This window comes from Papio anubis, chromosome 16, assembly GCF_008728515.1.
Source record: "Papio anubis isolate 15944 chromosome 16, Panubis1.0, whole genome shotgun sequence".
Taxonomy (NCBI): Eukaryota; Metazoa; Chordata; class Mammalia; order Primates; family Cercopithecidae; genus Papio; species Papio anubis.
Genome location: NC_044991.1, coordinates 87,912,175 through 87,984,263, shown reverse-complemented (window position 1 = coordinate 87,984,263; position 72,089 = coordinate 87,912,175). Strand labels below are relative to the sequence as shown.

At 43.7% G+C, this 72,089-nt stretch overlaps 2 long non-coding RNA genes across 4 annotated transcripts; one reads left to right on the top strand and one right to left on the bottom strand.

Moving 5' to 3' along the window:
- Positions 1 to 17,868: 17,868 nt before the first annotated feature.
- Positions 17,869 to 47,425, top strand: LOC110740478. 3 transcript variants are annotated; one of them, XR_002515042.2, is made up of 4 exons: positions 17,869 to 17,896; positions 18,311 to 18,576; positions 27,465 to 27,700; positions 36,258 to 47,425. It is a non-coding gene; the product is annotated as an uncharacterized LOC110740478 (long non-coding RNA). The 3 variants fall into 3 exon arrangements; XR_002515043.2 differs by having other exon boundaries at positions 27,460 to 27,700; positions 44,054 to 47,425; XR_002515041.2 differs by having other exon boundaries at positions 27,460 to 27,700.
- Positions 29,812 to 62,399, bottom strand: LOC116270834. Its single transcript, XR_004179136.1, has 3 exons — positions 62,332 to 62,399; positions 58,145 to 58,396; positions 29,812 to 34,197 (listed from the first exon to the last, which is right to left on the bottom strand). It is a non-coding gene; the product is annotated as an uncharacterized LOC116270834 (long non-coding RNA).
- Positions 62,400 to 72,089: the final 9,690 nt, after the last annotated feature.

The following is a 72,089-nucleotide window of genomic DNA, read 5'->3' as shown; positions in this document are numbered from 1 at the left end:
TTTCATTTCTAGGGAGTTTTCTGTTTGGGAATCATCAATTAAGTATATAAAATTACAGGTAGAAAAATGTTACAGCATTTTTATAACACGAAAAAATAAGGAGATTGTCAATAAGTGTGTTAAGAGGGAAATGGTTGAATAAGTCATGTCTCAGTATTCTATACTTTGATCACTTGAGGTACCATCTTTATCATTTTTGTCAAATCTGAGAACCTCCTGAATTATTATTCACTCAAAAAATTTCTTCACTTAAATAGTGCTTAGGCTGAATTTTTAAAAATGTGCAATCATGGGGCTGATAGGCTACTTAAATAATTTTTCAAGTGCAAATGAAAATATATTGTGATTAACATAAAGGCATTTTTTTCCATGTGCCAACTAAGATTCTTAGTGGTAAAATATCACCCTTTGGGAACTACCAAATTACAATATCATCCAATGTGCAATTGCTGACGTGAGGCTGTGGTTCCATTTTTGTTTGCTAGGGACAGGTTTGTTCTACAGATATCACTCAGGACTCACTACATGCCAGTGCCGTGCTTTGCTCTGGAAACACAGCAATATGTAAGACACGGCCTTTATTTTGAAAAGATCCTTGTCTAATAAAAAAAAAAAAAAACAGATTACAACACAAAGTACATGTTATCATCTCCTTGTTTTTAAAATGTTCTCTCTCTTGCTTTCTCCACATATACATGTAGGAAAATATTTTGAAGGAAGAGATCCCAAGTGTTTGGTTATTTCTCCACTGTAGGATTGCAAGTGATTTTTCATTTTCTTTGTGCATAGACAAATGTCCTACTTTCTCTAAGATAAAGATGGATGCCCTGTGCTACTTAATAAAAACAAAACACATAGAAAAACACAATAGTGCATCTCTTCCTCTTCTGGGCTGTTTTCTGAGGGGTATAGGGAAGCAGCAGGCATGGTCCCTACTTTCGAGTTTCTATTATGTTGATTTGATGGGTTATGTGAGACTCTGTTGGGAGAACTAGCTCCTGCCATGAATTTGGAGACATTTGTTGAGACTGCATCTGCAATGCCCAGTTACCAGAATTCTCCCACTTGCCGGATGTAGAGGGAGAAACACTTTAATTGAGGATTTTCTTACACTGAGTTCTCGGTTGCCACAGGTTTTAGTGTAAATGCACTCCTCTCCTGTTAGTAAGGAGACATGTCTGGACGCCAAAGACTCCTTCCAAGTTCTGATCAACGTCAGGTTGTAAGTGATCTCTTCATTTCACTGTCTGATAGCTACACGAAACTGTCAGGATACCCTTACATGGCTCTCTTTGCTTAATGGCACAAAGAGGGAAAATAGAATCTCAGTAAAGCCTCCTTTTAAACTCTTACCAGGACATCTGAAAACTGTTAAGGGACTCTAACATACATTCTGCGTTCAAAAGGAAAAAAAAAATACAAAGGGAATTCTAAGAGCCAAGGCTCCTGGAGAGAATGTGACTTGATAAATTCTCCTCTTGTTGCTGGAGAGCTGTCCTCCCTTCCCAAGTATACTTGCAGCCCATTCCAACTGGGGACTTTTACAGAAAGAAAACAGAACCCCCTAGTAGAGACCCCATTTCTAATGCTCCATGCATGAATTACTGTGCTCCTTGTCTTTAGGTAACAGCTGCACTGTGTTTTCTTTGGAGAAATGAATCCTTATGCTCTTAGCAGAAGCTTTAGAAGCTGATCTTGCTTTGGTAGCTGTCATGGCAGAATTCTAAGATGGCCCCCAAGGTTCGTACCCCTGGTGAACATGCCCTGTGTGACCCCATCCGTCTGAGCGAGTGCAGAACCTGTTACTATGATGAGATGTCACTCCTGTGATTAGGCTATGTTACATGGCAAAGGTGGAATTTTTCAAATGATGAAATTAAGATCCCTAATCATGTGACTTTGATTTCAGCTTATCCTGGAAGGGTCTGATCTAATCAAAGAAGCCTCTTAGAAAAGGAAGCTCTGAAGGTCAGAGATGGACAAAATCAAAGAGTTTCATGACATCAGAGACTTTTCCTCCTGCTGTTCTTGAAGATACAAACCGCCATGGCTTTCACAGCTGCAAGGAAATGATTCTGCCGACAACTACCTGTGCTAAGAATTGGATTGTAAGCTTTGGATGAGATAGCCCCATCCCATGTCTTGATTTCTGCCTGACAAGACCCCGAACAGAGGACCCAGCTGAGTCACGCTTGAGCCCATGACCCGCAGAAACTAAGAGAGAAAAAATGACTGTTCTAAGCCAACATTGGAGAAACTTATTCTGCAGGGTAGACAGCCTGTACAGTGGGGCCCAGGGTCCCAGTGACAGAGTGAAAGTTGAGGGAGGGCATTTCCTCTCAGCTGGGCAGAAGCTTATTCCCATTGCACTGGGTTCTGGGTTCAAGTCTCCCTTAGGAAACCTGCACCCCTGGCTTTGCTGGAAAGGTCTCAGCTATTGGGGGTGTGTAGATTAGGGATCTGTGAACTATCTCACTGGGAAACCTAGGCAATAAGAATTAAGCATACAAATAATGGAGTCCTTAGAAGAATTTTAAGGGCCTCTGCCCACTTGAGTCTTTCCTGTTGATCAATCATCAATTCCACCTTCTTGGTCCATTGGCATGTGGAGTGCCCAAGACATAGAAATCCATTGTCACCAGGCATTGGTGGTTTACCTGTTTTTGTGTTGCTCTTCCAGTTTTTTAGGTTTTTTTTTGTTGTTGCTGTTGTTTTTGTTTTTGAGACAGAGTCTCGCTCTGTTACCTAGGCTGGAGTGCAGTGGCACGATCTCGGCTCACTGCAACCTCCACCTCCTGGGTTCAAGCGATTCTCCTGGCACAGTTTCCTGAGTAGCTGGGACTACAGGTGTGCACCACCACACCCAGCTAATTTTTGTATTTTTAGTAGAGATGCGGTTTTGCCATGTTGGCCAGGCTGGCCTTGAACTCCTGACCTCAGGTGATCCTCCCGCCTTGGCCTCCCAAAGTGCTGGGATTACAGGCCTGAGCCACTGTGCCTGGCCCAATTTTTGAGGTTTTATAATTCTGGTTGACTCTTTACACCTCAAAGCTTATGCAATTGCCTTATTTGTTTAAGTCAAGAATACATAGTGGTTTTGTCTGGTGTATTTTATCTCTTTCTTCTTTGTTTCTGCTCAAATCTTCTTCTTATTTATCTTTCTATTTCCCTTTCCTCACTCTAAATTTTTGTTTCAAAATGAGCAAACAACAGAAAAACAGCGATGAACTACCTTTTATTGTCTTAAAAATAATCCCAAACAGTACCCATGTCATAAGGGAAGCTATTTATACAAATGAAATATTTGCACAGATTGTTCTGCTCTTCCCTCGGCAATGCCGGGGCCCCTTTATTTTATCTCAGTAGAGGCAGTGAAGAAAGAAATAGCTCCATTTCATAAGAAATTAGATATTCCAAAGCACATGTTAGCTATTTTCCCTAACAACATGTCATTAGGCACCTTCTCTCTCTGCCTCTAGTTGACTGTGCATGGTTCAGGGGAACATCCCCATTCCCCTTGGGATGCAAGTTGATGACAAGGCACCTTGTACAAAGCAGTCATTAAGGAGGAACGGCCCAGCCACCCAGGGCAAGAGCTCTGCCCAGACACCCAGACAAGGGGCTCTGCCCAGACACCCAGACAAGGAGCTCTGCCAAGCCACCCAGGCAAGGAACTCTGTCCAGGGCCCCACGCAAGGGGCTCTGCCCATCCACCCAGGCAAGCAACTCTGCCCAGACACCCAGACAAGGGGCTATGCCTGGACACCCAGGCAAGGGGCTTGCCCAGATGGTGGACACAGTACCCCAGATCCAAGTGAAGGGCCTAGGCAAGTTGGAGCCTAAGTATAAATGTTGGGGCTTCAGAGATTCTTTTGGAACTAGTATTTTTTTAAGTTGAAACAATTTCCCCCATAAAATCATGTTAGAATATCTTCAAATCGAAAGGCTAAAACCAGCGTCTTCTCTCAGGAAAAAACGGACCTATTTTTAAACCGCCACATCTCACCTTTCTCTCGAATCACGCCGCTGACTTCAGAATGTAGCAGTGTTTTGGGGTATGAATTAAATTTCCCTTTAGGGCCTCAATTAGGCTAATGGAAATGACTCTAACCCACCCTCCCTGGAATACAAAGTGCCAACCCCTTGTTATTAGTTGAGTTAATTTAACTGAACATTCAGATACAAGTGAGGGCTTCTGCAGCAGCCATTGTGCCAGCAGCTGGCCAGGCCTGCAGGGTGATGGGCAGACAGGCGGGCAGTTTGTGATGGTGAAAGCTCTTAGGGCGGCAGCCTGTCCTCCAAGAGCACATCTGACGTGAAAGGTTAGAAGATGTGTTGGAGGATGTTGAGGTCACAGTAACCGGGTCAACCAGGGCCAGGGAATGGTCACTGACCTGTACCACAGCCTACAACCTGCAGTGACCTCAGCACCCACGGCCACACCAGCACTGTGGTTTTTCTCACATCCATTCTAGTACCACGCTATGTCCACTTCCACAGCCGCTGCACCAGAAGGAACGAAGGGGAATGCAACAGGGAGGACACTAGAATCGTCAGGGGGCAGTGAGGAGCTGTATCTGTCTGGGTCTCATTTCTGCCTCCACCATATCCTAACCAGACCCATCTACACATTTCGTCTGTAACCTGGGGTTAATGAGCATGCTTACCTCCTCAACATTTAGTGAGAATCAACCAAAATACTGTGTGGTCCAGAGGCTGGAAGTTTTCTCCAGAAATAAAGCACAACTGGAATTCTAATATTCTCCAAATATTTCTACTACTCTTCTCCTGGGGTTCTTAGAAAAATGGCGGATTCTCGAACTGGGGCAAGAAATGGACAAGATGAGCCTGGAGCATCCTGTAGGTCTTGGAAGTAAGAATGTTCGAAAACAACAACAAAACTTCCAGTTTCAATGATGCAGTTATGGCAAAAGGACACAGGAGCCACTGAAGATGCCCCAACAGCTGAAGCTGGAATAACTGTAGCAATAAAATAAAGTGGTATTGGATTATAACCCAAACTATAAAGTAAACATCTGTGGCCCATTCGTGATATAAATAAATGTTGGATACACAAATAAATGAGGGAGGAGACACAAATCTCCTTTGCAGAAGAATTCTAGATAATTTTTTTAGATAGTCCACTCTCTGGGAGGTGGCGCTAACTCCCACCTCGAAACATGGACACAGAGTGCAGTGTGAAAAGGGGGAGAACGGGAAAGTGCAGGGGAGAGTGCTGATACCACCTTGAGCCAGGTGACCAAGGTCAACATCGGCAGCTAAGTCACAATGGTACCACACACCCTGGATGGAAGGTGATGAGAATGGCACTTCCCCTCTGTGCTCTTCCTCCCCAGAACTGACAACCTTAGCCCAACCATGACAAAAACATAAGATAAATCCCCCTTGAGGGGCGCTCCATCAAATATCTGGCCCGTACATCTCAAAACTGTCAAGGTCATCAAAAGCAAGAAGAGTATAAGAAACTTTCACGACCCAGAGGAGCCAGAGACACGACAACTAAATGTAACGTGGACTCCTGGGTAGGATCCTGGAGCAGAAAGTAAACATTAGGGAAACATGAAGGAAATGTGAATACAGTCCTTACATGAATTAATAATAATTCATCAACATTAGTTTACTGGTAGGTTTATTGACTAACATACCATACTAATGTAAGATGTGGATAGAGATAAGAGGGTGTGTGGTTTTGGGAATTTTTTATATTATCTTTATAATAAGTCTATAAACCTAAAATTAATCTAAAACAAAAAGCTAATTTAAAAGAACATGATGTGAAACGTTTTGAACAATATTATAAGACTGTCTTAATAAAAACATATTCAAATTAAATGAGTGCCTTTTATTTTGGGATCATGCTTATTCTGAGGTGAGGGTGGTTGCTGGGAAGATGACCTTTATGGAATGTCAGGACTAGCTCTCGACAGCCTTCCTCCTTGACGTTCTTTGATGATTATGATCTCCATATGGCCAATGTCAAGACTGAGGCTTACAAAGGTCTAGTGACCTCCTCAAAGTGATCCTCATGCTCTATGAGGAAACAGGAGTGGTTTCTCCCTGTGCTGTTGATCATTTGAATTAAAATAATCATCTCTTTGATGAAGTAGATGGAGAAGGAACATTTTAGACAGGAAATAAAGCATGCTTCCTCCTCTTCAAACACATTCTTGCCTTTGTTGCAAAGCATTTCTCAGCTCCTTCAAGCACAACAGGCAAGATTAACAAATTCCATCATATCATGTGGCAATGCACCCATTAATACGCATGTTCGGACCAATCGCATGATTGTGGAAATTGAACATCGTTCTTTACGTCATGTCTTACTGAGCTATTAAAAAATTAGATTCATTACCTGAGAATGACAGTGTTGAGCAATTACATATTACCAATTACCTGTGCAACGTAGCCGTTCATGAAAGAAGGCGGTTTGAAGTGACATACCCGAGCACACTGCGTGCATTTTAACAGGTGACCATCCTGGCTGCAGACATGGGCCACCAGAGGCAAGATAAACCTTGCCATGTCTGGAGCCAGCACCAACATGGAAACTAGCAGCATGCTTCACTGGTTTTTAGCCCGGAGGCATCTCCTGGTGTCTGCATCTTTACTTGCTGAGAAATGAGCCAGAGGACGTGATATTATCCGACTTTCTGCAAAGCAAGTTTGCAGTCTGAAGTGCTTCAGGGAATTTTAATGTCTGATGATATATGGCAGAAGATTCAACCTGGGATAAGTTTTGGAATGTTAACGTGGGTTTCCCCCAGAGATGGTTTATTAATACATGCTCTGGTCTCTGGGATCATGAGTATAAATCAGAGTCTATTGAACTCTGTTCAAATTGTGCTACTGTGTCTGCTCTTATCTTTGTACAGTTTCTAAATCTGCTGAGAAACTTCTTGAAAAATATATAGAAAATGAAGTTTCTATGGCAATGTAATTTGTTTTACCCCCAGAAAACTACAAAAGAAATAGAAACCCGTCCTTAGACCAATCTCTTTTCTTATGCATTTTTTCTCCCAGCGTGGAGTTTTCACTCAGCTCAGCACAGGAGGTGTGGCCAAGCAGGCAGTTCAGGAAAGGAATCCAGGTGGCTCTCAGCAGAGAGAACAGACACACTTCTGATCTTTTAAAATAAATGACGTCTCATCTCAGAGTCACGCAGAGCTCCAAATTTCAATTATTTAAATCACTGCCTCTTTAATACCCCTCCACCCACCAAAAAAAAAAAAAAAAAAAAAAAAGAACACCATCACCATATTTCCTAATGTTGGAGAAGCACCATTCCAGTTTGTGGGCTTAGGGCCCTTAGAGCTAAGTAATTCTAAAACTCCAGGCTCAACTCTGACTGCTGTCACACTCCAGGACTGCCGAATCTGAAAGGAGACTGTGGTCAAATCCCTGAGAACCTTTCCCAAATCTTCAGATCTGCATCTCCCTTGGGGTGGGTGACAATGCAAAAAGGGAGTGAGCAGGTGCCATTTCTCATTAATCTTTTTGTCATTCAAGGTTTCAGGGGGAGGATTTTACAAGGTGACAGCGGGTCCAGATTTGCAAGTACAAAACAAACTTTCAGGTCCAAAGAGGCAAAACAGTAAATCCCATCAGACAGTGCTGTCCGTTCCAATCACCCACAGCAGAAAGAAGAGGTGCAGCCTGGAGTTTTACCTTCTCCACGGCTGTTTCTCCTCCAGGTGTCATAAATTGGCCAGGAACGCACGCCTTTTCCTGGGAATGGTTTGTCTTCAGCAGTTGGTCCTGGCTCTGGATGGGGGTGAATTTGTCATTGCCTGAGGAATATAGGATACTGCTGAGAAGGAAGTCCTAGCCGTGTTTACTGGAAACACAGAAGAAGCTTACGGACAAGGAGAGCTTAAAGGTCCTATAGGAAATCCTGGTTTCTTCTTGTGCCCTTGGTTGATGGGAAATCAATGTTTCCGGGAACCGTTTTTTTATTAATGGCCCCTCTTCCTTCCTGACCCACAGGGATAAACCCTCAGAGGCCAGAAGGAATCAGATCAGTGAAAACACCTAAAGTCAACTGGGTGAATGACATTCTTCTCCTTTGGAAATTTGTAATGCAGAGTGGGAGGCAATGAGCTGCCCTTTGAGCCTAGAAAGAAATAAACGCAAGCCCTTTGCAGCAGCGTGGATGGAGCTGGAGGCCCTTATCCTAAGCAAACTAGTGCAGGAACAGAAAACCAGATACCACACGTTCTCACTTGGAAGTGGGAGCCAAACCTCAAGTACATATGAATGCGAAGAGGGGAACCACAGACACCAGGGACTACTTGAGAATGGAGGTTGGGAGGAGGGTGAGGATCAAGAATTACTTACTGGGTACTATGCTCATTACCTGGATGACAAAATAATCTGTACACTAAACCTCTGTGACATGCAATTTACCTATATAACAATCCTGCATATGTACCCCTGAACCTAAAATAAATGTTAATGAAATGAATCGGTAAATAAACACATTCTATCAGGAACTCACGTCCAGGGAAAGGAAGAAGCTACTGTGTGGAGAGGAGCAGCGATGGAAGGGCCTCCTGGTGCCGGCTCATGTGCTGCCCAGAGGCCTGCATCTGCTATCTCCAGGCAGCTGACTTTCATGATTCTCACTATGTCCTCATAAAACTCCCCCCTTTCAGCTGCCTCCAACTGGTTCTGTTCCCCAGGAGCCCTCACTGCTGTGCCTCCTAAAGCAGACTTCTCTGTTTGGGGTTGGAGTCAGCGATAGCCAAAACACACAGCTTAGAATTGGGACTGGGGGCTCCCAAAGCACACCAGGCTCAGTGATTACTGCTCCCCACAGCGGGGGTCAGGACGAATGGAAGTGACGTCAGCCCTTCATGGGCATAGAGGGTTTTGGAAGGAAGGTTTGGAAGCTGTGAGGCTCCCCCATGGCCCTTTCACCCTTTCACCCTGTCGCCTGTCCTGCCCAGCTTTGCCTGGTCTTGATCCAGGGTGTGGGGTGCCAAGATGCTGGGATGCCAGAAAGCTGACCTTGCTCCAAACCGGCACACATATAAAGTGGGAGCCCTGGGTCCATCTGCCTTCCAAATCTCAGGGCTGCCTCCTCCTTCACCACTGCCTCAGCCCTACCCAACACCAGATACCCCATGCCTTTTTCCAGCAAGCATACTCTCATTCCACAAACAGCTGTAGAGGGCACTCTACGCTCTGGGTCCTCCACCGTCATGCCCACATTAATGATAATGATTTGAAAATTAGTAAGTGGTTGGTGTGCACTTGCTAGGTGTTAATCTCTGTTCTAAATCTTTATATGTATTAACTCATTTAATCTTCAAGCAACTCGGTGTGGTGGTCACTATCACCTTGCCCATTTTATATGGGAGAAAACTGGGGCATGCTGTGGTTGGCCGAAGGCCTGGCAGTAAAACAACAACAAACATAAGAATAAGACAGCAAGAGCTAATGGCGGATTTTAAAAATATTACATGGAACCTCACAGAAACTTCCATGACAAATAACTAGGTCTTATACTAAACTCAAAGTCACCCAACCATGCATCCCTACACACATCTAGCTCCAATATCACTAAGCAATGTGGGATCCCAAACAGAAAATAATCGCCGGGATCACATAAGCATTTGGGCTTAGTGTAAACTGCAGGGTCAGCAACTGTGTCTTCTACCATGCAGAAAAGATTATGTTACCTTTTCCCCTGGCAGCCTGGCCTGAAAATTGCCACTGAAGTTTTAACAACTGTTCCAAAAAAAAATTAGAAGTGAGGAATGTCTTCATGCTCTTGATAGTTATTCTGGTTTGTGATGGCCACAAAGGAAGAGAGAGGCAACGGGGGCCATTTCCCATTCTCCCCCTTTTCCAGACAATTAGTATCACTGATGGGCACCCAGAATAATCCCCCTTTTGTTCATTTGTTCACTCCTCCATCTGTCGGTCTTTTATGGAAGTATTACGGCACACAAGGAAGTATTCCAGATTTTTTCAGGAGTACAAAGGTGACTCAGGATTGCACTGAAACCCTGTTCTCAGGAAGATCACAGTCCAGTGAAGAAGAAGAGAACATCTGTCTAAACAAACACCATGTGAGAGGTGGTAGAACTGTGCTGTGAGAAATATGAAGGAAGTTTCCAGAATGAAGAGGGCTTTTGCACCTGGGAAGTAAGGCTGGTGCAGGCGATGCAGAAACAGATGGAAGGGTGGATTTGAATGTAGTGACAGCAAGAGCAGTGGCTCCTGGGTAAGAAAGAATGAGGCATATTGGGAAAATTACGAGTATTTCCTCTTCTGTGGAATCATACCATATACAAAAGGAGTAGGTTTGCTTAGATCCTAGAAGGTTTATCAGGCTAAGAATATCATAGTTCATTCAGTAGTCTTAAAAATTTTCTGATTTTTTAAGTAAAAATAATCTGAGTGTTTCTTTAGCAGCTTCATGTAATAAGATGGGCTAGGAAAGAACAGTCAGCTGGAATTCCATTACACACATGGGAGGGACTGGCCCAGGCTTTGGCTTAGTGAGTTGCTTAAGCAAAGATCATTTATTGACTCACGTAGATGAGAGGCTAAGAAGTAGAGCTCCTTCCAGGCATGGCTGAATCCAGGAGCTCAAACACTATTCCCGGCATTGGTCTGTCCCTCTCCTCATTCCTGCTGCCTTTTCTGTTGGTTTGATTCTCTAGTAGATTCTCTGCAAATGGAAGCAAAGATGGACCCTGTTGCTCCAGGCTTCCGTGTTGCTTAGCACTGATGGTCCTGGAAGCAGAGGGATGGTTTTCCTTCATGATAGCTATATGAATCCCCAACAGACTCTGATGGACTCATTTATCACGTCTCTATCCCTGAAACAGTCACAGTGCCCAAGGGATGAGGGTGCTCAGATCTGCTAGGGTGGAGTGTGTGATGATCCCAGCGGGAGACAATGTAGAGCCCCAGATGAACCACATGAAACTGATGGAAGGCATTTCCCCAAGGCAGCCATCGGAGGCCAGCACAAAGTCAACAAACATTGACTCCTCAAGGCTCCTCTTTCCTTTTTTCATGTTCCTGTGGCACTTTGTGGAATACTTCTTGGTTTTGCCTGTCTTATTACATGCTGACTAATTGTGTGTCTAGTGTATTTTCCAAAGCAGATCATGAGATCCTTGAGGGCAGCACACTTCCTGGTCGACATTGTGTCTCTGACATAGCAGACTGTCTGCACAATATTAGATACAAGACATATTTTTATAGGAATTCATGAGGGCTTAAGGGCAGTAGTGCTAGAATGAAATAGAGAGGAGGTACACAAAAGATAGACTGTATGTCCTGGAAAATATCAGTCTGAAATTCTAACATTTGAAGAGGTTCCTTAAGGCATAAACAACTTAGAAATAAAACCTAGAAAGCTTGAGGTAAAATTATGAAGATGACAACTAGGGACAGAACTTGGAAAAACTCAGCAAGAAGTTGCGGACTGTCAGGACCCTGGTTTCATCTGTTTCATCATTGCTCCAACACAGTGAAAATGGAAGTCTTGAAGAAATTTCCACTGGATGCAGCGCTAACAGTCCCAGCGGCCTAATGAAAGCATTCCATCCTGAAAACCTACCTCGAAGCAGGGTTTCTCTGAGTTCTTCAATGAGTGTTCTTAGATACCCAGAGATGAGGGCTATGAAATCACTGCATAGGCAATTCATATATTCTCCTCTATTTATGTATTTAGTCCTTTTTCAGATTAGAAATCAAGAGCCTAGATATGCTCATCACTGCTAAGATGTTACTGCTTCCAGGCCCTCTCACCTGACAGTGTTAGGAAATATATGTGTTTATGTTAATCTTGTGTATACATATACAGAAATATTTTTATATATAACAATCTTCCTTTACATTATTCAAACATGAATTCACACTAATGTCTGCAACTCTAATTCATTACCATGTGGATTATTCCAGTATCCTCCCCTAGCTTTTCTGTAAATTTTCACTCCAGCAGTGAGAAATCTGACTCCTACCATCCACTGTTCATTTACTTATTCAACTCCAGCAAGCATGTAGAGGAGTGTCAGAACTGATAACCCATAACCCTGAGAGAAAGAATGTTAACAACTAGAGTACAGTGCTATGTGCAATTCCCTTTGCCTGTAGTCTGCACACTATACTCAATTCCAGACTTATTTAGGTTGGCACCTTTTTCCCCAGTACCTTCAGTGAGGTTGTATCCTACATTTGCAATGCAGTTATATTCTTATGTCACATTCAGCATTCTATCCTTACTCCCTCCAACCTCCTAAATTATTTTTTTAAATTTGTTTACATTAAGGTGTACTACAGTGAACCTTATGGTAATGTGAGTTTTGACAAATGCATAGTGTCATTGTACTATCATTCAGACTAGGTTAACCGCCATAAATAATTTCCTAGGTTTGGCTGGGTGTGGTGGCTGATGCCTGTAGTCCCAGCACTTTGGGAAGCCGAGGCAGGTGGATCACGAGGTCAGGAGATTGAGACCATCCTGACCAACATGGTGAAACCCCATCTCTACTGAAAATACAAAAATTAGCCAGGCGTGGTGGTGGGTGCCTGTAATCCCAGCTACTCAGGAAGCTGAGGCACAAGAATCGCTTGAACCCAGGAGGCGGAGGTGGCAGTGAGCTGAGATTGTGCCACTGCACTCCAGCCTGGCAACAGAGCAAGACTTCGTCTCAAAAAAAAAAAAAAAAAAAAAAATCCCAGGTTCACCTATTTAATCAACCTCCTCTCAACCCCTGGCAACCACAGATCTGTTTATCATCTTTGTAGTTTTGCCTTTTCCAGAATGTCATATAATTGGAAGCATATACTATGCAGCCTTTGACACTTGCCTTTTGCACTTAGCAAAAGACATGGTTCATCCGTGTCTTTGTGTGACTGGCTGTATCATTCTTTACTACAGAGTAGTATTCCACTTAATGAATGCACCACAGTTTGTTTTGCAATCACCTACAGATGGACATTCTGGTCGCTACCAGATGGTGATATGAAGAAAGTTGCTAGAGGCATTTACCCATAGATTTTTATGTGGACATAAGTTTCAAATCAACTATGTAAATACCTAAAAGCATGATTGCTGAACCTTATAAGACTACACTGAGCTTCGTAAGAAATTGTCGACACGTCTTTCAATGTGGCTGTACCGTTTTGCATCCCCATCAGCAGCAAATGAGAGTTGTTGTTGCTGCACATCTTCAACAACAATTGATAATGTGTTTTTCATTTATTTCAGTCATTCTAACGGATGGGTAAACAAACATGTTTTGAAATGAGCTCCTTTGGTATATTTGTTGTGGGACCTGGTTACATTCACTTTGATTACAAGTAACTATGCCTTTGGCTTAGCATTTGGTCCTCGGAGTTCTCCTATCATCCAGAACTGTTAGGAATACACATTAAAGGCATGAGGGGCCACAGAGGCACGTTTCTTCCTCAGATAGGGGCTACCTAAGGTCAAAGTTGGTATCAGTGGAGAGAATAGATAGGAATTAAGATAATGAATACACAGCTGTATTAACTTTGAATATTTCTTTTTTTTTTTTTTGAGATGGAGTCTCACTCTGTTGCCCAGGCTGGAGTGCAGTGGCGCTATCTTGGCTCACTGCAACCTCCGCCTCCCGGGTTCACGCCATTCTCCTGCCTCAGCCTCCCGAGTAGCTGGGACTACAGGTACCCACCACCATGCCTGGCTAATTTTTGTGTTTTTAGTAGAGACGGGGTTTCACCATGTTGGCCAGGATGGTCTTGATCTCCTGACCTCATGATCCACCCACCTCAGCCTCCCAAAGTGTTGGGATTACAGGCGTGAACCACTGCATCCAGCCGAATATTTCTTTAACATGACTAGGTTTTCAATTTAATCCTAGGCTTAATTGCAATAAGTAGAAGGAAACATAATCTAAAATTATGATTCCAGAAGCTTCTAAATGATTCAAACCATGATATTTTATTATGAGTAGGCAACGGGGTTTTCCTGTCTCCAAGTGCCCCTAGAGGTCTGTACTCCCACGTAACTTTTATGACTGACATCAAAAAGAATTTGGTGGAAGCTAGTGTCTGGCCGGTAGTGCTCTGGATTAGGAGAGCTTTCTATAAGAAGGGAAGAAAACCCTACACCAAAAGGAACAGTTCGAGTGTCCCTGCTCTGCTAGCAGCTGGAAGGCTGGCTGTGCACAGTGATCGAAGTGGGAGGAAGGCATCCCACAGTCCACCTGGCCCTCAAACGCCTCCTCTTCGGGCTGTGTGGCAGGGGTCCTATGGGAAATCCCCTGATTTCCATATCCTGGAGCTGTCACCTTGTAAAATCCAGCTTCTGGAACCTTCTCCGGGACTGACCCAGTTTCTCTCATCCTATCAGATTTCAGGCTGGTCTGTTCCACTTCCTTTTCGGGTTCCTGGTCCCACTGCATTTCTGCCACCTTGTTGGCTATAGTTACGATTCCCCCTTGAGTTGTCCTTGGTAAACACCTGTCTTGCTCTGATACAGGCCACACTCGGTGCACAGGCCCACATAGGTGCGAGGTTGCTGGAGACAACCTTGCTGTGATGCTCTCTCCGCTCCCTAACACTGTGTCTGAAATTCTTGACACTGGAGCCACCATTTGAGGAAGACAGTCACAGTGAGAAATTGTCCCCAGAGGTCCCAGTGAACACACTGTGCAACCTTAGCACCCGATGACCTGGAACACCCAACAGCCGATGTTATCTCAGACCCTGCAGTGGACAAGTTCCCTGGAAGCTACCAGAAAGGTGACGACCAAATCAGCCAGAAACAAGAGTGGCTGAGGGTCAATCTGGAGACACGAATCCTGAAAGCAGAATGCAAAAATCCATGCAGTGAGCTGGGGACAGAAGCCGAGTCAGCAGAGCAGAGTAGGAGCTGAAAGCCTGGGCAGTGGTGAAGGGGGAGTTATGGAAAAGGGCTAAATCTGACAGAAGGTCACAGACACAAGACTCAGGGGCTGAGACAGGTCCAGGTCTGAATTCACAGCAATGTCCTGCATGGTAAGTCGGCCTTCCAAAGGCCGATGCCGTTACTTGCATGGGAGGGACACCCACTATCTCATGGCCCGGTGTTGTGAACCCAACAAAACTCTAAGAGGGCTTGATAGGTATCAGGACTTCACCACTGTCCCCGACTTCCTCAGCTGTCAACTCCAGTGGCAAACAGAGCCCTGACAGCTTGAGAGGAAAAGCTGGGATTGGTCAGGAACGAAAGGCAGGTATGAGTTTCCTGGGACTGCTGTAGCAAAATACCACTAACTGGTGGGGCTTAAACAGCATAAAAGGATTGTCTCACAGTTCTGGAGGCTAGAAATCTGAGATGAAGGTGTCAGCAGGATCGCGCTCCCTCTAAAGTTGCTAGGGGTGGGTCTGTGATTCCAGGCTCCTATCCTAGCATCTTGCAGTTTGCTGGCAACCCTTGGCCTTCCTTCACTGTAGAAATGCTACTCCGATCTCTGTCTTCACCTTCACCTGGTATTCTCTCTATGTATGCACCAGTGTCCAAATTCCCCGTTGTCTAAGGACACCAGTCATATTGAATTAGGGACCCATCTCACTCTATACAAACTCATCTTAACTAATTCTATCTGCAATGAGCCTATTTCTAAATAAGGTCACAGTGTGAAGTACTGTGGGCTACAGCCTGAGCATATGAACTTTGGGGCATAGCTCAATCCGGTATAGGCAACAGCCTTGGAATCTCCTAGGAATGACTGTGTTGTGCTGGAGGAAGACACTTAGATACACGTCTGGAGGGGACCATCTTCATAATTTATGCAAAATGAAATGTGAGATCCCTTGCCTAAAAGTTGTTAGCAGTTTTTAGGTGTTAACAGTAAAGCATTAAACCTAGTGTGGGCCCTTCTGAGCTTGGGCCCTGTGTGACTGCCTCTGCTGCTTGCCCCTGAGGAGGAGAGGGAGTAGTCAAGGTCCTTGAGATCATCACCATCAAGAAAAATCCAAGGGAAGCAAGGGCAGCTGAGGGTAAATTCTAAATTTAACATCTACTCAGTACCTGCTTAGCTTCTCCTTAACACTATTACAAACACATCAACAGAGAAGCTCTTCAAATGCATTGTACAAAGTTTAATTTGTGTGCTGGGTGTGGTGCATGGGTATTTACCTTGCTCTTCTTCATACCCTTTTCTTATATCTAAAATATTTTCTAATGTGTTAACAGGTGATATTTTAGTGCATGCGACTCTAACTCACTTTTTCATGCTTTCTGTCACTGTGTAATTTTCCAGCCCACTAGCTGAGCCCTCTCTGTGGACACACATATGGTTTTTGTTGTTGTTGTTGTCTCACTGTTTTCTATCCTTGGTCCTGGGAGTTTCCCTCTTTGAAGTGTGTATGGGTCTTGCGTCTCTTTCATCTCAACCATATGCTTTCTCACACGTCTTGGAATAAATAAATCATGCCCATCTCTTTCTCTGAACAGGATTATTCCCACCCAGGGCATTCAATGTGCTCTGGGGCTTGGGTGAGCTGTGAGATCCTATTGTTTAGTGGGGGATAATTTTCAACACTCCCGCAAATATTCCCTCCCTCAGGAACCTGGGTAAGTAACACAGAATGAGAAGGGCATTCTCTGAGCTTAGCTGCAACAGCACACAAAAAGCAAACTGTTGTTACTAAGAAACTGACCATGCAGAATGAAGAAAATCCTCGTGTGTTTCACGTTTGTGGGATGCAGGGCACATTTCTCTTCATAGCCAGTTGTTCATTGTTGCCTCCCCTAGCCACTGTCAGGAGGTGGCAATGAGGAGAATTGGAGTAACATTTGGGTTAGTGTGGTGTTTAATTCCATCACACATCAATGTATGCAAGTAGCCTCTCTTCTCTAATTGATAATTGTACACCAATTAACTTATTCCTGAGGGTCATTCTCAAATTCTAATCGTGTTCCTTTCCTGTCTCTAGAGAATCAGATTCATGGGAAATTTGCCAAATCTCGTTCTTGTCTCTCCTGGAGCTCTTGAGCAGATATTCTACAAAGGATAAACTGGGCGTGCATGTCCTCAGTGGCTCCAGCAATTGATAAATGCTGATGTGTTAGGAACACATGCCTCCCGAGCTGCCCTGTGAGTTTCCTGTAAGGATGCCCAGCTACTTTGGATTTTTGCCTATTTCACTCACCGTGTCCAAAGTCAAACCCTTCACCTTCCCAAACACACTTCTGCTTTCTCTGAACTGGTGGATGACCCAATCCCCTCCAAGATCATCACTGTCCGAAGCATCTTTGCCCCATTTCCCCACCTACCTCCACCTGGCCACCTGATCCTGCCAACTCCTCTTACTCCCCACTGACCTACTTCTACACCTCATTGTCCTTCCCTTTGTCAGATCCATGTCATTTTTTCTTGAGGGCAAGTTATAATCTCCTAACTGACTGCACCATCCAATTCCATATTCCCTCCTTACCAATTCTGTCTCCACACGCTGCAGCCAGAAACCTTCTGAAATATCATTTCATGCCTCTGCTTAAATGCCTCTGGGCAGTGTGTTACTTTCTTACAAAGTTAAACACACATCTACCATATGACTTAGCCATTCCACTCATAGCCAACAGAAATAAAAGACATATGTTCATGCAAAGACTCGCACGCAAATGTTCTACCAGCCTTATTCATTGTAGGCCTTAAAATAGAAATAACCCATCTGTCTACAAACGGATGAATGGCTAAATAGTTGTGGCACATCCACACCATGGAATACTGCTCGGCAATGAAAAAAATGCATGCACACAATGACATGATTGAATCTGAATTATGATATCAAAGGGAGCAGCCTGTCACAAAAGAGTGCACACTGCATTCCATTCCTTTGAAATTCTAGAAGTGACACCTCTGATCCATGGAGACAGAAGCAGGTCTGTAGCTGCTGGAAGTGGGGAGAGGTGGGTAGGATGGAATGGGCAACAAGGAGATTTGGGGGGCAGTGCAAACTCTTGTGTTTTAATTGTAGTGGGTGCACAGGTGTATGTATTTGTCGGAATGTAGTGAAGTCACAATTTAAATGGATGTATTTCTATTACATGTGGAAGAGATAAATTCTAGGGCTCCCCCTTCCTCTTAGCCTGCCAGATTCTCTAAAGAGTCTACACAGCCACAGTCACCTGGCTCTGGCCCCAATTTCCAGAAACTTCTCTGGCCTCTTCCCATCTCCTAAACACACACAGTTCCCAGAACAACCCATGGTGACTCTCCTTTTTAGGCCTTTGAAAGGTTTGTTCTTCTGCCTGGAGGAGTCTTCTGAAGGCTCTTTGTCCTGTGTCCATCCTCAGGTTTCTGCCTCCACATCATCTACCCTGGGAAGCCACCTCTGCCCTGAGTGAGGCGTTGCCACAGCATGGAATCCTCACTGTCCATCGTGTTCTGAATCATCCATGTGAGGGGCTGGGATGGGAGTCTTGATGGAATGGGGCTGTGTCCTTATTGTTGTGCCCCGAAAGCCCAGCACAGGGCATGACCCGAAGCAATGGTCTGTGGCTATTTGCTTGATGAAGGAGCCAATGCAATGACAACAGTTTACGGAACCCTTCGCTGAAGGGTAAGCAGTGCGAGCGTTGTTGTGGGGCTGTCGCCTGCTGTGGCCCGACCCTGCTGTCCTAAGCCTGCCTTACGTTGCCTTCCCAGGGAGTTCTGATTTTGAGACACTAGTGTGCTGTGCCCTATTCTCCATGAATGTATCTCAAAGACCATCCTTCCAAAATCCTACTGGTTTGTCATCAGTTTAGCCTGTTCATGTAGAACCAACATCTTGACTGGCCTTGAGACTGACACAAGCCCCCTGGCTCCCAGCTGAGGGTTCTGTGAGCCTTCGGTCTACAGAGTGTGACTGTGCCGGCCCCAGCCTCTCAGGTCTTGTGGCCGCAGAGAAGGACAGGGGCTCTCCAGGAAGAAATATCAGAAAAAATCCATTCTGAAAGAAGGGTGAAGGAAACACACAGAGCAGCCCACTCTTGCCTGTCCACAGCAGGGGCTGACCCAACATCGTGGCAGCACTGAGCAGGGTGAAATAGAACTGTACCTCCCCAGCCAGCCAGACCCTCAGCCAGGGACAAACGCCACAGACAGCGCTGAGCTCTCCAGGCAGGATGGGGCTGTTCCTTACTCTTCTGAATTTCTTTAATGCGACCCCTAATACAAAGTTTTTAAATTTTTAATGAAGAAAAACATAAAAAATTAAAATTAAAACCATTAGGAGTGACCTTCTGATAAACAAACGCCTGGACCCGCGAGCCCCTGTGCGGGGGATGTGCATGCCTTGCCCCTGGCAGCCCTGGGTTGGCTGCCCAGAGCAGTCTTGGCTCCAATTAGGGCTGAAGCAATTTTGGGGTGGACTCAGGAAGCAGTGGAGTTTGTTTGAGAGGCAGGTGTCAGGGTTTGTTGGTGCCCTGAATGCTCACTTTGGGTTGTATTAGCTTGAATTTTTTATGTTTGCCCTCATGAAAAATTAAACCAGAACGTTCTTACCCTTTAGCGATGCTCTTTATCATCGGGACTGATAAAGAAATGGAGTTCCAAGGAGTCAGGAGGAACCTACAATGTGCTCAAGATGCATCAGATGCTGAAGGCTGGAGGAAGCCGGGTGCCTCGTGTATGCTGGCTTCCCGCCTGCTCTGGCCAAAGAGTGAGGGCCTGGCTGCTGTACGGCAGTGGCATTACACAGCGGAGGTTGTGCATTGCTGGACATGAGCCTGTGAGCATGATTCAATCTGTAATCCTTGACATTTGTTGAGCAGTGGCAGAAAAGGTGTGGGTTCTTTCCCAACGTGGGCTTTTTCTGATGCATCCTCATCATGTTCACAAGAGAATTCCAAACTGGACAGGACTGAGTTTTACTCTAACACAGTAAGGGGATGCTTATTTCCCTTACGTGCACAATAGACCAGTTGCCCTCTGTGGCAGGCAGAAAAATGGTCCCCTAAAGATGTTCCATTCTCAGAACTTCTGAATATCTCTCCTTGCGTGGCAAAAGGGACTTTGTAGACATGAGTAAGGCAAGGATCTGGAGTTGGGGAGTCTCCTAGACTCTCCAGGTGGAGGCAACGTGACGCAATTATAAGGGTCCTTAACAGAGAGAGACAGGAGGGTAGCGTCAGAGTGACGCAGTATGGGCAAAGCTCCCCCAGCCATCCCTGGTTTTGAGATGAAAGAAGCCACAGGCTGACAAATGCAGGCAGCCTTCAGAATCTGGGAAAAGAGGATAGAAAAGGAGAGGAGAGAAGAGGAGAGGAGAAGAGAGGAGAGGAGAGGAGAGGAGAGGAGAGGAGAGGAGAGTGAAGAAAAGGAAAAGGGAAAGGAAAAAGGAAAGGGAAGGAGAGTTCTTCCCTGGAGCCTCCAGAAGAAATGCATCCCTGCTGACACCTTAATTTTCAGCTCAATGAGACCCATTTTGAACTTTTGACCTCCAGAACTGTAAGACAATAAATGCATGTCGCTTGAAGCCACTAAGTTTGTGGTTTGTTATAGTACCAATAGCAGGCTAATATATCCACTTATTCCATACATGTTATAGAGGAGATGAACGAATGGATGAATTTGTTCTTGCATGGGGAGAATTTCTTGTATTTGTTATCCCCTAGAGGCAGGGAAAGGGTGTGGCCTGCACTGCAAAGACCTAGGTTTGAGTCCCAGCTCCACCTGCTAAAGGAGACACGGTGTCTGACAGGTCTGTTTCCTCTAAAATGCAGATGGCTGTAGGCTGTTGGGAAGATCATCAATGGAAGAATGTATGGAAGGAAGATCTGTCTGACAGAATTACGTACTACTGTCACTTTCCCCAAAAACATACATTTAGTATCTGCAAGGACTGATTCAGGCGTCCACCTTCTGAGTTGGGTGTGGAGGAAACTTCATCTGATCCACAGACTGAGAAGACAGAACGGTGCAACAGAGAGTACAGAAGAGGTGCTACTGCAGCAGGAAAGGGCATTACCGGGAGTCTAGAAACAGTGCTGCTAGGATGTTACTCACTGAGAGTACAGAGCAGGTGTTACTGCAGCAGGAAAGGGCACTACTGGGAGTCTGGGAACAGTGCTGTTAGGATGTTACTCACTGAGAGTACAGAGGGGGCCTTGCTGCAGCAAGAAAGGGCGTTACAGGGAGTCTGGAAACAGTGGTGCTAGGATGTCACTCACTGAGACTGTGTAAAGCATTACTGAGAGTATGAAATCATGGAACAGTGACTGCAGAAAGGGTGTGCTCAGTAGCACCCTCCATACTTTCAACAATGTCCCTCCTGTACTCTCAGTAACACTTTCAGACCTTCAGCAACACCCCTTCTTTACTCTCAGGAGCACTTTTACATACTCTCAGGAACGCCGTTTCTAGACTTGCAGTAACACCCCTTCTGCAGTCACCATTTAATGATTTCATGCCCTCAATAATACCTTACATGCTCTCAGTGAGTAACATCCTAACAGCACTGTTTCCAGACTCCCGGTGAGAGGTGAAGCCAGCTGGACTTCCTGGGTTGAGTGGGGACTTGGAGAAATTTTCTGTCTTACAAGGAGACTGTAAAATGCCCCAATCAGCACTTTGTAAAAATGCACCAATCAGTGCTCTGTAGCTAGTAAGAGGTTTGTAAAATGGACCAATCAGTGCTTGGTAAAATGGACCAATCAGCAGGATTCTAAAAGTAACCAATCACGGGGAGGATTGAGAAAAGGGCATTCTGATAGGACAGAAACAGGACATGGGCGGGGACAAATGCGGGAATAAAAGCTGGCCACCCCCAGCCAGCAGCAGCAACCCAACCCATCCCTTCCACGCTGTGGAAGGTTTGTTCTTTTGCTCTTCACAATAAACCTTGCTGTCGCTCACTCTTTGGGTCCGTCCTGTCTTTAAGAGCTGTAACACTCACTGTGAAGGTCCGTGGCTCCATTCTTGAAGTCAGTGAGACCACGAACCCACTGGATGGAATAAACTCCAGACATACCAGAAACGCCCTTTTCTGTTGTAGTAATGTCCCTTCTGTACTCTCTGTTGCACCATTCCATATTCTCAGTCTGTGAAGCAGATAGTTTCCTCCACACTCAGCTCAGAAGGCAGACGCCTGACTCAGGCACTTACCCATTGGACCAGGGTGTCCTCTTGGCCATGGGCTTAGCCAAGTTGGGCCTCGTGGGCCTCACTGGAGGTTCCAGTTGGGGCTACGGTGTAAGCCACTCTCTCCCGAGGCTTGCTGAGCTCTGGGGATGACACCGTGGAGCTGCTGCCATCTGCCCTCTGATGATGTCTGAAAGTGAAGCCATGCTGAGGGAAATGGGGCTCAAAGATGAGGAAAGGTGGATTCTGATTGGCATCGTTGGAACACCTGGATGCTGTCAATACCATGAGCCAATACTTGATGTCTTTCCATAAGCCAGGGTAAGCTGTGTTTTCCGTCACTTGCAACACAAAGAGATCTAATTCAAAGGAGTTCTTATTTGGAATGTGGTCTGCAGTCTGCCCTACCTTCAAGCCAGGCTGAGGGCACGTTTTTGCATCATCTCCTTAAAGTGGCTTCTGTAATGTCCCTACTCCGTGAACCCCTTTAGGCTCCTCAGTGCCTCCAGTAGTGGATGAAATTATGCCCCAGGGGATCAGGCCTCCACAGCTGACCAGGGACAACTCCCTGACTTTATTTTCCATCACCCCTTACATCTGGACAGCATCCTAAATGTTCCAGCTACCTTCTGCCTTTCACCATACTCCTTCCTCCCGGTGAGTCTTACTACTGATCTTCATGCTGTCCAGTTTTGAAGTTCAATTTGAACTTGAACTTCATGTCCCCAGTCACAAAACGCTTTCCGCCATAACTCCTGAGTTGGCCTTCGATGTGGCTCGTTTCTTGATCATCTACTGTGTCCCACTGAACTTGGCTCATTTATTACCTGCTTTGTTCCACTGAATGGGAAAACTAAACCCAATGAAGACAGAGACTTCTGTGCTCCCAGTTCCTACTTCAGACCCTGGGTCACAGCCAGCACTCAATAAACATTTGTACATACATCATATAGGTTTCCTATAACAACTCTGAGGGACAAAGTTTCTACTGCATGAATGAAGGGAAAGCTGAGGCTCAGAATGAATCATGCTGCTCAAGTTCACAGCAACCTAGTCAGGTGTGGGCTGGCCCATTTCAAACTTATACTCTTGCCATTGAAAAAACTGTTTCCAGTATTCATTCCTTCATTTGTTCATTCACTAACAAATCACGGAGTTATCTACTATGGGTTTTGTATTGGAGTCATTTGTAATGCAGGTGTAATTCACACCCTACTCCATACAGTAGGCATCACAGGGCACCCACCGCACAGAACCAGTGAGTGCTACCACTGAGACACTGCAGATGATGCTCAGACAAGTCCCAGCAAGGGCAGGCCTTGGTCAGTTTTCCTCTACCTCACTGCAAGTTCTCTGGGAGCCGAGATCATGTCCCATTTGCTTTGTTATTTACTCCAAATTAGCACACAGCAGGATTCCATATTGATTTTAAAAACTTACTGTTACAATGAATTGCCATTTCTACTCATCTCATCAAAAAATAAATATAGAAAGGAGATCAATTAGAAGAGCATGACTGAAGCTGGAATTGTTTGCAAGGCTGTGCTGTGAGAGAAGGCTGAGGAGGTCAGAAAGCTGGCTGGAGAATTCGGGCTTCTCCCTAGGTAAAGCACCTCCCAGAGGGTAGGGTTTATACCTCCAGGAATATGTGGGCTTTTCCCTAAGGCATGCAGATGATATTCTGAAGATGAAGTGTTTGAACGTGAAGAACTGACAGCATTATGTTGGATCCGATGGTGTCTATCTTAAAACATTCAGGTGTGTTGTCACTAAAATAGCTCAGATTAATAAGGGGTTTCTTCTTTTCCCAGAGTGACTGGGGATCTCCAGGGCTTTGAAAAGATGAGGTGATGGGTAGACATATCGACATATCACAAAAAGTGGGGTTTCTTTTTTAAATGTGGAGAAAAGAAGAAACTGAAAGTAAGGGAAAAATGGCAAATGAAGGAGAATCAGTTAATTTCGATTCTGGTAACATGATAATTTGTGAACATTCAGACGTGGGTCAGGAGGGAGGTTCCTTTTTCCTTGTTAAAGATTGTTCAACAGATGAATTGTGAATAAGGGGTGACTGTAGAAAATATATGTTGACTTCTGTAGGAGAACAAATTGTTTTTAAGGTTACTGTGGTCATCGATAGATTGCAGGAGAACAAAAAAGACTTCTATTTTCGGTTCTTTAGTTGCTATACAAGCTTGACATAGTTACTCAAAAAAAAAAAAAAAAGAACATACATCTAGAGGCATTTTATAATCTGGAATTTTTGCTAATTAACACTGATGGTCTCCTAATTTGGTGACGTTTTATTGCATGAATACTTTTCTTCAAATAATTCTATAATTTTAGACTTAGAGGAAGCCCGAACAGCTGTCACAAGTATGACAGATGTGAAGATGAACTATGATTTTTCCAAAAGTTTTAGGGAGGGAGAGGAGGAGAAGGGAGGAAGAAAAAAATATGACGGTCAGGGAGATGTGGGTGTGGATCTCGGGGCCCTCACTCGCTCGCTCTGTGAGCTTGGTCATTTCCTAAACACTGTGACCGGCTGCATTCCGGAGGAGAGGTTACAGAGGGCTTTGCATGGAGCAGGACGACTGTTAGGGTCGAACTATTCATCCACAAAGATCCAACTGATTTCTTCTGACTTTTCACTAACGTGCCACTCAAATAAGATTTATCAGTCTGTCAGTTTTGTTATTTCCGGAAGGCATTGCAAAACATCCTCCAAGGATCTGAATTAATTTTGTAATAATGAGATCATATCAAAATATACATAATATATATAGATCCCTTGGGATTTATACCTAAAGAGGGGGAGGAGGGAAGAAGAGGGAAGAGGAGGAAAAGAGGAGAGAGGAGGAGGGAGAGGGGGAGGAAGAAGAGGAGGGGGAGGACGAAAGGGGTAGAGGAAGAGGGAAGAGGGTGGTGGAAGGAGAGAAGAAAGGAGTAGGAAGGGGAGAAAGGAGGAGGAGGGGGAAAGGAAGGGGAGGAGGAAAGGAGAGGAGGAAGGGGGAATGAGGAAGGGAGAAAAGAAGGGGGAGGAGGAAGGGGGAAGGGGAAGGGAGAAGAAGGAGGTGGAAGAAGGAAGAGGAGGAGGAGGTTGAGGAGGGTCTTCGTCATCAGGCTGCGGTGGCCTGGCCAACAGTCCCAACTGACTGCACGGGAGCTCTGGAGCTGAAGCAGCTCATTAAAGGGCATGGGGCTGAGATGGCAATGCCCTTATGCCTCTGTATCCATTCCTCTTTAGTTGGGCTGCCTCAGAAGGTGTGTGAGTGAGGAAGCTCTCTGCTTGTGAGGCAGCCCTGGAAGAGGCTGATGACTGAAGGTCACCTGGAGCTGGTTGGGAAGGTGAGTTGGCAGATCATCCCTGCCCACCCAGCTGCCCTTAGCACCCAGTTTTTAAGTCTGTAAGACTGAGATCAGAGACCTCTTAGGGGCCCATGGGAATGAGAGATTCCAGATGAAATGCTTAGCACAATGCCTGGCACAGGAAATGTCAATGAATGTGAATAAAAGTAAAAACAATTATTTATTATTATTAATAGTTATAACAACTTGAATATGACTATTTGGGGATGCTTTACAAATATCTCAGCACATCTAACTTCAGGCATCATTACAGGCCGGCAAATTCATTGCTGTGCCCACTTTACAGATAAGAGCCGCAGACTCATGGAGGATGAGCACAGAGCCGTGGCCACGGCTGGGGTTTCAGCCAGGAGTTGGGCTCACAAATCGTTTTTGAAAATGTCACAGTGGTCCTGTCTTGCTGACATTGTTTGAGATGGTTTTTCGTAGTATTCTTCTTTTTTGAGTGGTCTCCTGACTTTTCCTGGTCTTGCTGGAAGGATGTTTGGTGGATAAGAAGGAGGATGTGACCTTCCACAGCGTGGCTCTCCATAGAATGCAGCCAAAGTCCCGTCCTTCATCTTGAGGTCACACTCAGTGTCCCTGAGCTCCTCCCTGTGGTGGGGGACCAGCTCTGAGGGCTACTTGTGCATGTGAACTACACAACTGTTCCATGATTGCCTAGAATTCTGATGTTTCCAGGTTTGGTGTAGTAAAAAAAATGTGCTTCAGTGGATGCTTTTTATCCTTACACACCAGTGTCGGAAGCACATGCATAATTTAAAAACTTTATATTTTCAATTATTGCGAGTGTCCCAAACAAGAGACATTTTTTTTTTGTGATTGTTAAATGCAACCAGGTGATCATTAAAATCTTTTTTGTGTTGACAGTTTCTTCAGCTCTGAAACTGAGTTAAAATTTCTTAGTAGTAATTGATATCTCTTGGGAAAAGTGTTTCAAAAAAGAAAAAAAAAAAAAAAAGAGATGTAAACAGCTTTTCCAGAAAAGAAAAAACAATAAAGAACAGAGGGGAAAAGAGAAATAGGCTTCAATTTTACTTGTTTTGGAATCAAAGTCCTGGCCAATATCCCACTGAGATGAAAATTATTCCAAGTTAGAGGAGCAGGGCTAAGAACGTGTGTTTTTGTGAAATGCATTCACATTATGGCCTTGCTAATACATGTTACTATCTAGCCAAAAATGATGACATAACCAAAAGCACTGGCCAGTGGTATCTAAAATATCAGATCTATAGTCTGATATGATCTCATTATTACAAAATTAATTCAGATCCTCGAAGGATGTTTTGCAATGCCTTTCAGAAATAACAAAACTGACAGCCTGATAAATCTTATTTCAGTGGCACCTTAGTGAAAAGTCAGAAGAAATCAGTTTGATCTTTGTAGATGAATAGTTCGATGTTCAAACTCTTTCCAGCCTTTAGATTCCACGTCTGTAAAAATATCACATAACAATTGGCAATGCTGAGACATGTCAGGACTCACACTTTCTTGGTTAGAATAATTGATATCTCGTTAAACTCCTATACATACACTTTTAATTTCTTTCAAATCAAATTTCAACGCCTACACATGATTTTCCAAAACTCTTCTTATACTAAAATGTCTAGAAAGCCGAGAAACTTTAATTCATTTTCAACTTAGAAAGCTAAGAGCCACCTTAAATGTAAGTGATATCTCAAGGTAACCCCATAGGTGCTCCTGACAACGCTCCTAGGGTGGCCAGCATTGGTGTCCTCGTCACACTGGGGCTGTTTTGTGGATCCAGGTGAGGAGGTGGAGGCTCTCCTGTCTTTCCTTTTGAGAGGTGTGTCTCCACGGCATCCATTAGCCAGGCACATCTGCACAGAATAGGGGGTCATGAAAAACCTCAGTAGTATGTCCAGATGGCAGTCCCCAGGTCTCTTTTTTCCCCTTTTCATCCAGCTGTTTTGGCAATAAAAATAGCTGCCCAGCTTTTTAAGCACTGATTGCCCTCTCGGAATATTCAATGTACCTTCCTTTGTACCAGTTCAGAAGTCTCTGAAGCATTTCACGGCATGACATCTGGAGAGGCTCTGGGGCCCGCGGCTGTCTGAAATCCGGGTTGTATGGCAGGTATACGTCCTCCTACCTGCGGCATCTGGGACGCCACTTAACAGTTCCGTTCGGTGCTTGGACTTCCTCATCTGCGGAGTGCAGCTATTCCCAGACTTAGGAACGAGACTAAGTGAATTAATAACACAAATGGCTTCGCACCGTGCCTGTCCACAGTGAGTACTCAGTACACTGGGCTGTTGTATCATTGTTGTTACTGCCGTTGTTAGAGTGTGCAGGCCCTGTTTGCTGTTTTGATTTATTGCTTTCAAGATTCTACAACTCTACAGACTTGCGGTCAAGGCGTTCAGTAAGAAACTTTTCTCACCCCACCTGTTGTCAGTATTTGATACAAATTTCATGTCGGTATAGAAGGAGATTATACTAGCAGCAAATGCTAATAATGCAGGGGCCTGCATACTTTTCAGTTAAACAGATGAGTGTCAAGTAGAGCGTTCTGGTTGAAGAAACAGGCGCCAGGAAGAACGACAGCTTTAAAGTTAAGATTTGGTCTTCAGTGCAGTTGGCCTTTTGCTTTTATAGCGGAATGGTTTTCTGACATCTTCTAAAGAATCCTCCAAATTGTTTGGTAGGTCCCTTGTATTTTCCAGTACAATAGTGAGTACAATTGATAAACTAAAATTTTTTCCCATTTTATTTATTCATCCATTCAACAAATACTTACGGACCACCTACTACATATGTGGGTGTGAGCGAGAACCTCAAGTCTGATAGAAAGGGCTTGTGTTCTGGGCGCCAGGAAACAGCTGTGAAGGAAGGAGCAGCTGTGATGGCCACTGCTGTGTCCAAGAGGGGCGCAGTGGGTAAGAGACTGGAACAGAGAGTGCGCTGGAGTATGGCGGGGGTGTTAGGGGGCCTGCAGTTAGGGAAACGCTGGGTTTTGAGGGGAAGCATTGAAGCTGAAATCTAACTGATAAGAGGAGACCAGCACCCAAAGACCTGGGAAACGCATTCCAGGCAGTGAGGCAGCAAGCACAGGACACAGGTGTGTTTCTATGTTGTATCCGTGTGTGTGTGTTTGTGCACTGCATCATCTGTTCATGCTATGTGTATTGTGTGCTGTGTTTCTGTGTAGTTTCTGTGTATGCTCTGTGTGTTTGTATGTTGTGTATCTGTATGTTTGTATGCTGTGCCTATGTGTGTTCTATGTGTTTGTATGTTGTTTCTGTATGTGTGTTCTGTGTGTTTGTATTTGTGTCTCTGTGTGTTTCTATGCATGTTCTGTGTGTTTGTATGTTGTGTCTGTGCATCTTCTACATGTTTGTATGCTGTTTCTGTGTGTGTTCTGTGTGTCTGTGTTTGTATTGTGTTTCTGTGTGTTGTTTCTGTGCATGCTCTGTGTGTTTGTATGTTGTGGCTGTGTATCTGTATGTTTGTATGCTGTGTCTATGTGTGTTCTATGTATTTGTATGCTGTTTCTGTGTATGTTCTGTGTGTGTCTATGTTTGTATTGTGTTTCTGTTTTTTCAGTGCATGTTGTGTGTGTTTGTATGTTATGTCTGTGTATCTGTATGTTTGTATGCTGTGCCTCTGTGTGTTCTCCATGTTTGTATGTTGTTTCCATGTGTGTGTTCTGTGTGTTTGTGTGTCGTGTCTGTGTGTGGGTAAAGAGCAGCCGCTGGGACTGAGCCTGTGTCCAGAGCTGTAGCTCTCTCACAGGGTAGCTGTCTCCCATGGGTCCAGCTGGGAGCAGACCTGTCTTACTCTAGGGTAAGAGTCAGGTCATCAGAGCTCACACAGTCCAGGCACACCCAGGATGGCCAGGCAGGAGTGGAAAGCAGCTCCACACCTGTGCCACCCACTGGCGTTCCCAACTGTGGAACTGAAGCCAATTGCTCACAGGCACCTGCACACTTCTGCCACACATGTGTGCACATTCTGACACCAAACTCAAGCTGCTATACCATCAACTTCTCTAGAAGTTCAACAAGGGAAGTAAGTTCCAAGGAGAAGAAAGTACGAATACAAGAGCAAGAAGACAAGGCTTGGTTTGGGGTTTCAAAATTGGTTTCATAATCCCAGCACTTTGGGAGGCCGAGATGGGCGAATCACGAGGTCAGGAGATCGAGACCATCCTGGCTAACACGGTGAAACACCATCTCTACTAAAAAATACAAAAAACTAGCCAAGCGAGGTGGCGGGCGCCTGTAGTCCCAGCTACTCGGGAGGCTGAGGCAGGAGAATGGCGTGAACCTGGGAGGCAGAGCTTGCAGTGAGCTGAGATCTGGCCACTGCACTCCAGCCTGAGCGACAGAGCAAGACTCCGTCTCAAAAAAACAAAACAAAACAAAACAAAATTGGCTTCAGCTGCAGACTCTGGGTCTCAGCTCCTAACGGTGCTGTCCACAGGAGAGAACTGGGTGGGTGGGAAAGGCTTTGGCCTCCTGGGCAACTTTGATACTTAGCTTTTCTGGGACTGCATGTAAATGTTCTGTTGCTCCTGTTTGTATTTTGAGCCCTTTGCTCTAACTCCAATTGTCTAATGTTGGCCTGTACAAACTCCCCCAAGGACAGGAACAGGCCTTTTCTAAATTGCACTGAGACTCTAGGTTTATATGGAGGATTGGTTGCCATGGACTCAGATTCATTCAGTTTCAGGGCTCTAGGAAGGTTCCTTAGAGACACTGAGTGACAAGCTCTTCATTTAGAGAGACAGTCCAGACAGACAGGATGGCCGCACCAGAGGCAAGTGAGTTAGAGACAGATTCTGGCCTTGAAACCTGTCCTGGGTCTGAACCTTGATCTTTTCCCTTGTAATTTATCATGGATGACTTAAAATTATGCTTATTTCTCTTCTTTTTTTTCCACTGTGTTTCTGCTTTGCAATGAACAATCTCTTAAAACAAACACATTTGGAAAATAACAGCATATCTTTCCCAAGGTAATTTCTTATCCTGCTTTTCTGATTTATGCATTTACTACTATTTTAACTTCTTAAACTCTCATATGGTATTCCTGGCATGTAGGCAATAACTGATACACTTATCTTCAGTTTGGCATTGTTTTTCTCCCTTCTGTCTCAGGGAACTCACATACACTTTCTAACTTTTCCTGTCTTTGCTGCCAAGACCTTCCATAGCCATTTTTGACATGTTTACAAATACCTTTGGCCATAAGAGTAGGGCATATTTGAACTTCTTTAAACAATTGATAACATGGAAACATTCTCATTATAATCAAGTTAATTATTGCAGAGTACACTGAGTGAAAGAGGCCAAACCCTCCTTTGAGTGTCTCCATCACACCACTGTCTCCTCAAGGAAGTTCTTTAACCTTGGGGAGCATAAGAGTGTGCTCCATAGACTTTAGCCATCAATTCCTATAGCTATGGGCATGCACATACTTACACTTTTCTTTTTCATACATAGAATTAGGAATTAAATCATGTCTTTCTCTGGTACTTTAATAATATGTTGGTTCTAAAGATCAGTGCTTATCACCCAGGAGCAATTTTGCCTCTACCCAGGGGATATTTGGTGATATCCAGGGAAAGTTTTGGTTGTCACAATGTGGGAGGTGGAGCTACTGGTATCTATTGGGCAGAGGCCAGGGATGTTGCTAAACACCCTACAGTGCACAGGGCAGGCCCTCAATAGAGTGAGCCAGCAGTGCTGAGGCTGAGAAACCCTGGGAGGGCTCCACCTTCCCTCCTTGGGGGCAGTGGTGCCCATGGTGTGGATCCTGAGGAGACAGGCACCCATGAACATTCAAGTGGTAGCTTAGTGTTCAGGGCTGCAAGTCTTGCTGCAGTAAGCATCCAGAAACACCCTTCTCTGTGGTATCAGAGGCAAAGTATTCGGTGAGGTTGAACTCCTTGCTGGACTGCAGATGCAGACACACCACATTGTCACATGCTTCCACATAACACACATTCTGTTCCTTGGAATTTCCTTCCCATTCTTGTGCCAGAACTACTGGCACGAGAATACTTCCTATTCTTTTTTCAAGGCTTCCTTCAAGAACTTCTTTTTGGAAGCTCTCCCTTAAGACCAGACAGAGCAGTTATTCTTTCCCTGTGTGTACCTGGAGGGTGAAGTGCCTCCTAAGCAGACTGCAACCTCCACGAGAAAAGGACCCAGGCCAGTCTTGCCCGTGGTATTAAGCCCAGCATTCAGCACAAGGTTGGCACAACAGCAAGCACTCAGAAAACGTCTGTTGGTTGAATAAGTGACGTTAGCATTTATCTCACAAAAGCAATTATTTAAATATGCCATGTCATCTTCATTAGACTATGACTTCATTATGGACAGGGGCTGTTTTTATTTTCATTATCTCCAGTGCCCCGCACAGTACTTGGCACATAGCAGCATGAATAAAGGAATGAGTGGCTGACTGGCTAACTGAACGAATGAATAAAGTATAGCACCCTATCTGATCTTATCTGATCTATGCTCATCCAAGATAATTTTCCTCTTTAGTAAACATTTTGGTATTCAAAGCACTCTGTAGCCCCACAGTGAGGATGTTGGGTATCTATTGCTGAATAGTTGATTAATCCAACAACCTAGTGGCTGAAAACAACAAACATTTATTATGTTGTAGTTTCCATGGGCTGGGAATCTGGGTGTGGCTGAGCTAGGTGGTTCTGGTTTGGGGTTTCTCACCAGGCTGCACCCAGGTGTTGCTGGGCCTGCAGTTACCTCAAGACTGACTGGGGTCTGTTTGCAAGCTCACTCATGTGGCCGTAGGGAGGCCACCATTCCTGACCAAGTGGGCCTGTCTGTGAGGCTGCCTTAGGATGTGGCCAGGAGACAGTGTCCAAGGCAAAAGCCACAGCCTTTTTATGACCCAATCTCAGAAGGAGCATCTTATCTCTTCTGCCATATTCTGCTCATTAGGAGTCAGTCACCAGGTCCATCCCAGACTTGAGAAGAGATCACTCCAGGGTGTGAATTTCAGGAGGCTGCTGCAGCATTTGGACCATCCTAGAATCTCCCCACCACAGTGGCAGTTAATTGGCGTTTGTTTATTTGGATCAGGTGATTCCTAGTTGTTTTATTATTTCAACAAGTTCAATAGCTTATTTCTTTAAACATGTGCTAAGAAAGCACAAACCACGGTAGGCACTGGTGGAGCTGATCATCCAAACAGCCAGTGCAGGTCTCCTCCCAATGAACCCTTCAACACTGCTGGCCTTGACTGGCTTTGGGAGGGGTATTGTTAGAAAAACTGAGGGGTTCACAATTTGAGGCCCTGAAATTAATCAAAGACAATAATTGGCGCCTAAGGCGCTAACAGCAAATATCTCACAGAGAGAATTGGAAGCCAAACCCTCAGGCGGCAGCTCTCAGGCCCAGCTCTGCAAAGGGAATCAGGGCTATGTTAGTGTCCTGGGGCTGCTGAAGCCAATTGCCGCAGCTTGGGGGACTAAAACCACAGAAATGTGTTATTTCAGTTCTGGAGGCCAGAAGTCGGAAATCAAGTGTTGGCAGGGTTGGTTCCTTCCGAGAGCTTTGAGGGAGAATCTGTTCCGTTCCTCTTTCCTGGCTCCAGAAATCCTTGGTGTTTCTTGGCTTATTGTAGGCACATCCCTCCAAGCTCTGCCTCTGCTTTCAACTGGCATTCTCCTCTCTGTTTTTCTGTGTCCAGCTTTTTAAAGGACATCATTGGATTTAGGGCCCACTCTAATCCTATATTATGTTATCTAAACTTGATGACATCTATGAAGAGATTGTTTCCAAATAAGGGCACATTCATAGATACTGGGGGTTAGGATTTGAATGTAATATTTTGGGGGATTCAATTCAACCTGCTATGGAAAGTTATAGTAGGAAATGGTATTGATGCTTGAAGCATTTTGCAAATAGGTTTCTCAAGGTCATCTCTGTTGTTCAAGCTCAGGATGGGTCCTGCCTTTCCTATGAGCCTTTGTCCTGTCTCTTTCAGCTCCACCGATGACGTACAGCCTCCAATGGCTCAGACTGTTTCCAGCTTTACCTATTCTCTTCCATATTCCAACCTCTCCATCCTCCAGACACTTGGCCCTTCCTCCCTCCTGAATTACAGCTACTGTGTAATAATTATACCCATTTCATGCCCAGTTAACAGCCTTGGCATTTACTGTTGCTGTGCCTGGAGCACTCTGCCACTGCTTCTTTGCATGTTTGGCTCCTTCTCTTATGTCAACCTCAGCTCCAGTGCCTCCTTCTCAGCTAGACCATCCCTGACCTGCCTGTACAATAAGGCCTCCCCATGTCTCCTCCCCAAGCACTTACTTATCCATGAAGTTTTGTCATCTTCATAGAAAGTGCCATGAATCCTGCTCTTTGTCTGTCTTACCAGTGACATGTGAACCCCCAAATGGCTGCACTCCTCTGGCCTCTGCTGCTTCCTCTTCATTTTTAGAACACACCTGGCACCTGCCAGGTGCTCATAAATATTCATAGGGTGAATGAATGTCTCCCTGTAAGGCTATGTATTATTTGAATCTAGGATATCTATCTGATTTGGCTCATCTCTGTGTCACCCTCAAGGCCCAGAAAGATGTTTACATTCATAAGGCCCTCAATAAATATCGATTGCTGGCATAAATGCAGTGAATTGATGGGTTTATTCACGATGTATCAGATTCATAGTAGTTGTTCAATGTAGAAAAAGTAGGGTCTGGAAAGCATTCCATTTGATAGTAGAGCTTCAGTGTTTTCAGTGTTTCCTGAAATTCAATTATATATTATTCACTTTCATGATTTACCATATTTTCATACAGCTAGCACAATCATTTATATATTCTTTAAAATAACTCAATTTTTAAACATAAATCAATTTACTCAGTAATAAAACTTTATCATTATTGTAAAGGGAAAACCAATGTCATTCGTTATAAATAGAATGTAACCCTTGAAACTGAATATAATAAGATAAAACACTGTTATTAAGTTCTAGCTACACAGGGAAGGATCTGAGCTTGAGGTGGGAACCCTCTCTTTGCTGTAAAAAGAGATTCAGTTTTGATTTTGCACCATAGTTTTGCAAGATGTTACCACTGGGAGAAAACGGGTGAAGAGTACATAGAATCTCTCTGTGTTATTTCTTACAACGCATGTGAATCTAGAACTCCTTCAAAATAAAAAGCGTAATTTTAACAAGGAGTTTAGCAAGTGGCACAGAGATGTTAAGGCGCAGTCAATCTCCTTGATCACATCAGGAACATTCAAACAACACCCGAGAAGGGGAAAGTTCCTTCCAGAGTGATTCCGTTGTATTCCACGGCATTCCTGTGCACCACATGACATCATTTTGGAACGAATAATGTGCATGGCCCATGCTTTGGGAAGCACTGGCATAGGAGGACCCACAGATGGGGGCAAATGTAAAGTCCTCCAGAGTCATCTTGGGTCCAGCTACTGTGATTCCCAACAGTTGCTGGGACACGTCAAGCAACCACCCAGTATCTGGCAAGGATGAGAAGCCCTGGAAACTCACACATGCTGGTGGAGGAAGAACGTGGTACAACCACTTGGGAAAAACAGTCGGCAATCAAGTTAAATATTCTTTCCTTGGCCTCAGCAAGGAAAGAATGTTTCCTAAATATTTATCCAAGCAACATACAAATAGCTGACCATACAAAGACTCATACCCAAATATCTATGGTGATAAGAGCGGATCAATGGTGGCCTAGGCTGAGTGGATCAAATATTGACTACAAAAGGGCATGAGGAAATATTGCATAGTGAGGGACGTTTCTTTATCTTAATCAGAGTAGTTGCTACACTGGTGCGTACATTTGTCAAATCTCATTGAACTATACTCTTAAGATCTATGCATTGCATTTTATGCAAAGAGATTTCAATAAAGTTCGTTTGAAGTCACTCAAACCATGCCACACCTCCGGCTCAAGCTCTGCAATGGCTTCTTTCCCATTTAATATTAAGTCCACCAAGCCCCATAGGTCCCATCCGATGGGCTCCCTAGAGCTCAATGTCTCTATCTTCTACCTCTACCATGGTCTTCACTGTGCACAGTCACTCTGGCCCTCTTTACTTTGTGGATCCTTTCAGAAGATAATCCTTCTCTTGCCACCCAAAATAATGCAGCCCCTGCCCTTCCCTGTCCTATCTCCTGATTTAGTGATCTGTCTGGTGAGCTCCCTGGGTCCTTACTCGCAGGCTGTGTCTGCAGCTCCACTGTACTGCAGGGTCTGTGAGTGTGGGCCCCTTATCTATTTCATTATTTTAACCCTGTATGTCCCCAACTCCTGGCACATATTGGGTGGCCCCATCCATGCCCAGCTGTTGAGTGAATCCATGAGAAGACAAAGGCTATGATGTCAAATACATGATGAGCCAGAACCAGGCTTTCCTACCTCCAGACAATCAAGGGGCCTTGATTTGGGATTAAGGGAGAAAGGAGCAGAAGTCAGGAAGGGGAAGAGATTGAGGTTTACCAAGGGTGCAAGGTCTTGGCCCCTGACCGTGGGCTGAAAACTATAGAAATCATAGAACAATTTTAGCAATGAAATGCAGAAGACCCTGCGTCGACTTTAGGTGGGACTTCGGGTGTTTTCATGGCCACAGAGCATCTTCCCATTTACCTGCATGGCCCAGACATGGACTTGAAAACAGTTGAGGCCAGCAGGTTCTGGGTAAGGGGTAGGATTCCAGAATGCCTCAGTGTGTTGTGGGAGGCAGCAGGTGATTTTCCTGGACTTCTGAGTTTATCAGAACCCCAAACCCCAATTGGCATTAACATTGAGGTCTCAATGTATCATGGCAGGAAGCTCCCGAGTGGTGAAAACGAAGGTGAACATCAAAGCTCAGAAGACAAGAGGGTGGAGCGATGGCAACCAAGAGCGAGACCCTTCCCTCTCCTGTGATGGGGTGGCTCTACATGAAGCCCCCAGACTGGACACAGGTCTGGCAGAATGAGGAACCCACTGAGATTTAGCTCCAACTTCCAGCATAAAAGGGAGCCTGACATAGAAACTGAGTTAGTTAAAAATAAGGCACAATGCTTTTCATGTACTCCTGAGTTTTGTGGACTGGTGTTCAATTTGCAGCATTCTTAATTGATTAAATATGAGATGAAGAAAGAGTGACCAACACTTTCACCTTAGAAAGATCCGGAAAATCAAAAGGGAGAGCCAATTAGCTTCATCCATTAACTTACTTAGTCATTACGTTTTCATTCATGTAACTACCAAACATTTACTGAGTACCTAGTACTCCTGAGACACTGAGAAGTTTCCTGGGAATACAAAGATGAATCAAAGCCATGCCAGGCAGGAGTTGGAGGAAGGTTCCGGATGCCACCACGCCCCACCTCCTGGCTGGACACGAGGTGATGTTGGTAACCTCCTGACTCCAATTTCTGCAAATATACAATTAATAAACACAAGGTTATTTTCTAAACAGTTCTTAAAATGAGTCAACTCTGTTTAAACTTGTTCTTTTTAGAGAAAAATGTATTTTTGAAAGTGTTGGTTAGTGCTGGGGGAAATGTCTGGGCACAGCTCAGTCTGGTGTGACAGCAGGAAGCAGCTCTGTGTATCTGGGGTGGATGTGTACGTAGGACCTGTGGGAGACCAGGTACAGGGAGGCACCTCTTCATCAAGGGCTCCTTTGCTTTGGTTTGCTTTGGTGCGGGCGGTGCTGTACAACACCGGAATATAGGAAATAAGATCTCTGCTTGCAAATTATTTACTGAACAGGCAGGACACTGCTGACCCAATGAGTCACTGTAGCCCAAGGAGCAATACTATTTCAATTGCACAGCCTTAATTTTGCTTGTTAGTTGTTGAGATAAATGCTGGATGTTGGCTTACTTAAGCCAACTTTAACCTCTTTCAAACCAGCTCTTCAGCATAACAGAGCATGGAAGGTAAAAATCTACATTTGCCAGACTCTTTTGTAGCTGGTGCTGCAGATGACCTCAGTGCTAGCTGAAGTTGACCTTGATGCCAGCAAGCAGACAATCTCCACGTCCTGGAGGGCTGGAGAAAGTGAGGAGAGAGCCTGCATGGGGAGGCCAGCAAGAGCAGAAAGGCCTTTGGATGCTCAGCTGTGGCTGTGGTCAGCATTCTGTATCTGGTCCCTAGTGTCCTGAGGGCTGTGACATGCTAGGCAGCAGGTGTTGGCACACCCCCTAGAATGGCTGAGGGGTTCCTGCGATGGCATTGCCTTGGCTGCACGGTATCCAGGCTTGATTCCCTGGTCTTCCTGGAAATGCTATATGCTACCCAAGGTCCAATACTCAATTCATTTCTGCTTAAATCAGCTCCACTGAATGCTGTTACCTGCAACTAAGAACTGTCTGATAGAGTTGCCAAAACCCGATGTTTGACTTCTCTTGAAAAACTGAAAATCTTTAAAAGCCACAATGCATTTTCACAAAGCAACAGCTACAAGCCACGTGGAGGTGGCCTTACTGAGAGGAGCTAAGTGCCGGCCGATTAGCCACCAATAGGCCCAGTACATCCATTTCACTATTGGTCTAATTTCCACTGGCACTTGGGTTTGGGTGTGACCTGAAATCATTGCAACATACAGGGAGCTCTAGACACCAAATCCCATCTTTGTTGCTTTGTTTATATTTTTTTCTTTTTGAACCCAAAAGCCTAAATGCTCTCTGAAGTATACAACTATTTTTAATAAAACTAAAGTTTTAGTTTTCAGTTTCTGTTTGAAACATAAAAAAAAAAACAAGCTGGAAAATTAAATAGATGGGTAGAGTAAAAGAAAGATTGATTTGAAAGTTTGAAATGAACAAAATATATTTTTCTCCTGATGGGAAATGCCATCATCTGGTTGCGGGCCATTAATATGCCATTCATATACCAGAAGAATATCATGTTAACAGAAATTAATCCATCAGCTTTTCTCTGTGGTGACCAGCACTGTCAGCTTAATAGCCACCAAAAAGCTGATGATGTGGAACGAGACTAAACAGCAGTGTAAATAGAGAGATACACGGTGATTCTTCAGATGCCTAAGTAGATTAACCTGCTTATCGATTAGCTGGCTTGTAAATTAATGAGTTATCCCCATTAATTATGTGTGTGTCTTCATAAAAGTCCTCATTGGATTTTCTAGTGATAAAGTGAGCCAAGTAAAGAATAAAATGAGGACAATGCCACATGTAGATCTCTTAATTTATGGGGCAATTTCTCTGCGTGTTTTCTCCCAGGTTATGTGATCGCTCCTTTGCTTTTCCCCGTGCTCAGAGTGTACTGGGAACGTCAATATTGACTGTCCTACATGGAAAGTCACTTGGCCTATGGCTCCACTTCCTCTGACAGCTGCCTCTAACTCTGGTTAACACCTAAATTACCCCTCACATCTTTCTTCAGAGACCCTTTCAGAGAAAAGCCTTCCCGACACCTTCACATGCAGCTGGGTGTCCCCTCGGCAGCTTCCTCAGGTGTCCCTTATACCAATTCCTGCTCTGCAATTCCTTGCCCTGCTCCACCTCTTTGGCCGGGCCATGAACCCTTTCAGGTGGAGCCTGTGGCTATTGGTTCTCTGCTCCCTCATGCCCAGATAGAGCTGGGTACAAAGTGGAACCTCACTGGGTGCCAGTCACGTTGAGGAACCATGTTTCTATTGTCAGAAACCCTTGTTGTGGGTCCGCCTTAAGATTGCTCCTGTGGAGGATGTGATGAGCTTGAGGAAAAATGCATCCTGGAGGTGGGATGCTCCCTGGCTCCTAGAAGGCGGCTTCTGTGTCTACAGGCTGGTCAGTGGAGAGAAGGTGATTCCAGGGTCCCAGCCAGCTATGAAATCCTCTTTTTGGATGTGCTTCCTCACACTCCGTGTCTGGCCTCAGGGCTGCCTGGCCTTTCTGAGCCCCTGCTGCTCCTGGCTGCTGCATGTGGTCCCATCCCTTATTTCTCCATTAGGGGTTTCTATCTCTTGTGGTGACTCACCAAGGGCATCCTCTCTTTCTTGTCCTATCTCCTTCATAAATTTCTTGACATTTCAGATAAGTGGGTTGCACCGTTCTCTGATATAGATATTTTCCTATTTAGAAAACAGTATATATTTTCATTAAAAATTGGGAAATGAAGGAAGGTAAACATGTGTGATGAGTTCTCCATCTTAAAACAAAATTTTGGCCTTTAAGCACTCTGTAAATTAACATGGCCTGGACCATGTCTGAAAAACTACAAATGATAATAATAAGTGTGTCTTTTTGTACACACTTTACAGCTTTACAGCTCACATATTAAGTCCTTTCTGGATGGACTTAGTCAGGTTTTATTTGCCTTTTCACCACATTTATTTGAACTGGAAGGCGTGGGTAGGAATTGCATGAATTGCCTGGCTGGTAGCATTGACGTTGTCTACAATATTTGACTGACAGTGGGGTGGAAGGGATGAGTGGGCCATCTTGGCTCTATCTCAGCTCTGCCACTGGTCATACTGTGAAAATGGCACATCTGCTTTCCTCTCTAAGATTCAGCTCCTTCTCCCTTCACAGTGGAAGAGTGTGCATGAGATGATTGTCTGCCAGCTGTGGAATGCCATAGTTCTATGGTGCGCCAGTAAAGGGCAGTGGGCGTGAATTTCTAGACATCTTGTCGAATATGTGAGGACAAAGTGAATACTTGTGTTCCCCTTTGGAAATGTCAGACTCCAGGAAAGTAGTCAGTGAAAATAGATGCTTGGAGTAGTTGTGTACAAGAGGAAGTGGTGCATATCAAAGTGCCCTCTTCTCTGTTGCCTGAGGGCTGTTTCTGTATGTATGAGGGCCATTTATCTTTTATCTTGCCTGTGTGTACAGGTAGCAAGATCCATAGACAACACCACCTGTTGGATTAAAACTCAGAAGGCATCACCATACAAAACAGGGGAATGGGTTCCTGACATACTTTTACTCTCTCTTTTTGAAAAAATCCCAATTTGGCTTGAAATTGAAACAGTTTTATTTTCTGCTATGAATATGGAGGCTTCAGATTTTTAAAAAAGCCAACAAATTAATAACTCAACCATTCTTAGGTAAGGAAAAATCTCTGAAAAAAAAAAAAAACAAGGGAGCAGGTTATGACATAGCAGGAGCTCAATAAAAGTTTGATGGATAAAAGCATGAATGAATGAACCGATGCACAAAACAATGAATGATTTTCCAGTTGTTCAATCAAACAATCAAGAAACGACCTAGCTGTAATGAGAGTGCATTATTTCTGCAATGCTGATTCTTGTTCTCATAACTTGGCAGGGAGATAGTGGTCCAGGGAAGCTCAGAGACGACCTCACTTTTTGGATGTATGGTGTTCACTTGACATGCTTGCAAAACATGCTGATGCCCCGTGCCACCCTGGAGATTCTGTTTGAGTGAGGCTGCCAGAATGCTGTACACCTCTGGTTCTCAAACTTGTCCACACACTGGTACCACCTAGAAAGCTTGAAAAATGATTATACTTAGCCCTCACAATTAGGGATTCTAACTAAAATGGTATGTGCCATAATGCCGTGGCATAGGGATTTTTAAAACTTCTCTGGGTTATTGTAGTGTCCAGGGGAGTGTGAGAGACGTGGCTGCGAGAGTAGCAAGTGTCTCAAGTGGTTTTTATAATTACTTAAGAAGACAGCAGCCCAGGGCTTTGCCTGTCATGAGACAGAGTACGCAAGGAAGTCTGTGAAGAGATTTTTGATTTGGAACATCTGATGGCATAGATACCTTTATATCCCATTACGTACAAAATCAAGAAACGGCATATTAAATAAGACAAATGTGCTTTTAAATGTACAATTGATTATGCAAGAAAGGAGACAAATTCCCCAAGTGCAATAAAAAATAGAGAGAACTAAAAGGCAGCTTGCCTATCTACACTATGTGACATCTAGGTGTAAGAAAGGGAGGAAGGGTACAATCTCAATAATCTAGGGAAGAGATTCTTAATTCTAGCTACAAATAAGAATTGCCTAGGGAAATATTAAACCACATTAATGCCCTGTCTCATTAAGTATCTGTGTGGATGGGGCTCAGCCATCAGCATTATTATTAAGTCCCCCAACGTGATTCTAATATGCAGTCAGGTTGATTTGGGATCTTGGGTTTTAATTTCCATATTGAAATCAGAAGGAGGCTGATTATCACCACATTATTCATCATTACTCTGGATGCCCTAGTAATGCAGAACAACAAAGAAAAGGAATAAAAACTAAAGGAATGGAATACCATTAATTGTAGATGGTATGGTTGTCTACAAAGAAAACTTTAAAAATTGACAGAAAATCTATGGGAACTAATAAAACAGTTACACAAGGTAGACAAGTACAAGAACAATGAAGAAAAATTAGTTGTATTCCTAACAATAAAGAATACAATTAGACCATGCCGTATTTTTAAAATGATATTCACAACATTAAAAACTGTAGAAGTAGTTAAAAATAAAACTAATGAAAGACAAAGAAGTCCTTTAGAGAGAAAATAGTAAAAGATTAGTAAGGCCATAAAATAAGTTTCAACTAGACAATGAGGTGTACCATGTTCATGAACAAAAGACATAATCTTTTCATTAATTCAACAAATATAAATTCAGCAATTTTCACAGGTCAGGTGGTATTCTGTGAATGAATTTCATACTTAACGGAGCTTATAATATTATGTATAGTATATCTGATGTTAATAAATCATATGGAGAAAAATAAAGCAAAATGAGGGACATCAGGAATGCAGGAGTAGAGGGAATTTCTATTTTTTATATAAAACTCAGGGATAATGAATGCTGATTATGTGACATTTGAGTAGGAAGTGAGGTCATGAGCCATGAGGATACTGCAGTAAGTTATTTCAGTCAGGGGGAAAAAATGATACCAATGTCCAGAGAAGGTGCATGCTTGGTGTGCTGAGAGATGACAAATTAGTATCTCAGCATGGCTGGAGTGGGGAGTGTGGGTGTGTGTGGTGGGAATGGTGGAATTTGAGGCAAAAGAATTAGGCAGGTGCAGTCAGGCAGTGCCCTGCTGGATACTGTAAGAAGTTTGACTCTTATGACTAGTAGGATGGGAATCTTTGGATAATTCTTAAGCAAGGGAGTGAGATTATCTAACTTAGGCTTTAAATGGCTCACACAGCTACTGTGTGTCAATAAATTGAAAGAACACCATGGTGGAAAACATAATACAAGTTTGAGGTTATTGCTATAATCCAAGTGGCAGTCATGGTGGAGGTGGTGAGAACTGAGAACAAATTCTGGACACATTTGAAAGTACAGCCAGTAGGATTTGCTGATCAACTGTCTATGAAGTGTGGTGTAGGAGGAGAGGAATGAGGAGTTAGGTCTGGAATCTATAAAGTCTCAGGTGATTATTAAAAGTAGTTGTACATGGAATTTTGAGGTTCAGAGGAAGGTGGATGAAGTTTAGGCTGAGCATAAAAATTTATCAGTATATAGATGATGGTATTTTTGAAAGAGGCTCCGTGAACAGCTCTTCTCAAAGGGTGGTCCCAGGAATAGCAGCATTGATTTGTTACACAAATTCTTGGGCCTAACCTCCGACCTACTTAGTTAGAAGCTTCAGGGATGGGCTCCTACAGTCCGTGTTAACAAGCAATCTAGGTGATGTGAATCATGCTGGAATCTGTGAACCTTGCTCTGGTGATTCTGCATGGAGAGAGAAGACGGTTGTTCCAACTAAGGACCCCTGGGACCTGCTGAGGCACTGAGGGCAAGACATGGAGATAAGAAGGAAACCAGCCAAAGAGACTGCAAAGAAGAGCAAGCAAAGTAATACCAGGAAGGTGGGAATTCTCCTCTGATAAAGCACAGATTAAATGCAATCCCAAACAAAATCTCAGAAGTTAACAGAGCTTGACAGCTGATTCTAAAAGTCATGTAACAGAGTAAAGGGCCAAAGATGGATAAGACAATTGTGAGAAAGAAGCAGGATTAACCTCAGTAGAAATCACAACAGCTGTAGGGGATTTGTGCATGAGAGAAGCAGTATCTCAAATCAATGGGAAAGGATGGACTGTAATAACCGGTACACAGACAATTGGCTAGACATATGGAAAAAGATATATTTAGATCCCTACATAACACCATATACAAAAATATATTCCAGATGGATTAAAGTCCTACAGTGGAAGGCAAATGTTTAAAAAGAAAATATAGAATAATATCTTTAACTCATGGAATAGTAAAGAATTTCTCAAGAAAAAAGTGATAAATTTGACAACAACAAAATTTAAAATATTTGAATGATGAAAATCAGTTTCACAAATTGGGCGACAGTATCTGTAATATGTACCAGAGATAAAGTTTGATATCCAGAATATTCAGAAAGAAAGATTAATTTTTAAAATAATAAAGGGAGAAAAATCTGGTAAAAATATTTTAACAAGAACTGTCTAGGGTAGAAAACCTAAATATGCAATGAACATATGATACAAAAATGCTTGGTCTGGTAAGGATGAAAATGCAAACCAAAACATTAGCATATCACTTTCTACCAGGCTGGCAGAAAAATATTAAGGACAATACCACGCTGTATTAGATTCCTATTGCTGCAGTAACAAATTGCTGTAAATTTAGTAACTTAAAACAAACTGAATTTGTTCTCTTACAGTTTTGGAGCTCAGAAGTTGGAAAACAGTCTCGCTGGGCTAAAGTCAAGGTGTTGCACAGCTGGTTCCTTCTGCAGGCTCTCAGGAAGATTCCCTGTTCTTGCCTTTTCTGGCAACTCGAGCTCCATTTCTCACATTCCTTGGCTCATGGCCCTTCCTGCACCTTCAAAGCCAGCAGCCATAGCATCTTCAACTCTCTCTTGGATTCCATCCTCACATCACCTTCTGTTTCTCTGATCTCATGCCTCTCTTTTATAAGGACCCCTGTGATTCCATCAGACCCATTTGGATAATCCAGGATAGTCTCCCCATCAAGATTCTTAATTTAATCCCAACTTCAGAGTCCCTTTTGTCGTACAGGCTAGCATTCAGAAGTTCCAGGGATTGGGAATGGGACATCTTGGAAGGTATTACTCAGCCAACCACACAAGCTTGGGAAAGGATGGGGCCACTAAGAACTCCCATGCCTTAAAATGCAGTACAGTTTCATTTGAGAATAACTTGTCAACACCCCTTAGCAAGTGTTCATCCCCTGTGGCCCAGAATTTCACTTCTACTTGTCTATCTTGGAGATACTCACACAGTCTTCCACAAGAATGTTCCTGGAGGCACCTTTTGAAGTAGCAAAGAAAAAAAAAAAGGAAGAAAAAAGCTGACTTTCAGAAATGCCGTGGAAAAATGAATAGTGGGTTTATTTACAGTAGGACGCTGTGCAGCAGTGAAAATAATACCAGCATGTATCAATAATACAGATCAAATGCATTATAAATGCAAAAAGTATCTTGCAAAAGAAAGAATATTACTGTACATAAGTAATATTAAAAACACACAAGAAATGTGGATATTGTTAATGGATGCATACATATGTTGTTAGTCTAATAATCCAAGGAAGGATGAACAAGGATTTCAGAAGTGATTATTTTTAGAGAGAGTGTTAGGGGAGAGAAATCAGAAATCGGGGTTGGGCTTTCCATCCTGTTTCATTAGAAGGGTAAAATGATGTCATTTTCTCTTTTAATCTTGGTGACATGGGTCTCTATTATATTGCTTTTTAAACTTTCCTCTAATGGCTCATAAATTTAAAAAATAAAAAATGAAACAGGTGAGCCTGAAGGTCCATTATTGAAAAGTATCCCTTCCTTTAACTGCATCAAGTGTGGATTCATCTGTGCTAACAATACTGTTAGAATGCACCAGGCTCATCCTGCATCTGTGCTAACAATGCTGTTAGAATGCACCAGGCTCATCCTGCACACTGCCCCGCAACCACTACGTTTCCTCTATTTACAGCACCCAGTTTTTGTTCTGACAAATGAGCCCTTGGCCTGCCTTTCCCAGCCAATTTCTGCATCCCACAACCCATGCTTTGGCCCCTAGAGTGGTGAGTCTAGCACAGAACGATCCAGGATGGAGAATGATTAGCGCAGGCCTATCCTGTGAAGATGCTCTGAGGAATCTGACCAGAGGTTCCCACCACTAGACGCCCAGAGCAGCTCTGGTCCCTGACCACTCCTGAGTTTTCACTGTCCCTCTGATTCTCTCAGCTTTAATTTTCTTTTTCATGTAGTTTAGCCACAGTCTGATTGTGTTACTTGTAACCAAAGAGTTCTAATCCCGATCCACTTCCCCGCATCCATCTCTGTGTAGCAGAACCCTGATTCCTGTTCCACTTCCCTGAGTCACTCTGTGTTTGCAGACCGTGTCCCCAGCCTCTCTCTGGCTCCACTCCCTGTGCACATCTGCATATCTCTTCTGCAGTGTGTCTTATTCCAACCCTGCCGCAGTGACCAGCTGCTCTCAGGTTTGGAGCAGCTTCTGAACCTTCGTTGCTAGTGTGCCTCTTGTTTCATGGCCGTGTGCAATGCCTGCACACACCTGGGTGCTCACCAGGTGTGATCTAGAAGTGCTGGGAGATAGCACTCACGGAGCCACCCTTGAGCAGGCAGGCAGGCAGCTGAAGAATCAGTGTTTCTCCCCTCAGACTCCTCAGCAAACTGTTGTGAAATCCATTTAATTAGGCCTCAAAGAAGGTTCACTGGGACCTAGGAGGGAACTGTGATCATAGCAGCAGCCTTGTGCCCATGTCTCTGGTCCCGTCCCTTACCACTCAGTACCGCTCTCTGCATGCCTTCCTCTCCACCTCTGCTTTTGGGGAAATTGAGACTACAGCACTCACTTTGGTTTTATTTTTACTATGGAAGTTTTCAAATAGACACAATAACATGATAAAGCCTCCTGTGTCCATCACCCCAAGTCAACACTAACATGTGGCCAATCTGGTATCATCTTCAGCTTTCCTTTCCCTTCTCTTTCTCCTGCCACCTCCTCCACTGGGTTAGTTAGAAACAAGTCCTTCATACCATTATATTTCACCCTAAATTTTTCAGTCCACATCTCTGAAAAATTAAGCCCCTTTTTCTTAACACAATCTAACAACAACATCATACCTAACACTGTTAATAAGTTCCAAAATCAAATATTCATTAAATGCTAAAATGTCCTACTGGTCAATGTCTACGTATTTATATTTAATTGTTTTGCACCAGGATCCTAAAACGTCCATAGTGCATGTGGCTGCTCTTTCTCACATCTCTTTTCATCTGTTGCATCCTCCCCTCTCCCCATTTCAGCTCCTGATATTTATTTATTGAGGAATCTAGGTCATTTGTCCTGTAGAGTTTCCTGCATTCTGGATTTTGCAGAGTAAAACCCTCTGGTGTCATGTGACATGGTTTCTGTATTCCCTGTATTTCCTGCAGACAGGTTAGCAGGAAATCAGATCTGGAGGCCCGACCACACTCTGATGCGTGTGTATGTGCGCGTGTGTGAGGAATGCATCCTCCAGAGAATGGTGTTCTCCTTGCAGTGCGTGGCCCAGTGTTATCTGGGGAGGTTCACCTCCACCAAGGTCCACTTTCAGGGAAGGAATCACAGAGTGGGATTTACCCCGAGGCTAACAAAGCTGAAGCCTCAGGGCCGGTGACTTGTGAGGGCTGGAGCTACTGGGAGCCATAGAATGTCCTGACTGGGGAGGGAAACATATTCATGATAGCAAGTCCCAAGGAATCTTAGAAGAAAGAGCCTAAACTCCAAGGACTACCATAATGTATTGTGACTTATTTTCCAATTTTAAATTAACATTTATTTTTAAGCCTATTTTTCTTTTTCAAGAAGCCTCCAAAAGTTGTATTATGAGTTTTAGCTCCCACAAAACCTGGATTTGCCCCTGCTGAAGAGGGGAGGTAGTGGACACTGTGTTGCCTATGTTAAGGGGAGTGTATGTGTTTGTGTGAGAGTGTGTGAATGTGTGTATAGGTGTGTGTGAGATAGTGTGTGTGTGAATGTGTGTATAGGTCTGTGTGTGACAATAAGTGCAAATGAGTGTGTAGGTGTGTGTGTGAGAGTGAGTGTGTGAATGTGTGCATAGGCATGTGTGTGAGAAAGTGTGGGAATGTGTGTATAGGTGTGGGTGAATATATGTACAGGGGTGTGTGTGGATGTGTATAGGTGTGAGTGTGTATGTGTGTGAATGCATGTATAAGTGTGTAGGTGTGTGGATGTGTGTATATGTGCGTGTGAATGTGTGTACAGGTGTGTGAATGTGTGTATACGTGTGTGTGAGTGTGCAAGTTGTGTGAGTGGGTGAATGGGTGTGTGGGCCTGTGTGTGTGACATTAAGAGCAAATGAGTGTACAGGTGTGTTTATGTGTGTGAGAGTACGTGAATGTGTACATAGGTGTGTGTGTGAGAAAGAGTATGGGAATGTGTGTATAGGTGTGTGTGAATATACGTATAAGGATGAGTGTGTGGATGTGTACAGGTGTGTGCATGTAAATGTGTGAATATATCTATAGGGATGTGTGTGTGAATGTGTGTATATGTGCATGTGAATGTGTGTACAAGTGTGTGTATGTGCATAGCTGTGTGTATGTGTGTATATGTGCACGTGTGTGTGAATGTGTGTATAGGTGTGTATGTGTGTATGCGTGTGTATGCATGTTTGAGTGAGGGTGTGTGTGAGAGAGAGGGTGTGCATGTGTGTGTGTACGTGTGTGAGAGAGAGTATGTGAGTGAGAGTGAGGAAGTCACTGAAGACCTGGGATCAGGAAGCAGAGTTTGGATGCCAAGGATGCCAACTGGGTCTGGGGAAGGAGGGCGCTGGGCAGATGCTGTCCCGGAATAGACTCGGGGTTCTAGTCCCAGGGCTAGGTTGAGCTTGACTGTGGCCTGTGTGTGCTTGGCTCTTTCTTCCGTGGTCTCTACTTGATGCCCAGGCCGGCCCTGCTGACCTAGCTGTGGGCTTTTAGAAGAGAGACCCAGGCTCAGGAAGGACAGAGGCTGAGTCTGGCCCACCTAGATAGAGAGAAATGGGTCTAAGACAGCCACCTAAATTCCCAGGTTTCTCGTCCACCTTAGAGAGCCCACCAACTCATGCAGCCTGCAGCCCCTCCACTGTCAGAGTGAGGCAGAGGAGAGGGCAAGACAAGAGAGGAGACAGGCAGGTGCCGGCTCACCCCGTCTCTTCTCAGTAGGGCAGAGCAATATTATTAACAGGATTTCCTCTCTCAAAGGACTTTCGATCACACCCCTCATGACTGCCAAAGTCCGCAGTTAATCTAGGCTTAAAACCTTGTAGGTTTTAAGTGAGGCTGTGTGAAATACCAACGTGTATCCACCAGCACGGGTGTCATTTGCTTTTGAATATATCAGTGTGCACGCACACATCTTCAGAAATAGCCTTTTCATTAAATGCAGTGTGTAGTTTGGTAATTTAGAATAAATTGGCTTCCAGTGTATTGGCATGTTTTGGCAGGAAATTTGAAGTAGTGGGGGATGTCTCTGCTACATGGTATGACATTCATTACTCAGAACTCATTTTTAATGGTTCTTCAGAGGGGTCTGTCTGTGTCAGAAACCTGGCTCTAAATAAACATCGGCTTCAGAGGCTTCAGGGGAGAGCAAGACCGCCCTTTCCTATGCACCCAGTGGCTGCTAAGGAGTGAAGGAAAAAGTGTGGAAACCGGGTTGAGTGTGGCTTCCTTCATTCTTTTTCACCACCTCCCCAACCCAATGTGCTTGGAAGACGCATATGCGCAAGGCTTTGAAGTGCAAGGATGAAGGATACAAAGATCAGTTAGACATGGGTCTTTTTCTGAGGGAGTTTGCATGTAATTCAAATCAATTCCACAGCTATTAATAAGCATGTCTTTTGTGTTAGACTCAGAAGAAACAAATGGTAAACTTAGCCTGGGTTCTCAAAGCTTCTTGTGCAGCAGAAGAGGCAGACAGGAAGCTGGAATTAAGAGAGAGTCAGCTGAGTGAAATTCATTCATTCATTCATTCATTCATCCATCAAATACACGCCTATCACATTCCAGAGGCTGTGGTGGGGGTACAGGTGCTTAAGAAACAGATCTCTTCATTTAATCTCCGCAGGAGTGGGGAGCAGAGGTGATTGGGGAAGCTTCCTGCAAGTTCCTTCTGCCTTGTCCTGCAGAAAATTCTGCTCAGGCTCTGGACTCCAGCCAAGCTGGGATTCTAGCCCTTGGAAATTATCCTGCTCTTTTCTTTATCCCTGCATGTGCTCCCTGTAGGGTGGGTGGGGCTCTTTTCACACCATCCTATCTGACCTACTTGTAGGTCTTTGCTTCCAACTCACCTCCTATGAGAAAACCTAACAGGACTCAACCACTAAGGTTTGTCCAGCGTCATCCATGAGTCATATCATTTGTGCGTCTCCTCTGTAGTGCCCATTGCCTTGGCAGACAGCTGTCCAGAGTTTCTTTGTAGACGTCCAGCCTCAGCGGGAAGGGAACTGTGTCTGTCTTGTGTGCTGCTGTATTCCACTGACAGCAAGGGCCTGAAACACAGGAGGCCACCAACACATACCCGTGATATGAATGAATGAATAAGGGAATGGAAGCATGAAGGAATGAATGAAAGCATGCATGGTGTCATGGTACCCTTAGGGTTCCGGTGTAAGTCTGCCATTTTTTCTTTGCAATAAATGGAAATGGGGGGCAATGTAGATTATTAAGTTGGCTGATGCAGCAGAAAATGTGAGTTGACTTATAAAACAGGCATCCCTGCCCCCTTTTTTGACGCCATCCACTATAGAGACTTGAAGATGGAGTATTTATTTTCTTACCTCTCTACCTTAAAGTCTGACCACGTGACAAAGTTCTGGCAAGTAAGAAGAAAGAATAATGCTGCCATGAACTTCCAGGAGAGTTTTTTCCTCCTTTAATAAAAATGAGCAGACATATTGTTGGCACTGTCCTCTTTCCCTGAATGTCGATACAATGGGTGGAATTCCGGCAGCCACCTTGTGATTATGTTCAGCAGACGTCAGAAAAGTCCATGGACGGGAACGTGATGGCAGCGTATGAAGGCTGAATAAACCTGGTGTTTGATGGCATCCATGAGAAAGTGAATTTAAAGTGACAGCCACTTCTTGACAGCTTACTATGTGGAAAAACATAGCCTTGTTTGTTTTAGCCATTATTTCTTGAGACTTCTGTTACTCACTGCTGAACATGTTTCCAACCAATACTGCTAATTGGGGGAGGCCCCTGGCATTTTATGTTTTAATTCTGAGCCATGTTGTAGGTTAATTCAGTACTTGGGTGCTGGGCAGAGATGGATCACTGTGAAGAAGCAGAGAAGGCCTTTAGTCCTGTAATCCATGGTACACCTCCTGTGGACAGAGCGACCTCCCTCCAGCAAGCCTAGGAAGGTTACGGTGCTACTGTAATTGCTGTAATTGATGACTTGTCCTCGGACTTCACCGCTGTTCCCTTTTATAACCCTTCTTAGAAAAGCCTACAGCTTTTATTAGGCTGCAGCAAAACACAAATAACCTTGATGAAGCTTCTCTAGCTGGATCGTGGACATTTTGCGTGTCTGTGCATGGTGGGAGAGACAGCCACTTCCCTTCACTGCCTGCAAGCTGCACCATAAGAAACTCACCTTAATGCCTCAAACTTTTCAAACTCATGGGGCTGTGCCAAGCCCCCTCCCTACTGCGCATCCAAGGATCCCAGTCCTGTGTTCTCTGGGATGCCCCGGCTCCTGTTGAAGGACCCCTGCCTGCATCCTCACACTCGCTGTAGAGCTACTCAAGGCACCGTTTGCACAGGCTCCAGGCTCTGACTTTCACTTTGTGCAAAGTGCATGTTTTTGCTGAAAATGTCCCATAATCCCCAGGTGTGAATGGTGATACTGGCTCCCACAGAAACCCCTAGAAGCTACAGTCCTGTTTATTCATTTCTACCTTCAGCAAATATTTAGTGAGCCTGGCTACAGGGCCAGGCGTGGTGCTACATGCCCTGCACAACAGGGAGGAAACTGTAGCTTTCGCCCTCATGGAACTGTGATGGGGGAGATGGATGTTTATCACAAATTCACACGCGTCAGTGTAGAACTGTTAACTAAAACAAACGCCACAGGGAGGGGGTTTTGAGGGCCCATAAGAAGGGGGTATACTAGTCAGAAAGGTCAGGTACAGAAAGGTCTCTGAGGAGGGGGCATTGAAGCTGAGATTTCACTCAGGTTTCCTGGCTTCAGTGCTTCAGTGCTTTTGGCATGGGGTTGAATCGTTCTCTGTAGTGGGGAGGCGGGTGGAGGGAAGGGCCTGTGTCCTGAGCACTGTAGGGTGTTGAGCAGCATTCCTGGCCTCTACCCACCACAGGCCAGTCACAATCTCTTTGTTTTAATAACCAAAAAGTTCTCCAGAGGTTGTAAAATGTCTCTTGGGGGCAAACTCGCCGTTGGTGGAGGGCCACTGGTCTGAAAGGTTCCCTAGTTGTTAACCAGGTGAAGTGGGTGGGGAGGTAGGAGGTTGTCCCAGGCCAAGTGGTATATAGGTACGGCTACTTCATGGAGGAGGACCCAGCCCTGAGAGCTGAGCAGAAGGGCAGCCTGGAGGTGTGAGCAGGTGTGCACTGGCAGGCAAGCAGAGCTTCACAAGCAAGCAGAGGTTTTGGGATTCTCCTGAGGGCAGTGGGAAGGAAGACAGTGGTGGGCTGTAAGCAGTGCCCTATAAGATGTTCCAGTATCGCCTCCCTATACCCTTTGTTGTGCCCTTAGATCTGTCACTATACACATAGCTCAGAGTGTCATGAGTTCCAACTCAGTCCCACTGAGTATCAGCCCATCCCAAACCCCACCAGGCCCAAGTGCTGAAAATCTCCCAGGGCCCCTCCTCACAAACACGTGGCCCATTGTATGCTCCACTTTCCCTGCTCTCTGTCAAACGCAACCTCAGAATCAAAGCTAAGTTGCTCAGGACTGACACTCCATCCACACTCAGCAAAGGCTTCAGTCCTGTTCACAACCTCAAGCCCTGTGGCCTTCCGTGAGTCACTGTCCTTGTTTCTGGACTGGGGGCCTCTTCCCCAGCAAACCCCACATTGATGGAGACTGCAAGCTAACATGGGGAAAGCCATGGAACTCGATGAACACGGGTTCTTCTACCCTGGTCAGCGCTGAGCAAAGCACTGGCCTATTATTAAGAAGGGAAAAGTCTTTCATGGTGGCATTGACAGCTTGGTCCTGACACAGACCGTGCTGGAGCTGAAGAGGTCAGAGTAACAGCAGTGATCGGTGATCCCAGCCGTGGGTAGGAAATATGCTGGCATCTTTCCGGTGCAGTGGGGTGTTTTTAAGGCAAGAAGTCAGCCCAGTTGCCTGATGCTTCCTGTAGGACTAGAAAAGAGTTAGCGTGGAAATTATAAGTCCAGGTTTCAGAACTGCTGGTTGTGCTTTCTGTAATTATTTCCTTAAAAGTTTTGTTGCTAGCATGAGATATTCTTTGGCAAACATAAGCCTTTCTCAATTGTCCTCAATTGGGGAAACAGGAGAGGCTTATTTTGCCTAAGATCCAGCCAGCAATAAAAAAATAAAGCACATCTCTCTGGTAGGGTGAATGGTGGCTGCTATTCACCCTGAAGTAAAACCCTGAAGGAGACGCAGACATATAGGGCTCCTCTCTGCTTGTGTGTTTTTGTATCAGTTTTTACCTGTGATGAAAGTAGCTGCGTCCTCACCATAGCCATGACTCGCCATAAAGTACCTGTAGGCTCCAGCCTCCAGGTGCCCCAGTGATCCCCAGTTCCTGATATTCACACTCTTCTGTAGTTTCCTTCCACATGGTACCAGGGTTGGTCTGCGAGACCAAAAGAACACAGAAGAAGTGCTTCCTCATTGCTGATATTGGGTTATGAAAGACATGGTGGTTTCTAGCTTGGTCTTTATTTCTCCTTCATGAGTCGTTCCTTCTAGGGAGGCCCTGTCGGGAGCAGCCCCACGGAGGGGCCCAAGGGTGAAAAAACGAGGACTTCAGGCGACAGCCATGAGTATGATCCCAAATGCAGAGCTTCCATCCCTAGTCCAGTCTTCAGATGACGGCAGCCTTGGCTCACATCTACAGTGCAAACTCATCAGAGATCCTGAGCCTGAAATACCCGACTAAGCTGCTTCATGATTTCTGATCCACAGAAGCTGCAAAAGGATAAATATTTGTTATTTTAAGCCAATACGTTTTAAAATAACTTGTTACTCAGCAATAGACAGTAAATTCAGTGTTCGTGTGCATTCAGTGAATGGCAAAATCCAGAGAAATATATGGAGGCACCTAGACCACATGGAAAGAGCAAATCTGGATTTTTCATTCATGTGTCCGTCTATTTGTCTGAGCACATTGGTACCATTAGAAAGTTTTTCAAAGGTAAAACCCAGTTTTATTTTTTCCTAATTAACTTTAAAGCATCCCAAAGAAGTGATCACAGTCTTGGTGATATGTTCTGAGAATATTTGAGGGACGGATTGTATGTGGAGTCAGTGAATGACAAGTAATATCATTAACTTGAAATATCCAAAACATCACTTGCCAAGGTCAATGTCATGCAATTTTTCCTGTGTGTTTTCCTTTAGGACTTTTATGGTTTCAGGTGTTACATTTAGGTCTTTAGTCCATCTTGAGTTGATTTTTGTGCATGTTGGAAGGTAAGGGACCAATTTTTTTTTTCTTTTCCTTTTTTTGGCATGTGGATATATAGTTTTCTCAAGGTCATTTATTGGAGAGACCATCCTTTCCTCATTATGATTCTTTGGTGCTTTGTGGAAAACTAGTTGACCATGTATGGTTGGGCTTATTTCTGGGCTATCTGTTTTGTTCCATTTGTCTATGTATCTGTTTTTATGCCAGTACCTTAGTGTTTTGATTACCATAGTTTTGTGGTATAATTTGTCATAAGAGATGTAATGTCTCCAGCTTTTCTTTTAAATCTTTTTTCTCAAGCTTGCTTTGGCTATTCAGGGTTTTCTGTGGTTCCATATGAATTTTAGAGTTTTTTTTCTTTTTCCGTAAATAAAATTTTGATAAGAATTGCATTAAATCTGTACATTGCTTTGGGTAGTATGGACATTTTAACTATATGAATTCTTCCAATCCATTAACACTGGACATCTGTTTATTTATTTGTGTTTTCTTCAATTTCTTTTATTGATGTTTTATAGTTTTCAGTGTACAAATATTTCATCTCCTTGGTTAAATTTATTTCTAAGTATTGTATGCTTTCTGATGTTATCATAAATGGGATTATTTTCTCAATCTTCTTTTCAGATAGGTCATTATTAACGTAAAAACTGCAATTGATTTTTGTATGTTGATTTTGTATCCTGCAACATTACTGAATTCATTTCTTATTTCTAACAAGGGTGTGTGTGTGTGTGTGCACACACATGCGTACACACACGTGTGTGGGTGTGGGTGGTCTTTAGGGTTTTCTACATATAGAATGAAGTCATCTGCAAATAAAGATAATTTTACTTCTTCCTTTCCAATTTAGTTTCCTTTTATTTATTTTTCTTGTCTGTCTGTTCTTGCTAGCACTTCCAGTACTAACAAAAACAAAAATAAACAGATGGGACTGTATCAAACTTAAAAGCTTCTTCACAACAAAGGAAACAATCAACAAAATCAAAGGCAGGTTACAGATTGTGAGAAAATATTTGCGAGCCATATATCTGATGAAGAGTTGCTATCAAAATTGTATAAGGAAATGCTACAACTTAATACCAAAAAAACCCAAAACCTCATTAAAAATGAGCAACAGACCTATATAGACATTTCTCCAAAGGAGACACACAAGTGGCCTACAGGCTTACAAAAAGGTGCTCAACATCAGAGAAATATCAGAAAACATCAGAGACATGCAAATCAAAACTACAATAAGATATCACCTCACAACTGTTCGAATGCCTATTATCAAAAAGACAAGAAATGATGAGTGTTGCTGATGGTCTGGAGAAAAGGAACCACCACCCACTGTTGGTGGGAATGTATATTGATGCAGACATCATGGAAAACAATATGGCGTTTCCTCAAAAAATTAAAACTAGAACTAAATACCTTATGGTCCAACAATCCCTCTTCGAGATATGCATCCAAAGGCAATGAAATCAGCATCATATGAAGGTATCTGTGCTCCCATGCTCATAGCAGCATCACAGACAATAGCCAAGATATGAAAACAACCTAAGTAAATGGATAAAGAAATTGCTCTGTGTGTGTGTGTGTGTGTGTGTGTGTGTGTGTATAATGGAATACTCTCCAGCCTTAGAAAAGAAGATCTTGCCATTTGTGACAACATACGTGAAACTGTAGGACATTATGCCAACTGAAATAAGCCAGGCACAAAAAGAAAAATATTGCAGGAACCTCAAAGATAAGCAGAGTCTAAAAAAAGTCAAATACATAGAAACAGAAAGTAAAATGACGGTTACCAGGGGTGGGATGAGGGGAAAATGGGAAGATGTAGGTCATGGGTACAAAGTTGCAGTCATATATGATGAGTAAGTCTAGATATCTAATGTCCAGCATGACTATTGCAGTTAATAATATCGTGTTGTAATGGAAATTTGCTAAGAGAATAGATTTTAGATGCTCTTTCCTGTCTCTTAAACACACACAAGTAACTATAGGAGATGATGGCTTTGTTAATTTGCTTGACCATGGTAATAATTTCATTATATGTATAGTAACATATATATAGTGAGATATGGTAAACACCATGGTGTTTACCATAAATATATGCAATAAAAAAAGAAATTTCTACCATGAAAAGCATTTCATATGGAACATTCACAGCACTGAAAAAGTAGTTGAAATTAAAACAAAAAATTGCTTTTAAAAAATATTTAACTTGTGCTTCTATTTTCAAAGAACACTTGTGTGAAGTGAACAAATCGTGTCCTTTTGTGCAACCTTTTCCCCACTCCCATGATCTTTAGGCCTTTGTGATGAGGAATCTGAGATGGGAATTGATTCACATTCTTACAGGTTGACCTGGCTTCGTATTTTTATTCCAAAGAGTTAAATAAAGGTCAATTGGATCCCTTTTTTCTTAGACAAAAATTTGCCCCATTGATTATATGAAAGATTAATATAAAGAAAAGTATGGAGAATAATGTCAAAAAGACCCATGGATCTGAGACCACAACTTAGCAAATATTACATTTTTTTCATTTTCCTTCAGATATTTTTAAAGAAATAGAATGGTACAGAGAAAAAATAATTCTTTATGGAAAACATCTCGGATCTGTGTCCATTCTACTTTCCACATCTCAAATTTGGTGATATCCTTTGATTCATGTTTTTACATTTCTACTAAACATGCATGTGACCAGTAATGATACATAGTATTATTCTGTGTTTTTAAAAAATTATAATTTGATCATGTTTCATATACCCTTTCAAAACATGTTACCTTCATTCACCGCTATACCATTATGTTTTTGAGATTAATTTAGATGTATTTAGCTCTAATTTATTCATTTTATTTGCTGCATATTATTCCATCAATGGCCAAACTATATATGTGTGTTTGTGTGTATACGCTAGTGAAGACTAAAATAGTTCTAATTTTTCTTTATCCTTAAAATGCTGCCCTGACACAGTAACGTGTGGCTCTTACACATTACGTGTGTTTTGAAGGAAAGGGTGTGGACTCTTTTCATAGCAGCAATCATAAACCTCAACGTGCATTCCCCTTCAATGAAGTTCATTTCCGAGGTTGCCATTGAAGACATGGTGTTTCTTTGTATCACAGGCCCAGCAGGTAAAGCAAGGAACAGGTCAAAACTAGGAGCTCCCGGTAGATTACACTCTGAGTTTTCCATTTTCTAGAAACTATTTTGTTGACTACTTTAAAAGTTATCCAAAACACAATAAAGCCTACCCAAAAAAGGGGGGGACACTGTTTCTAGAAGTGGAAGAAAGTAAAAATCTCTCCAGGTGAACTTGAGGCTCACTCACCTTCTCCAAATGCTGGGATCTCTTGAAGCTTCCCATTGCCGTGGGCTCCCTCCCTCCCTGTGCCACTCCCAGGGTGACATTTGAGTATAAAACCAATAATAAGGTAAGAGGTGGCTGGAAAGGGCCGGGTGCAGTGGCTCATGCCTGTAATTCCAGCAGTTTGGGAGGCCGAGGCAGGCGGATCACGAGGTCAGGAGATCGAGACCATCCTGGCTAACACGGTGAAACCCCATCTCTACTAAAAATACAAAAAAATTAGCCAGGCGTGGTGGCGGCGCCTGTAGTCCCACCTACTCAGGAGGCTGAGGCAGGAGAATGGTGTGAACCCAGGAGGCAGAGTTTGCAGTGAGCCGAGATGGTGCCACTGCACTCCTGCCTGGGCGACAGAGCAAGACTCTGTCTCAAAAACAAACAAACAAACAAAAGAGGTGGCTGGAAAGAAGTTTGGTGATCAGAGTCCTGCAGTCTCCAGCCACAATTCATTTCTTTAATTACACTGAAAATCATTTGCTCTGCATGGAAACAGTTCTGAGTGGCAGGGTGTGCAGAGAACCCGTGGGATTTAATGAATTATGTAGCATGCATTTTCTTTCACCAGAATTAGTGTTTATTGACCTGTTTCCTAAATAAAAAATAACATTTTCAGAATATTGGGGAAAAAAATACCTGGCAAAACTATCTTTATCATTGAGAATGACTTCTCACTTTTGTCAAGATGCTGAAAATTGTTACAAAGATGATGCACTGACTTTTAGTAAATTATTTTTTAACTTACCTTATCCAAAATATGAATGTTCTAGTGTGCGAGCTGCAGGGATTTGATGGCTCTGAACTGAAGCCAAGGAGCGAAAACAATGGACAGCCATCGCCAGCCTCTGCAGGCCTTACAGATGAAGTTGCCAAGTCCCTGGGAGGAACTGGGAGAAAGAGGCCCCCAGAAGGAGGCGCTGTGAGGTTCTGAGCCATGTGGTCATTAGGAGATGACCAATTCGGTGTGACCGGAAAATGCCAAACACATGGTATAGACCTGTGATGTGAAAAGGGGTACAGAATTTAATCCTTGGTCAAATCCACACACAATGAAAACTCTTTCTATAATACAAATTAATTTCTAAACTCTACATTTTTTTTTTTTTTAGACAGAGTCTTGCTCTGTTGCCAGGCTGCAGTGCAGTGGCACAATCCCGGCTCACAGCAACCTTTGCTTTCCAGGTTCAAGCAATTCCCCTGCTTCAGCCTCCAAGTAGCTAGGATTACAGGCACGTACCACCAAACCCAGCTAATTTTTTTATTTTAGTAGAGACAGGGGTTTCACCATGTTGGCCAGGGTGGTCTCAATCTCCTGACCTCATAATCCACCCGCCTTGGCCTCTCAAAGCGCTGGGACTACAGGCATGAGCCACTGCGCCTGGCCTAACTCTACATTTTTTAACCAAAATTGTAAGACTCTGGGCCAACCAACAAGAGGTGAGGATCTTTACCCTGTTGTCAGGAGTCTTGCTGCCTCCTGGGACCCCGTGAGGCTTCAGTGTGTGACATATACAAGAAGAAACTGGAAGAGATCAGTGTTCTTACTGCCCCTCAGGGAGAGCTTTCATATGGAAAGACAGCTCTCTCTCCTGACTTACATGTTGTTAACATTTCTTAATATTTTCTGATGAAATTGTAGGCTTTTTGGTACTAACAGTCTGAATATTAGTAAGGAAAGCAAGTTTTTAAGAGAGGAACTGTTGAGCTGGTTCTTAGTTCTCATCAATACTGCAAACTCCACTGGGAAACAGTGAGTCTGTCCAGTTCTGTTTTTCACAAAAAGGTCCCTTCCCATCCTGTCCTTCCTAAATGTGTAGCCAGCAGGGCCATCTTCACAGAAACCTGGCAGATCTCTCTCGAGTTGCCACAGCTTTTTGACCCCATCTTCCTGCCCGGCTGATACATGGACTTTCAATCCTAGAGACCAGAAAGGCGCTGTCCAAAGGCCATGCCCCAGCATCAGGTGTGGGAGGTTCTCCTGGTCCTATTGGAGGAGATGGGCCCAGGAGGACAGTGAAATCTGTGCACATTGCCAGGTGTGCTCGGATCTTCAGTAGCTTGATCACTGCACCAGGATGTGTCATTTCAGAAACTGATTTCTAGGTCCAAAACAAACAGTGAGTGGGTACCAAAGCACAGCCATGTCTCACTGGGAGACAGGGAACACTGAGGCAGAAGATTCTATTTGCTCAACTCAGCACTCATGTGCAACACGATGGCACAAGTTGTGGGGCCATGAGATGTGAGCCATGAAGATGTGAGCCACAGCTGAGACGTGAGCCATGAAGATGTGAGCCACAGCTGAGATGTGAGCCATGAAGACCGAACACGCCATGTGGATGGTTGCCCTGCTCTGAGGTCTGCACAGCATCTCAGCTTGCTACACTTGGGACTGTGAGCAATAAGAATCTTGCTTCGCTAATCAAAAGTCTTCAGCCAGCTGGGCTTCATTTATCTTATGTAAGGAGTCTGGAGGGAGGCAGCGAGTATGGTCCCAGGACTCGGCAGTGTCCAGCTGGATCACCAGTGCTTCTGGTGGCCTTTCCATCAAGGGGACGCCCTGTCACCATGGCATGGCGTCTGCCCCTGAAACCTGAGAAGGGGAGGAAGGACCGTGCTGGCCCCTTTATCAGGAAGAAGTGAGATGTGCCAGGGCAGAATTCCTTTGACACTTCCTGCTGGAATGAGGCCATGTAGGGCTGTGGCTGCCTGAGGGCCTTGGAAAGCCAGAATCGACCTTTCCTGCATGAAGGCAGAGCCAGACCTGCTGGGTGGTTAGGGAGCTATTTGAGAAGGAGAAGGAGGAAGGCAAAAGCACATTCACTCTTTTTACTGGCTCCTACATGCGGCCTCCCGAGCCCTGAGCCACCTTCCACTGAGCAGAGTGTCCTCACAGCATTTGGTCTGCATCTGGCACAAAACAGAGCTGGCTGCTAGAGCTTCAGGTGGGAGGGAACAGGAGAGAAGGGGACCTAGCAAGAGGCCAGAGACATGGGTGTGGGATGAACACACACCGTACACGCTCATGCTTCCTGCCTGTACTGGGATGCCAAACCTCAAATTTCTCCTCGCTGTGCACACTGAGCATAGCTGGGCATGGCCACGGTGAGCTGCAGTCATGGCCAATGAACTGCTATGCTTCCAATTTCATACCCAAATTTATAGGGCCTGGGAGATGCAACCAAAATGTGTGTCATGTCTTCATTTCGTCCTAGGATTCCATCAACCTCTTCTTCTGATAATGCTCAGGTCAATACAATCCCATTAGCACAGAGATCTTGTATTAAGCTTGACAGTTTACAAATTGCTTGGGTTTTCATTTTCAATATCATCGGGTTGCTAGGGTCCTGAGCTACACCAATCCAGGCTAGAGAGACTTTGAATAATGTGGATGTGATGGTTTTGAATTGCTTCTTCTTCCTCATTAAATGAGATGATAAACTGGCTGGAAGTGCTCAGGAAATCTCAGAAAACCTTGAAACTGGAGCCCGGTGGTGGCTGCACCTCCAGGTGGAGGCTCAGTCTTGCCCCTGTGCTGCCAAAATGCAGAATCGGAGACCTGGTTTTATGCAAATGCAGCTCTCACCTTTGCTGAAAATGACAGACAGCACTGAAAACCTAGCCCTTTGAAAAATGAGACCCTAACATGGTGGTCCAAAAAGTCCCTACACTACTGAAGCCTGAGCCATTGTCATTTGCACATGGGGAAGTCGGGGTTGAGAAACCTGCTCCTTAGCTGCAGCCTGGCCTCCAGTACTAACGAGCTGTGAGACAGCCAAAAAGACACTTAACCTCTCTGTGCCCTAGTTACTCCAAGTGTGAAATGAAGGGATTAGGGGGTGGCTGAAGACCTTTCCAGCAATAAACATCCATGATTCAGGTTCGGTTCCCAGCTGGTCTCAGAGGGAGAAGACAAGCCGGAGAAGGCCTTCCCTGTATACAGACGAAGCGTGAAATATCAAATCAATCACACAGAGAAAGGACTGCGATTACTTCAAGAAGAAAGCTCCAGCCTGGTGTCTGTGAGGCTTCCATGCCTTTTTAGCACCAGATAATTCTTCCTTTTAACCAGGAGCCCAGGGGCTTCAGGCTCAGAGGCTTCTTCAAGTAGCCTCATGGAGCTGGGATTTCATCATAGGAATAGCTCTTGTCCACTGGATTTAGTTTTACATTTACTTTCTCCTCATGGCAAAGGGATACTAACTGCTTTGCCACTTATGGTAATGGTATACAATCTCTTTTTGACACTACTTATTTTAGAATATGAACGTGATTTGCTTAAAGAAAGCACAAATTAAATAAGTGGTTGAATTTGGTGAGTTGTCTTTATTTTCTTTCTTTCCTGTTTTAAAAAAATGTGAACAGAAATGCAAAATGTATGGAGAGGTCCTCCCTTTTCATCATGCATACAATTCATTTGGAAATTCAGTCACTTCTTCTACCTAGAGCCTGGAGTGACAAAGATGTCAACACGGGAAAGACTCTGAATGAGGGAGAGGAGGGGCTGACACAGAGTGAGAAATAAATAATATCATGTGTAAGGAATTTAGTAGCTGAAGAATAAGGCTCAAAATCAGAGAGAATAAAGGACCATATAAAGGGAAGGGTCCAAAGAGTAGAATGATGGAAAATTGAACAATAAAAGTAAATGGACAGGCAGGGAAAGGTTCCTGAGGAAGGAGGGTCTGGAGAAATATCTAGAGTGGATACTGGGTGTGCTCACGCTTCTAAAGATGCACCCAAGCTGCGCTCCTGTCTTTGAATTTAGCAACACACCCCACACCCCATAGTTGTCACGAGAGAGTGCGGGGGCGGCCTTTACACTATGGGAGGATGCATTGGATTCAAGCTAGGAAGAGTGGTTTGACTGTGGTAAGGCCTCCTTCTTCCCTTCTGTCAAATATTATTTTAAAAATATGTTGTTCTACTTACACTAAGCAGCCATCTGCTCACCGGAGAACCCCCAGTCTTGAGACAGTCACACAGGCAGCCCAGGGCTTGAGGAAGAGCGGCGTGGGAGAGGAGGTGGGAGCCCTCACTGTGGGGTCCCCAGGGGCCTCCCCCATCTCAGGATGCCTTCACCAGCCCTGCAGACTCCAAAGGCAAATTATCTGGATAGGTTGTCTGTTCTTTCTCGTCGTCTCCTGTGGTTTGGGAACAGAAGAAGGAATGTGTGGGAGAGCTTGCAAATGGGAAAGGACTGTAATGCGTCGACCACTGCAGTACTTTTCCCTTTAGGGAAATCTCCTTTGGCACCGATGCTGGGTAAAACAACCAAGCAGAGGCCTCGGGAGAAAACTACATGCCCAAGAAATAAATCATGGCTTTGCTGCTTTCACACTGATCACACTGCTTCCTTCAGTCCCTGTAGTACCCCCAGGACCCTTGTAGTGGAGTTTCTGTCCCGCTCACAACCATCCCATCTACAAGGAATTCCTTCCTGTTCCAAACACAGGCCTGCCGCTTGCAATCATGGGAGGATGGTATCAGCCCTCCCATTAGCAATTGCTGACTGGACCAGGGTGGATGACTGACTCTCACTCGTCCAATCAGGTTGGACTTAGCTTCTGCAAGGGGCTTAACCTGGAAGTAATTTTACCTCTTAGGCCAGAGGCTGCCATGTTGGCTGAGCCGTCTCCAGTTACATGGAAAGAGAACATAGAGAAAGGAGGAGAAGGAGACAGGAGATGAACACTGACACAGAGAAATAGAAACACCCATGGAGACATCCAGAGAAATGGAGGTAGGTGTGCACCCCCTGACACACTCAAACCGCAAAGAGACAGAGATAAGCACTCAGACTCACAGCAAGGGACAGAGAGATGAAGAGACAGAGACAGAGACATGGAGCAGGACCTCCGGCAAAATTGATCAGAAACCGTGGGACCTTCTTGTCAGCAGAACATCTCTCTTGCTCCCACCCTGCCCTTGTCCAGGGCACACCCTGTCCTTGGCTTTGGTAAGATTCTCCTTCATGGTTTCAATAAATAAAGCCTTCTATTTCTTCAACTACTTTGAACATGTTTCTTTTACTTTTGTCCAAAAAATCTTTGGCTCTGTCAATAGGGCCATCCATGGGGGTGGCAGAGGTGCCTCTGAATTAGCTCACCCTGCCATTCCCTTGCAGAGAGGCCTGGACACCTCCCTTGAGTCTGTTCCCAGAGCATGTTAGAATCCCAGGTTCAGAGGACGCCTTGCACGGCCTTGCTCCAGCCTCCACGCTCCCAAAGCTTCGGCCTGATAGAGGTGAGTCTCACGGCTGCAGCATTTACATCTTTGCAGTCCCTGCTGGGGAGAGTTTGGCCACTTAGTTCTTACAACCGGAGAGAGCTGAGAAGTGTCCAGAAAAGTTGCCTAGTTTTTCTCTAGCGAGATCCAAACCTGATCAAGTAGTAAGTCAGGGTTAAAATGTCCCTTTAAAATGAACGAATGTGTTGCGAAGTTGAAGCCAAATACGCAATGTTGACACTCTGCATTAACTGACAAGGCTCACTCCACCCGTCTCAGCCCTGTCTTTGCTGGCTTGGCTTGTGGGTCATCTCCTGTCCTAGCAATTTCTTGGAAGGTAATGGATTCCACTGACTCCTCCCTCCCAGGCCAGCGTACTTCCGGATTCGCCTCGCAAGTCCTCCATCTCAATAAAAGACACACCATCCACCAGCTGCTTCAGCCAAAAGCCTCTCCCCCCGACTGCACATATCCCACCCACTGACACGTCCTGGCAGCTCCATCTTCAGATTTTTCACACAAGCATCCACCTCTGCCCATCCCCTCACTTGTGGCCCAGATTCCAGTTTGTTTCGTTCCAGTTCAGGCTACACATTGTTTCTCGATAGATCATTTAAAAACATAAACCCCCTGCTTAGTTAAAATACTACAATGGTTCCATGTAGCACTGGGACCAAAACCCAAACTCCTCAGCGTAGCCCATCCATATGCAAGACTGGGCCATGCCCCCTCTGTCCCGCCTGCTGCACTCTGGCCAATACGGGTATTCCTTCAGTTCTCAGACACACTAAACGTATCCTGGATCAGGCTTCTGGACTCATCTACTGCCGTTAATTGGAACACTCTGCCCTCTACACTTTACCTGGGTTTGTCCTGCTCACTTAGGCACTGCCCAAATGCCACCTCCTCTAAAAAGCCCTCCTTGACTACTCCAGTTAAAGAAGCTCCCCATCACTTCTGCCATTCTGTGTAACACCCTGTCTTATTGCCTTTAATACACTTAATTGACCTGAAATGATCTCATTTAAATATGGATTCACATTGTCTTTGTTCCTCACCCAAATGGATGGTCCAGAACTCACCCCAGTATTGTGGCGCTGTGACTGACATGGACGATCTGCTCAACACATATTTGTTGAATAAACAACTCCCAACCCCCTTAAGTTTTATATCCTGAGATAACCACCATCCTCCAGCCAGGTTTGAATCTCTGACGGGGGAGATGAGTTCAGTTCTGTTTCTCCAACTTCTTCTAGACGTCAGGCGCCCTTGCTTGTATCAAATGCTTTTGAATATCTTTGTCTCTGAATTGTATTTACATGAAAAATCTTCAGCCTAACTTTTAACTCCCCCACCATGTGTGTGAGTTGCGGGTGTGGCTTACTCCTGATTTCTGGGCCCCCCCGCACTGCAGGGATGGTTGGATGTGACCCAGACAGAAGCCCACATTATTGTGGTTGGTTGGTTCTGCAGGGTTCTGCAGTGATGCAGGCCTTGGCCAGTCTGATCCCAGTGAATGGCAGGAATTTAGGAGCATTACTAGAAGAGACTTGCTCTTGCCTGCTGGGCTAAAACTGACTGTCAGTGGAAGGAGACGGGAGTTATCTCATGGAATTATGTGGGAAGGCCCTGATATGGCCAAGGGCCACACTGTGGAAAGAACTGCTGCGGCTGGGGGTAAAGTGGAATTGTAACCCCATGAAGTTAAAGTTGCCCCTGAAGCCAGCTCTTCCACTGACATTTCAGATATTGAGCCAAACAATTACTTTTTATTGAAGCCATTTTGGATGGGGTCAGTTTCACCAGAAAGGTATTTTATTATTACACCGCATGCCACACTCACATTTTCTTTTCTGGAGAAATGATGCAGCTCATCAATAGGTGTTCAAAGGAATTTGCAACCTAGAAGACCCAAAGGCACTTTCTGACCCTAAGGTTCTGTATGTGTAGATATTAGGGCCAGAAGCAGGGCAATAGAAGGTGAGCTGAAGTCACCAACTGTCAGTGTAGGTTACTCATAATGTTCCACCAATGTGAAATGTGCACAGTAGAAGTAGAGAAGAAAATGAACAAGCATGCCCGTGAGAATGCACAGAGACCAATTCTTATATTTCACCAGCTGAACACTTAAATTTCCCCAAACAAAAGTAAACATGGAATGAGACGTAGGAGAAAGTGTGGCTTCCTTCCATCAAGAGTTCTTAAGTCCCCCCAGAGTCCCAGTTATTCATTCAGTCATTCATTCAGCAAACACATATTGACGGCTGGCATATGCCTTGGCACCACAAAAGCAGTTAGTAAAAGGCACAAGGTCCCTGCCCTTGTAGAGTTTTGATTCTAGTGGCTGAAGACACACAAGAAGAGGCTACTACATATCTCCACAAATTAATTTCAGACAATGAGAAATGGTATGGGTAAGGAAAAAAAAGCAGGAAAATAGACTTTCTCAGTGTCATGGTTTGTCTTTAATAGAAGGTTAGAAAGACTGCTCTGAGAAAGGAGGATGTGAGCCGAGACATGTGAGACTAGGTATCATCAGGCATAGAAGGAATTGGACAAAGAGTGTCCCATGAGTCTGAATGGGATGGGGGGTTGAGCTTGGTGTATGTGAGGGACAGAGAAAGGCCAGAGCTCTTATTTTCAACTGCATGGTGAACTAGATACAGTGAACATCTTTCTGAATAGTGCTGAATTACATGCTTTTAAAAATTTTAAATTATGGCCGGGCGTGGTGGCTCACGCCTGTAATCCCAGCACTTTGGGAGGCCAAGGCGGGCGGATCATGAGGTCAGGAGATCGAGACCATCCTGGTTAACACGGTGAAACCCCGTCTCTACTAAAAATACAAAAAATTAGCTGGGCATGGTGGCGGGCGCCTGTAGTCCCAGCTACTCGGGAGGCTGAGACAGGAGAATGGCCTGAACCCAGGAGGCGGAGCTTGCAGTGAGCCGAGCTCGCGCCACTGCACTCCCGCCTGGGCAATAGAGCAAGACTCTGTCTCAAAAAAAAAGAAAAAAAATTTAAATTATATATTCTTTGGTCTGCAAATAAAGCAAAAACAATAAAAAGCAACAGAAAAACAACTGATAAGTACAAACTTCAGTGGAAATGGAAATCAAGGGAGTGGAACAGAGCATCACTAAAGCCATTTCCCTCGAGGGCATTGGCATATCTGGTGACGGTGGCTAGGAGTTCAGTTTCTGTGGCTTCACAGGGCAAATGGTCAGTGGGGTAGGAATCAAGGAGCAGGACTCTCCCCCGCAAAGAAAGGCGATGAAAGACTCCTGCATATGGTGTCAGCTAACAGGCTGCACACTCAACATCAGGATACACTTTCACTAAGCGTAAGCCTGTCCCTACCCTCCTCCAGCTGACTTCTCCCCACTATTGCTACTCTCCCCTGCAGGAGGATAATTTACTTAGGGCAGAGTGCAGGAAACTTATCTCTCCTGATAACATATTATCATAAGCCAAACTTCAAGCAGATTTGTAGCCCAATTTCACACTCTTCATCACCCAAAGTAACTTCAAACTGGTAATTTAATGTCAAATAGTGCAGGGTGGCGCTGACTGTGGTACCACAGGAGCATGCCCAAGTCCCGTTCAAAGGAATCATCGTTAAATTAAAGCTCAGATAATAATGAAAAGATGCAGTTCCAAAAATATTAAAACTTGCAATCAAACATCACAAATGGGAATAGAGAAAACGAACCATGAATGGAAGATGGAAGAAATAATAGGAGATTCACGCTGACATGGTTTGGCTCTGCGTCCCCATCCAAATCTCATGTTGAATTGTAAATCCCGTTGTTGGGGGAGGGACCTGGTGGAAGGTGATTGGATCATGGGGGCAGATTTTCCCCTTGCTGTTCTTGTGATAGTGAGTGAGTTCTCAAGAGATCTGATGCTTTAAAAATGGCACTTCCCCCTTCACTCTCTGTCTCTCTCCCGTCACCATGTAAGGAAGGTTCTTGCTTCCCCTTCACCCACCCTCCCTGATTGTAAGGTTCCTGAGGCCTCCCTAACCATGTTTCCTGTACAGGCTGCAGAACTGTGAGTCAATTAAAGCTCATTTTCTTTATAAACTGCCCTTTCTCAGGTAGTTCTTTATAGCAATGTGAGAATTGACATGCCTGTGGGAATTCTGGTATCAGAATTATCAGATTCAGAATACAAAATAAATCTGTTTAATACGTTTAAAGAAATAGAAGTTTGAAAATATGGGTAAGGTGTAAAGCAAGCAAGCATTTTAAGATGGTCACACGAAAAAGAAATAAATAGAACTTCTAGAAACACATACACACACAAATGCATGCACACAGTGCATATTTTTTAAATAACTAATTGGATGAAATAGAGTAAATAAAGGTGAAGGGAAAATTACTGAAGTGGAAGATAATTCTGAGTATATTAAACAGAATGCAACACAAAAATACTAATGGTTGGCAAATATGAAAGAGGGGGGAAGGAGAAAAGGAAAGACTGAGAATGTCCAACTATGCTAAAGATGGGAAGGAAAGAGAAAGGCTAAGAGGCAGTATTTTGAAAGGTATGATCAAAATTCTCCAGAACAAGTAAAATCAATCCTAAGCAGATTGAGGAGGACAAAGTATGTTTTCAGAAGGAAGGAAAAGTAAATCTATTTTCACATAGGCAAACTGAGAGAGATTATAATTCAGACCGAAGTAAAGTGATCCCAGGTGGATGACCTGAAATGGAAAAAAAAATAACAAAGAGAAGATCTCAAATATAGGTGCAAATATAAACAAACTTTGATGATGTGAAACATTAAAAAATGAGTTGTGAAGGGTTTTTCAGCCCTACCCTTTTTCTTCTCCCCTTCTGGGACTTTGATAATGTGATATTAGATGTATTGTTGCTATAGTCCTACAGGTTCGGGAGGCCCTGTTCATTTTTTTCCCAGTCTGTTTTATTTCTGTTGTTCATCTTGGATAATTTCGATCTTGCCGTTTACTTATTACAGTCGTGTTGCTCAGCGATGGGGATTCATTCTCAGAAACGCATCCTTAGGCAATTGTGTCATTATGTGAATATCACAGAATGCACTTAGACAAACCAAGATGGCGCAGTCTACTACACACCTGGCTACATGGTAGAGCCTCTTACTCCCAGACTACAAGGAGCAAGAGGCTGTACAGCATGTGACTGTATTGAATACTGTAGGTGATTATAACACAATGGTGATTAATTGTGCCTCTAAACATATCTGAACATAGAAAGGGTACAGTAAATATAAAAGATTGTAAAAATGAGACATCTTTATTTACTGTGAATGGTGCTTGCAGAACTGGAAGTTTCTCTGAGTGAGCCAGTGAATGAGTGGTGAGACAATGTGAAGCCGTCAGACATTACTGTACACTACTGGAGACTTTATAGTAACACTATACACTTAGGCTACACCACAATTATTTTTAACTATTTTTATGTTCTCAATAATAAATTAAACTTAGCTTATTGTAACTTTTTAACCTTACAAAATTTTAATGTTTTTAAAACTTTTTGACCTTTCATAATAACACAAACACATTGTACAGCTGTATAAGAATATTTTCTTTTTTAAAAATTTCCTTATATCCTTACTCTATAAGCTTTTATTCTCTTTGTTTTTATTTATTTATTTATTTTTTACTTTTAAACTTTGTTAAAAACTAAGACACAAGCACACATGTTAGCCTAGGTCTCCACAAGTTCAAGATCACCAATATCACTGTCTTCTGCCTTCACATCTTGTCCCACTGGAAAGTTTTCAGGGGCAGTAATAGCCATGGAGCTGTCATCTCTTATGATAACAATGCCTTCTTCTGGATACCCCCTGAAGGACCTGCCTTTGACTGTTTTATAGTTAACTTTTTTTTTAGTAAGTACAAGCAGTATACTCTAAAATAATGATAAAAGCAGAGGATAGTAAATACATAAGCCAGTAACATAGTTGTTAATTATCATTATCAAGTGTGATGTACTGTACATATTTGTATGTGTTAGACTTTTATACAAATGACAGCACAGCAGACTTGTTTGCACTGGCATCACCACAAACACATGAGTGATGTGTTATGCCATGATAGTATAATGGCCACAATGTCACTAGGCAATAGGAATCTTTCAGCTCCATTATAATCATGCAGGACCACAGTCTTATATGTGGTCTGTCATTAACTGAAATGCTATGCACTGTGTGACTATATTTCCTTTCCTCTCAATTTGTCTGTTGAGTTCAGCCATGGAATTTTTAATTTTGTTGATCGCACTTTTCAGTTCTAAAATTCCCATTTCATTCTCCTTTAAATCTTCCATTTTTCTTTTTGCTGATACTCTATTTTTCCACTTGTTTAAAATTTATTTATAATTGCTCATTGAAGCACTTTTACCGTGAGTGATTTAATATTTTGTCAGATAATTCTAACATCTCTTGTATCTTGATGTTGACATCGATTCATTGTGGGGTTTTTTTTGTTTGTTTGTTTGTTTAACTTTAAATCTTCTTGTTCTTTCTATGATGAATGATTTTCTGTTGAAATCTGGGCATTACAGGTATTATGTTATGACACCTTGGATCTTATTTAAACTTCTTGGTTTCGCTGTCTTTCTCTGGCATAGATCTTTTAGGGTGGAGAGAGAGAGAGAGAGAGAGAGTATTGTCTTGTCACTACCAAGAGGTGGTAGAAGACCATGTTCTCTACTTGGCCTTTGTTGACACCAGGAAGCTGGAGGTCTAGTTCCTGCCATCCAGTGTGAAAGTTCTGGCTCCCTATTTATTCTCCTCTGGCGTTTGGCTAGTGTAAGTTGTAGAAGTGTCTCATTACTGCTCCCCAAAAGGCTGCCCCTGAAACCACGAGAAAGGAGAGAACCTTTCCACTCATTACTGCTAAGTGATGACAAAAGTCAGAAAACATGAAAGCCAAAGACATGGGATGATATCTTCAAAGTGTTGAAAGTAAAAAACTCAACCAAAAAGGTATATGCAGCTTAACATTGCTCCCCCAACCAAAAAAAGTAGTAAGACACTCCCAGATAAACTAAACTCAAAAACTGTATTACTAGTAGACACTTCATGCAAGAAAGTCTAAGCAGAGCTCTTTAGCTGAAATGAAAGGTCACTAGATAGTAGCTCAAAACTATAAAAGAAGTAAAAAGAATTGCTAAATGCAGTGATAGATGTTATGAAAGTCAGGATAAATACACATTTGCTTCTAAATCTTTTCTTTCCCATCTGTTTTAAAAGACAATTGCATAAAGCAATTATTATAAAACTGTACTTATGGCTTTGTAATGTATTAAGTTTTAATGTATATGACAATAATAGTACAAAAAAAAAGGAGGGAACAGAGCAACTTGGAGCAAAGATTTGTACATTATTGAAATTGAACTCATACTAATGTGAACCAGATTGTTATATGTTAATATGTTAATTGTAATCACTGGGTCAACCACTAAGAAGATATCACAGAAAATAGTAAACAACAGTAGAAAAATGATTAAAAGGTAGACTAGAAAGTATCTGTCTAACACAAAATGTGAGAATCTCAAAACAGAGAAACAAAAGAGACACAGATATGTAGAGACACAGACCCTTGTTTTCTACAATCTGTGTGTCTTTTTTTCCTCTGTTTTGGAATTTCCAAATAGCAAAATGGAAAATGTAAATCCTCCCTTATCAGTAATTACTTTGTATAAAAGTCAATTAGGCACAACAGTCAAAAGGCAGAGATTAAGAGAATGGATAAAATTACTTGATCCAGCTATGTGCTGCCTAAAAGACACACACTGTAGGTTCAAATAAGTAAACAGTTTGAATATAAAAGAATGAAAAGAACATACTGCTTGGTTTCAAACAGTAATTTAAAAAAACTGGGGTAGGTATATTAATATCAGATGGAAAAAATGTAAGGAAAAACAAATACTGAGGACAAAAAGATATCTTAAATGATAAAGATGCCATTGATGAAGAAGATATAACAATTATAAACAGATATGTACCTAGAAACACAGTCTCAAAATAAACAAAGCAAAAGCTGACATAATTGAAAGAAAAAATAAACAATTCAACAATAATATTTGGAGACCTTAATATCCCATTTTCAGTGGGTAGTCCAGCAAAGTTAAAGATCGACAAAGAAATAGAAGACTTTCGCACACTCATACCAACTACAGCTAATGGACATATATAGCACTCTACCCAGCAGCAATGACTGTAAGTATTTAGGAAATACAAGGAACAGACCTAGAATAGTCAAAGCAAACCTTGAAAAAAAAGAGCAAAGTTGGGGTACTCACATTTCTCAATTTTAAAACTTACTACAAAACTACAGTAATTAAGATATGATGGCAGTGACATTATGATAGACATACAGATCAGTGGAATAGAATGAAGAGCCCAAAAATACATCTTCACATTCATGGTCAATTGATTTTTGATGAGGGTGCCAAAGAATAAAATCCAT